General features: G+C 34.0%; 5 protein-coding genes and 3 pseudogenes across 5 annotated transcripts; 4 read left to right on the forward strand and 4 right to left on the reverse strand.

The window, feature by feature from the left end:
- The first annotated feature begins 17,893 nt into the window (after positions 1–17,893).
- Positions 17,894–20,985, forward strand: LOC107430403 (altered inheritance rate of mitochondria protein 25-like; annotated as a pseudogene).
- A 1,627-nt stretch (positions 20,986–22,612) lies between these two features.
- Positions 22,613–24,646, forward strand: LOC107430402 (gluconokinase-like; annotated as a pseudogene).
- A 691-nt stretch (positions 24,647–25,337) lies between these two features.
- LOC107430399 (receptor-like protein EIX1) lies at positions 25,338–29,285 on the reverse strand. The gene has a single exon (XM_060818436.1). It carries the CDS (start codon positions 29,110–29,112, stop codon positions 25,630–25,632), a length of 3,483 nt encoding a protein of 1,160 aa, XP_060674419.1. The 5' UTR covers positions 29,113–29,285; the 3' UTR covers positions 25,338–25,629.
- A 5,312-nt stretch (positions 29,286–34,597) lies between these two features.
- On the reverse strand, positions 34,598–35,596 carry LOC132804020 (receptor-like protein EIX2). The gene has a single exon (XM_060817900.1). The coding sequence runs from the start codon at positions 35,594–35,596 to the stop codon at positions 34,598–34,600; it is 999 nt and encodes a 332-aa protein (XP_060673883.1).
- Positions 35,597–35,845: 249 nt separating this feature from the next.
- Positions 35,846–37,534, reverse strand: LOC132804021 (receptor-like protein EIX1; annotated as a pseudogene).
- A 3,228-nt stretch (positions 37,535–40,762) lies between these two features.
- Positions 40,763–44,236, forward strand: LOC107414836 (phospholipid scramblase family protein C343.06c). Its single transcript, XM_060818333.1, is given in 11 exon segments — positions 40,763–41,363; positions 41,366–41,415; positions 41,627–41,713; positions 42,170–42,211; positions 42,312–42,356; positions 42,557–42,622; positions 42,725–42,781; positions 42,879–42,933; positions 43,126–43,253; positions 43,547–43,624; positions 43,707–44,236. Coding segments are annotated over 11 exon segments (885 nt in total). The 5' UTR covers positions 40,763–41,197; the 3' UTR covers positions 43,818–44,236.
- Positions 44,237–44,372: 136 nt separating this feature from the next.
- Positions 44,373–46,742, forward strand: LOC107435752 (gluconokinase-like). The gene is made up of 4 exons (XM_060818332.1): positions 44,373–44,863; positions 45,032–45,074; positions 46,058–46,137; positions 46,227–46,742. Exons 1-4 carry the CDS (start codon positions 44,791–44,793, stop codon positions 46,637–46,639), a joined length of 609 nt encoding a protein of 202 aa, XP_060674315.1. The 5' UTR covers positions 44,373–44,790; the 3' UTR covers positions 46,640–46,742.
- Positions 46,743–47,536: 794 nt separating this feature from the next.
- Positions 47,537–50,863, reverse strand: LOC107435746 (probable LRR receptor-like serine/threonine-protein kinase At4g36180). The gene is made up of 5 exons (XM_060817901.1): positions 50,645–50,863; positions 49,378–50,566; positions 49,081–49,271; positions 48,232–48,325; positions 47,537–48,015 (listed from the first exon to the last, which is right to left on the reverse strand). Exons 1-5 carry the CDS (start codon positions 50,861–50,863, stop codon positions 47,537–47,539), a joined length of 2,172 nt encoding a protein of 723 aa, XP_060673884.1.
- Positions 50,864–72,089: the final 21,226 nt, after the last annotated feature.

The following is a 72,089-nucleotide window of genomic DNA, read 5'->3' on the forward strand; positions in this document are numbered from 1 at the left end:
TTATGTGATGACCAATGTTAGTGGGTATAGGTAGCACTGACAGGCTATTTAGTATCCAATCATCTATCATTCGAGTGTAAACCAAGGGATGATTCAAATGTAATAATAATTATTCTCATAACATCAAGGTCTTTTCTAAAAGATTGGCTTTAGAATTCGAAAGAACTTTGAAGTTAAGCATGCTGAAGCGAGAGTAATCCTAGGATGGATGATCTCTTGGAAAATTTTGAATAAAAAAACTTTATACCTAATGTAGTGACTAAATTGGAGACAATATTGGCAGAAAATGACAGGTTTGCTAGTGGAGGCGGGGTGTTACAGCTTATCTCTTTTAATGCCATACAACTTGTCATTAAGTTGCCCGATTCTAATTCTCTTTCATGGAAAGCTCAAATTGAGACCTTGCTTTTTGGCTATCACCTTCACAAATTCATTGATGGATCTCGTCCTTGTCCTCCATCTCAAATTCAAGATGATGGTCAATATGTCTGGAATCCAAATTACTTTTATTGGATGTGACAAGATAAGTTTCTTCTCCATGGTATTATTTCATCTTCTGAACACAATGTGAGCACTTTAATTTTTGCCAAAACATCATGTGAAACCTAGACATTTGGAGAGAAAAATTATTCTCGAAGTATATACTTCACTTTAATTTTCATTATTTTTATTTTTTATTATTTTCTTATTTATTTATTTATTTAAATATTAATTTACGATTTTAAACTGTAATTATGAAAAGTCGAAACTATTGTAATTGTATATTTATACGTAACTATTTGGTTTTAGATGCACTATATAATATCGATGTTTTTGGTACATATGTGTTAATGATTTCAACGTACATGTTACACATATTCATAAGTTGTGATGTGAGGGATAACAGATATTTTATAGTGATAGCAATAGCTACCCTCCCCATAGCTAAAGGATGATAGGTTATATTTAATCATTCTACACGAGCTAAGGTGAGCAAGTGTAGACAAGTATTTTATAGTGATGGCAAGTCATCCTCCCCTTAACCTTAAGATAGCATGTTGTCTAGTATCGATGCCTTTAGAATGCTAAAAGGGAGTAGATTTCTTTTCTCATTTCCTCTTCTATCAAATGGTATCTGGGAGACCAAACATCACTTGACAGCATTTATATTTCATATAGTACATTAAATGTACTTTCAATTTATATATATATATATATATATCTTATATGTTAGTGTACCATACAGTATCATGGCAATGACCCCAATTAAGCCTATAAGCTATTTAGTATTATATTTATACTGCCTTCAAGACCAACAAGTTGGATGGTCATTATAGGCAACCATCCTAAATGTATTAGTAGCAATAAGACTATGAGGGTTACTTATGTCGATTATGCCTCTAGGCGGTCGATACTGTGAGACTATGCACTGATATATAATATGATACATAGGGTTTTTTTTTTCTATTATGAGTATGCAATCTAAATAATAAACTTATTATTTTAATACTATTACTTTTAATATGACCCATATTATTCAATTTTAATTAGGTATCTATTTTTAGTTCTATTTTTATTTGATGATGATTATTATTATTATTATTATTGTTGTTATCATCATCATTATCATCAATTGCATGATTATTGTATTAGTCTAAATTGATAACTTTATAATTTGGAAGTGCATGTGTAACATTATAAAGTAGTTGGAAAGTTCATACAATATCGGTAATAGAAATCCATATTATCCTTCGATCAAGTATTTCAGTATTCGAGGCAAGTATTTTACACTTTATGTAGGTGTATTAGCCTAAGGGCATGCTATTCAAAACCTTCAAGGGACTATATATATTCATATTTATGTATATATATATATATATATGTGTGTGTGTGTGTGTGTGTGTACATATATGCATTTACGTTGATTCTAGATAGTGATGACATTATCAAAATTATTGCTATAATCTTAACTATTTAATTTAAAGTATTATTTCTATATATTTATTTTAATTATTTTATTTAAGGATATCTTAAAAGTTGTTGTTTTTGAACGACATAAACTCATATATTTATATTTCCTAGATTTTAAGATGTGGATTATATGGTATAGGATGTGAAATCCAGGTTGTCTTTAATTATTGTCATCATTATTATTATTCTTAGGAATATTATTATGGTTGTATTCTTATTGCCAGATATTTATCATGGAACTGGAATTGTCTGTATTATTATTATTATTGTTATTTATATTTATGCGCTGATATATTTATGGAGTGTTGTAAATTTATGGAATTGTAATAAATGGAAGGTGTGGACTGTTATGAATGTATAGAAATGTGCTTTTTTGTCTAAGGTTTGCTTTATAAAAGAGATACTATCTAATATTTTTTAGAATTTTCGATGAGATTTACCCTTATCATGGCTATCCTAAGGTTCCATTAAGGAACTCTGGGATAGATCTTAACACAAACAATCTATCTTTCACATTATTTGTCATTCCATATTTTTCCACAACAATAGTAACATTTATTTTTCTTTTATTTCAATTTTTTTTAGAAGGTTCGATTAGATTTACCCCAATCAAGGCTATCTTAGGGAACTCTGGGACAGATCCTAACACAACCAATATATCTTCCACATTATTTGTCGTTTTATATTTTTCTACAGCAGCAACAATATTTAATTTTCTTTTATTTAAATTATTTTTAGAAGTTTCGATGAAATTTAACCCGATCAAGGCCATCTTAGGGTTCCATGAATTTCGAGACGGATATTGACATAAACTGTATGCCTTATATGTCGTTTGTCGTTCTATATCTTTATACAACAGCAGCAATAATTATTTTTGTTTTTTTTACCTTTGTTTCTATCTAGGCTCATTTGTGCTATTTATATAACCTATATTTATATTTACTTATAAATGTCCTAATATAAATATAGATGCATTAGTGATCCTAGTAAGTGCCTTTAGTATGGCCTATAGTATGAATAGTTATAGTTGTTGATTGTTTGATAAATTGCGCATTGTTATGGCTTTGTCTATATATATATTGAAGTATTATTTTGCATGTGTTGGTTATTCCTACTTTACACCACCAAAAAATACACCCGCATACAACGAGCAAAGTGCATCGTATAATACACCTAGTACGACAGAACAAACCTTATTGTAATATCGTACGCCATAAACAAAAATGACCTAGATACGATGGGCATAAAGTGAGGTCCCTGTATATAAAGAAGGACGGTGCACATATTGCTGTCGTATTTGAGGTGTCAAATATGACGGTTTTATTCCAAATCATTGTCTTGGTATTGAGTATAGACGATGATCATAACTAAAGCCCATCAATAAAAAAGTGAAAAATTTTAAAAAGAAAAAAAAATTAAAAATTTATTTCTTAAAAAATAAAATCTCAGAAACCAGGAAACAAATTCAAAAGCAACATGACGCAAATCGAGCAGATCTAGTATAGATAAAAAAGAAAGTAACTCACTGATACACAACAGCATAACATCAATAAAGCAATTTTGACTAAATTCAAACAAACAAAAAAGAAGTAAAAATTTGATAGGACCAGATCCTTCTCAACTTCTACCCTTCATATATTATCTCAGCGCCCCCATGTAATAAATCAAGAATCAATTATATGCATCGCTATGTAAAGAAATTTTTTTTTTCAAAAAAAAAAAAGAAGGTATAAATGCACAATGTAATCACACTTTCTTCAATTAGCCACTCATTTTTTTATAAAGCCACCGCAATAAAACCTAAATAGAAGCCTCTGCTTGCCACGAAGAACCACGAGAAAAGGAAAATAAACAAGCTTTGAAATTGTAAAGTTGCTTGAGATTAGCACCTAAAAAGAATTGAATGTGAAATCTAATCATAAAAAGCTTCTAACCGCATAAAAATCCAATTTTTATATACAGGATATTCTCTTTTCCTTTCAAGTGCATGTGTTTTCCTGGAAACCGAAGAGAGCATATTAGAAACCTATTCAAATTAAGACCAAAATGTAAGAACCTAACCCCCTCCCCTAAACTCCTCCAATTCTCTCAAAGAACAAAAATTTTGTGCCTATAAGAAGCAAAATAAACAAACTGAACATCGAATAAAAAATGCAGTTTAACCAGACCTTATGCTTACAATGTTATATGAAAAATTTTTGGCCAACAATTCTATGAGATTTTGTTGTAGATCTGAAAGTAAAAACCCATATCTGAAAGGCATAAGCAACCACTACATGTGGTAGTGGGTGGATCTCACGATGGGGCTGAAGCATGGATGTCGCCATGGAGCTGGTCGCAGTGCTCATCAATCACACGATGGAGCTGATCGTGGTGGCCGGTTCGCGTTGAAGCTGAGATCGCCCTTCCTCTTCTGCGTTGCCTTCACTGTTTACGTCCCTCGGCGTCCTTCTGCTTCCTAGTTCACTGCCGGTGCCGGCCCGCTCTACGCCAATATTGGAGTGAAAACCTGGCTGCTCTGCCATTGCTGGATGTGGCCGTCGAGAAGAGGATCGAAAGGTTGGCTTAATATTTGTTTATGGGAAATTGAAAGCTTTTCATTTATTTTTTTTATGGGCTTAATATTTTTTACTCAATCAAAGAAAGAACTCTGCTTTTCACCAAATGATGAAAGTGAACATGTTGGCCTATGGGAGGGAAATTTTGAAAAGAAGAAATGAGAGTGAAGAGAGCAAAATATGTTTTTGATGAAAAGTGAAGAGGGAAAGATTGAAATGAGGTAGAAGACTAGTATATGCTGGTCAGATACCACGGTTCAAGTCAAGCCCATCGTATACAAACTCTCAAAAACAATGGGCCATGTCAGACATGACGGTGCCACATGGCTACTCATCAATTGATACGATGGGCTTAAACAGGCTATCGTATGAAGCTTAAATGAGATACAAGAACCTCTCTTCTGTTTTGTTCTATTTGTTCACTTAACATGCAATCATATTCACTTTTACTATTAAATGATGGATATCCTAAATCGATTATTTCAAATTTTATTTATAAAATGGACTTCTAAAGACTTATCCAATTACTTGTTTCCAAAATATTTTTCCGTCTTATAAAATATAGATATGATGGAGTTTTCAATGCATGTCATATCAATCAAAAACATAGTGTCATATCGATCTTTTTTTGTTGTGGTATCAGGTGAAGTTTTATTCGATTTTCTTTTAAGGATTGTACCAGTGAAACTTTTTAAATGGGACAATCTGGAATTATTAGAAGGGTTCTTGGGATGATTACTGTAAAAAATGTTGGAAAATTTCCTTTTTCCTTAATACCATGGATTAGTGACTATTGCCAATGATCCAACTAAGTTGTCTAATTATTTGGTAAATATCTGTTGGCAAGGATCCTTTATGAAACTTTAATTTAGTAAGAGAAAATATTCAATAGCTCCTTGTGCTTTTAACCATTTTAACATTTATACTTGGTAAAACCAAGTGTCCTTCACAGTTATCATTTCCAATTTCCAAAATAAATATGTAATAAATCAAATATTAATAATACAGTGCTCCAAAATATATTTAAAATTTGCACAAACACGTAAACTAAATATCAAAGAAAATTAAAAATAAAGAAAGAAACTCTCTCTCAATTGAAAACCAATAGACTCTCAAAGGCATCCACCAAACTTCTATTACTTGTTTCTCTTCAGCTTCATGAGTTGTTATGTAGACTCTCTAATATTTCCTTGAACCAGAAGGTAGACAATTTTGGAATACTTTTCAGATTTCTCTCCCATTCAATATAGACAATGCCAACCTTGTAGTAAATCCTAATCTCCATTCAAAATTGTCCAAAAGTGACCAGGCAGCCAATAACATCTATTCCATCATTCATTGTCCTCCTCTATTGAAAAACTTACCTGTGGACCTATAGAAACATGACATTTCATGTCAGGACCCGTCCAGAATTCCTTCCCCGGAACCCTAGACAGCCTTGATCCCAGGGAAACCCTACCGGATCAAAAAGTCAACTTTTGACCCCTTCGGTCAACGGTCAACGGTCAACCTCGGTCAACGTGCAAAAATTCCGACATGGTTCGGGACGGGGTGTTACAACCTTCCCCCCTTACAAAAATTTCGTCCTCGAAATTTCTTACGTCGCTGGAGTCGGTCTTGGAAAAACCATAACATAAAACAAATATGCACGCTTGTAATGGAGGTACGTACGACACCTTCTACATGCTACGTAATCCATGATTCCAACTGTCGCCGACACTCTGCTACCAATACAAACCAGGGTGGTTGCCTATATTGGCCGTTCGATCCCCTGGACTCGTAGGCAACATGATCATGGGGCTAGCTCTACATGGACCACATTGGTTCGCCGCCTCCGTATGGTGCAGTATAATATCAAACAATATAACATACAAATACATATATGAACACAAACCAAAAATACTTGAACAAAACACCTTTAATTTCAAATACCACTTTGAAAAGCATTTACTTTTTGATAAACGATCGGAAAAAAATATTTTGACACCCCCGAAGATTAGAGTTATTCAAACTCGGGCAACGAATTTGCTTCGAGATAAACGGAAGAACGCTTCAAGACGGGTAACACGAGAGAATAGACACGGATGGGATGCACAATAATGCATAGTCCCTTAGGAATACTAGAACCTAGAGCTCTGATACCAACTGTCAGGACCCGTCCAGAATTCCTTCCCCGGAACCCTAGATAGCCTTGATCCCAGGGAAACCCTACCGGATCAAAAAGTTAACTTTTGACCCCTTCGGTCAAAGGTCAACGGTCAACGGTCAATCTCGGTCAACGTGCAAAAATTCCGACATGGTTCGGGACGGGGTGTTACATTTCAAGTCTGCAAATTTTTATAAGAATATGTAACACAACAAAATTGTCTTTTCGGCATTCACAAAAGATAAAAATTTAGACCTAAAATAAAATAAAAAAAATTTTGGTGATCATTTATAGATCTAATTGATATGTCATCAATTTTTCCATATTCATTCCAGAATTTCAAAGAGAATTATGTCTTAATTTGGAATGAAATATTTTTTCTATTCTAACAAAATGTTCATTTACAAGTGATACATCAATAATCCTATTTCATTTATTAAATGATACAAAGAATCCATTGTCATAAGTTTCATAAACAAGAGCAGCTGTTACTCTCGGTTCATTGAAGCCATCCAGTTCTTCACTCTATATGTTATTTTATATTCTAAATTATAATTTTTAATTTATTAATGAAAATTTTGGTTCTGTAACTTCTATTAATTTGTAGATATTTTTATAAATTTAAATATTTTGTTTTCAATAAAAAATAATATTTTTCAAGTTTTACATAAAATGTAGGAGGAAATGTTTTTTTTTCAAAAAAATTGATTTAAAAAAAAAATCCAACAACAACGATGACGATGGTGTATCATGAAAAACACTCCAAAAATTTTAGGATTTTTTCGAAAACTAGCCACCCCATAAATCATTTTTTGAAGAATAGCAATTTTTTTTTTTTAAAAAAAAAAATCTAGCCACCTTGGGACAAAAATACCCTTGACCAAATTGAAAATTACGCAATATGTTTTTTCTTACCCTTTCCTTCTTTCTCTACACACCCGTTCATGTTTTGTACAAGACATTCTCTAATAGGCAACAAACACTCTTTGCATCTCATCTACTCTCACTCTCTTTTTTTTGTATTTTCTCATTTCTGAAACTAAATTCAGGTAAAATTTTTCTCTTTTTTCTTATTAGATGAAACTGAGGAAATATAGGTATGTATTTTTTTCTCTTTTTTCTCTTTTTTCTTGTATTTTTTGTTAGTTTTGTACCTTTTAAGATTTTTATTTAATATGGGTATGTAAGAAATTAATTTATGAGCTGTTATATGTAAGTTTAAAGATACTTAAGTGACATATGGTTTGAAAATGAAAAAAAATTTGTGTAAAACTAAAAAATCACAAAAAACAGTAAAAACGGAGGAAATTTGGCGAAAAAGATGAACTTCCGCCATTTTCCTCCAGTTTGTCAGTTTTTGCAAGTTTTCTGCTAATTTTCTGCCAGTTTTCCGCCAGTAGGAAAACGCTATATTTGGCCCAAAAAAAAAACAGAATCGACTTTTTTAATACAGTGTATATGTTTGTTTAGTATTATTCAAATTTTTATATATTCATTGATTTAGTTTAATGTTATTCATTTAATTTTGTAGTAAAATAGAAGATGATGATATTGTAATTGCGGTTTTATACAATGAAACATTGGTACAAAATGATGGTGGTAAGTGGAAATATCGAAATGGTAAAAATATAATGGTTTCCATCGGCAAGAGATGCACAAAATCAGAGTTAGAGGATAAGATTTTCAATTATATTGAGATAGATCGAAATGAATATTTACTAAAGCTAAAATGGATATATAGACGATGTGCAGAAAAGTTGGATCCTACAGAAATACGCTGTGATGGGATGTGAAATGCTTTCTTCAAGATGTAGGAATGAAGGGATGACAATGATGCAGCCTCCATTGTATGTTGAGGTGATTTTGAATGTAACACCTCATCCCGAAGTACACCGGAAATTTCTCAAGTTGACTATCGTTGACCGAGAAGATCAAATTTTGACTTTTTGAGTCGGTAAGAATTCTAGGTTGACCGAGGCACTATTGCGAAGTACGCATCGATCCGCGTCCATAGACTGGTAACACATCAAAAACGGAGCTACGGTTTGAAAGTTATGAGTAAAACAAGTTAAGGTCTGAACTGTTCAAGAGTGCCAGAGTTGACTTTTTATTCTTGTAAAATTGAGGTTTGACTTATGTATGGTTGTAAAGTACTCGTCGGTACGAGCTCGTAGGCTAGTAGTACGTCCGATTTAAACATATGATTGGAAAGTTATGGATCTGTGAAGTTTTTCCGAGATAGCTATTACTATTCATCGATCTGTGAGTGTGCGTGAATAGTGACACCACGTGTAGCATTATAAGGGTGCCACGTGTCACGACAAGGAAATACCACATTTCAGACAATTAAATATTACATTATTTTATTATTATTATTATTATTATTTTATTATATTATTTTATTATTTTAATATTATTTTATTTATTTATTTATTTATTTTCCTTTTCTTTCCTTCTCCCCCACGTGGGAAAACACCATGGGGCCCCCTTTTCTTTTTCTTCTTTTCTTCTTCTTCTTTCTTCTTCCTTCTTCTTCCTCCCGTCGATCTCTCCTTGCCGCATCTCTTCCAGCCACCTGACGGCCACATGTGTCAGGACCCGTCCGGAATTCCTTCCCCGGAACCCTAGACAGCCCTGATCCCAGGGAAACCCTACCGAACCTTCCAACGGAAAATCCGGCAGAGCCTCCCCTAAGGGATTTACTTACCACAAAATTCCCTGCACTGAAAACACACTTCTAAAATTATCCCCTTATTCCTCCCACAATACTACAAATCGATTCCACAAATTGCAGCACTTAAAAAAAAATAAATACAGTAATCCAGTGCAAAATAAATACAACAAGAGTGAAAGAAATATTACAACTGCAATAAAAGAATAACAGGGTACTGCCGAACTAAAACAGCGAGGAAGATCAAGTCCGCTCGGAGTGAACACCGACAACCTGGTACCTAGAGGAACGGAATTTAAGAGTGTGAGATGCTAATCATCTCAGTGAGCGACCCTACTACTATACCATATATTATCACAGTAATAAGTATAAATAATAATTATTTGGAAATAATATTTTCTCTCAAAACCCTTACAATTCTCTCAGTTGGAAAGGTTCCCCTTTTAAAACAATTCACAAAACCCTTTATCCATATTCCCCGAAACCAAGACATCAATTAAATACCAGAAGCGGTAACAATTATATTTTTCATTAACATTTTATTTTTAAAACACAGTTTTGAAAATCATTTGATGCACCCACTATATACCAGTGGCGCCAACAGTACCCAGCGTCCCAAGGTACCGCCAGACAGGAGGTTATAGAAAGAAACCGGCATACGGTCGCGTGGCGTCCCACTGCGCCGCTGCTAACCTGGTGTCCCGGCCAAAGGGGGGTGGCCGCCCTCTCCGATGGCATCCACAGGACACCCTCATAATATCAACCGCGCGCTACTCACACCCACCTGCGCGCTAATCACATCACCTGCGCGCTAATCACACCCACCTGCGCGCTAATCACAACCGTGTGCACACTAACCATATCACATAATCAGAACACCAGTACGTGCACGGTGCATCTAAAAATTATAAAATCCATAAATTTAAATCATAAAACAAATTTCACATTTTTCATAAGCATAGCGGGCATAATCCATCCGCTTGAACCGGGAAATTCTCCACAATTTCCTTATAATCCATACCATAAATTCCATGATTTTCAAATCCACCAACTCCCAAATCCATCAATTCAAATATCCACATTTTTTCCAAGCATAAATAATTTCTCGAAATATCATAATCAAATCCCATAATATTTTATGGGCATATTTCATAAAAATTGAAATCACCAACATAACCAAATATTTTCCTTGAAATATTTGAAAATCGAATCGTGCCCAATTTACCATTAAAACCACACCAATTTCAAAATCCTCAAAACCATAAAATAATTCCACATGGCATAAATTGTAGAATTCATATTTTCTTAAATCCAATAAATTCATAAATATTTGGCACATAGAAATTAAATTCCAAATATTTAATTCACACATAATATATTCATCAATTAAATTCCCCAAAATTAATTTGAAGGTGGGTCACTCACCTGGAGCACGCAATTAACCCATGATCCACTACGGGATCAATTCTACGACTCACCGGTGCTCCGAATCGAAGCTCGAGTGATGCTAATCACAGATCCGGTCTTAATTTCCGATGATCGTACGCGACGGGGTTTGAATTTTATCGGGAAGCTTTTCGGGTTTCGGCTCCGCAATTCTCCCAAACCGTCGCGAATTGGTGGAAACGGAAGTCGGATTTGGGTTCAGGAGGTCGAACACTGCGGACTGGAGCTGGCCGGAATTTTCGGGTACTCGCCGGAACAGTATTTTCCGGCGGGCCGCCACGTCATCGGCAACCGTCGCCGGAACAGTAATTTCCGACGGTGGCCGTTTGCTGTGAAATTTTGCAGATTTGTAGATCGTGAGGAGAGCAATCCAACGGGACCGACGGTGAGCAAAACGGAGGTCGGACGGCGGAGAAATCACCGTTTGAAGATTTTCGACCCCTCGCCGGAAAACGCTCCGATCCCGGCGCGTCGGTGGTCCGATGGCCGTGATTTTTGGTGGGTAGGCCGGACTTGAGGAGAGGATCAAGGCTGTCAGGCGCGTGTGGCCGGAAAGTGGCCGGAACAGTGCCAATTCGCGGTGGCCGGCGGTGGAGGGGAAAAATCGCCGCCAAACTTCGGACGTCCGATCCGGGCGCGTCCGGCGGCCGTTCGCCGTGAAATTTGGAGGGTTTGCCGGAAATGAGATGGGCAATCTGGCTGGCCGGTGCGTGTACAGTAACTAGGCCGGAAAAACGTGAAAATGACCGGCGGCCGGCGGGTCCTCTCTCTCTCTTTCTCTCTCCTCTCTCTCTTTCTCTCTCTTCTCTCTCTTTCTCTCTCTTCCCCGAGAGTTTTTCAAAATTAAAACCCTGCGTGACACTGTTCATTCCACGTGGACCAATCAGAAACTGACACGTGGCATTTCACTGTTCACGACCCAAAAACATTAAAATAATACGGTATCCGGTAAACTTCAAACGTCCATAACTTTTTAACCACATGTCCGATTTAAGCGTGCCGCTAGTCTATGAACTCGTATCGACGAGTACTTTACAACCATACAAGAGTCAACTCACAATTACATCACAAGAAAAAGTCAACTCCCGGCACCTTTTAGACAGTTTACACTTCAACTTGTTTTGCCCATAACTTTCAAACCGTAGCTCCGTTTTCGACGTGCTACTAGTCTACGAACTCAGGGCGTCATGCACTTCGCCACCGTACCCTAGTCAACTCAAAATTCTCACCGAGTCAAAAAGTCAACTTTTGACCCCCTTCGGTCAACGGTCAACGGTCAACCTCGGTCAACGTGCACGGATTCCGATGCGATTTGGGACGGGGTGTTACACATGTGCCAGACAGGTAGAAAGCCGGTGGAAAACCCAGCCGGTAACCGGAAGGACAAGGTCGAATGTCGCCGGACGCACCGGGATCGGGCCTCCATCGTCGGTGATGGCAAGTTGATTTTCCGGTGATCCGGCCATCACCGGCGAAATTGATACTCCTTTCTACTATTTTCAGACCCTCTGAGCTCAATTTTGAGATCCATTAGGCTCAATTCCTTGCTGTTTAAGAGATATGAGAAGTTGAACATTGACCAAAACTTTCCGTCCATTTATAGGTCACCGCCGGTCAAATTGAGTCCAACGGAAGTCGGTAACGTATTCCTCATCTCTTTAGCTTTCTATAGGTACCTGGTTTGTGAATTATGATGTAGTGTTTTGAAAGATGCCATTTTTGGATAAAATAATATTATTTTAATGTGGTAATCTGAAAAATGCATGTTTGATGTTTAAGGAATTGCTATTTATATTGATGATGTCCAATTGTGTTGAATTGCATAAATATGGGTTGAATTAATGTTTCTTAAATTTAGAAAGCTGTAGATTTTAAACTGTTGTTAAATTATTGTTAACTTTACTGTGAGGTTACTGTGAAGTTATGACAGCTAATAGAATGTATCTTTATATGCTTAATTATTTGTGGAATTGTATGTGGTTCTAGGGACATTTAGTATGAATTAATTTGAAGGCCTACGGAATTGATTATATTGAATTATTGTGATCAAAACTATACTTATGTGTTTAATTATTTATTTATGCATGAAATTTTGTGAATTTGATAAAAGTGCATAAATTTAAGTGTATCATATAAAAATTCAAATTTTATAATATTATACTATATTTAAAAAATATATAATATTATAAAATATTTTTATCGGTTTTCGATGCACCATACACGTACTGGTGTTCTGTAGTTGTGGATGTGATTAGCGCATAGGTGGATGTGGATGTGATTAGTGTGCAGGTTGTAATGTCTCCGTGAGTTGCCATCGAACCGAAGGCAGGCAAGTTTGATATTGGCCATAGCCGCCCCCCTCTATGGCCGAGATGACGGTTTAAGCAGTGGCACGGTGGGACGCCATGCGACCGTATACCGATTTCTCTCTTTAACCTCCCCTTCAGACAGTGTTTTGGGACACTGGGCACCGTAGGACACCACTGGTATATAGTATGTGCATCAAGTATCTTTTGTATATATATATGTTATATTTATATGTATCACATCGTACGGAAACAGCGATCCGATGTGGTCCATGAAGAGCTATCCTCGTCACTATGTTGCATACGAGTCTAGGGGATTGGACGGCCAATCTAGGCAACCACCCCGGACTGTATTGGTAGTAAGGTGTTGGCGACAGCTGGAATCATGGATTGCGCAACATGTTGGAGGGTATCATTTGTACCCCTGATACGAGTGTATATTTGATAATATTTTTTTTTGAATTTTAAATTATTATTTGATCTCGTATTATTCTATCTATTCATAATCTGATTTTCTAGCAGTATACTTAATTGCTTTTATTGTCATTACTATTATTAATATTATTCTCGTTATTAAAATTACAATTATTATTTATCAGAATTATGTTTACAATTATTTTCATTATTACTAATATTATCATCATCATTATGATTATTATTATTATTTTTATTATTATTGCCATTATTTATTTTTATTTTTATTATTTTTATTATTTCTATTATTATTATTAGCATATGATATATCCGAACAAGTATCACAGCCTGCGGGCAAGAAAGATAGCCATTGGGCAAGTATAATAGTCCTTGGACAAGTGGTAGCCTTTGGACAGATGAGATAGTCCTTGGGACAGCTATGATTATGTGATAGTTCTTGGACAAGTGATTACCTTTGAGTAAATATGACATATGATATTAGTACTATTTTCATCATGAAAACGATTGCTATTATTATTATTGTTGTTGATGTGATGATTGTTTTACTTTTCTTCTTATATTACGCATTGGTATATTTTGTAACATAATATTTGAAATATATTTGAAATGTACGGCAATCAGTGGGTGGTGTGGGCAGACGTGAATGATTAAAAATATATTTGGTTGTTTATTTAGTTGATTATTCCTATTGCATATATATACGTATGTGTTTTATATAAATTGTTATCGGAATGCGGCCACTGTGAAAATTATTATAGTAAGGTAGGAGGAATAAAGTGGTACCATATAGGAGTGTAATTTCGTGCAGTAGTAAGGTGGGAGAAATAAAGTGGTACCATATAGGAGTGCATTTTCGTGTAGGTAAATTTTGCGCATATTTTACCCTTAGGGGAGATGCTGCCGGATTTTCTATAGGACGATCCAGTAGGGTCTTCTTGGGATCAGGATTTGTCCAGAGTTCCGGGAAGGAATTTTGGACGGGTCCTGACATCGAAAGTTGAACATGTATTTAGAAATGTTCATCAAACAGCCTTTGGCATGTGTTCTCATTATTACATGTATCCTCGTAATCATTGTATTGCTGCTTGCAGAGAGCGAAAATTACTCCTTATGGCATATGTTCTCATTACTACACCACGGATGCATATCGTGCAGCTTATGCTGAGTCCATTTACCCTGTGTTAGATGAAAAACAATGGCATGCTTCAGGTAACATGTCAAGTTGTATTGTTCTTCCACCGAGATGGACACGTAGGCGAGCCGGTAAGTCGAGGATGCAATGCATACCATCTTAAGGTGCATATGTTATTGGATGTAAATGTAGCCGATGTGGTGGTGTTGAACATTATAGGTAGAAATGTATGAATCCATTGTCTTATGCTTCTAATTAGGAAGTTTTTATTTAATGTTATAGTTTAATATCTTTCGATAATTATTTCATATCTTGGATATTATATTTTCTACTCGACGGTAATGATTTATTTATGTTGTGATAATGGTGTAGTACGTATTTAGCAATTTTTTTTTTTAAGGATTTAATCCCAAATTAAAAGAGGCATTCTTGAGTTGATTTTGAATCTTTAGTTTACATCTCATTTTATGAAATGTTCGAATGATTTTGAAAAGAAAAACAAATATATATCATTTTTTTTCTTTTAATTGGTTATTAATTTTAAAAGTCAATACATTTTTTGTTAAATCCATCTTCATTTTATATAATATTTGTCTCCACTCTCAATTTTTTTTACCCCAATATTAATTTAAATAATCTATTAGAAATTGCTTTTCCAAGTGTAGGAAATTAGTTTTCGACAGAAGTAAATATTTTCTGACAGGAGGAAAATGATTTCCGCTTGGAGGAAAAATTTTCCAATAGACGTAAAATTATCCAGAAACTTGAATTGACTTGCATATAAGGGGTTTGTGGAAAATCGAATTCTAATAAACATGCCACATTTTGTAGACCGTTAGTTAGATATCTTTACATCAAAACCCATAATTATCTTCGTTAAATGAACATCAAAACCCATCATTATCTCTACATTTAAAATGCTAATATAAGAAAAAAGATGCATTTATAAACATAATGAAAGTAACAAAAACAAAGAAGTAAAAATAATATTATGCTGTTCATGAATCAACCACCTAACTCATATGCTTAGTTCTTTGTTGTAAAACCTCATGAGCATACTTCTTCCTGAAATAGCAGTGAAATAGTGTATGATATTAATTGATAGCAAAGTTGTTACTAATTCAAACAAAAACTCAGAAGAGAACCAATTATGTAATACTTTGACAATACCAAATCCGGTATCACGGATTATGAGCCTAGATAAACTCACCGCACAAAATTAAAAATAAAAAGCCAGAGAACCAAGGAAAATTTTGTATAGAACAATACTGATTCAACCAAATATATTACTAATTCTCAGAATTTTGGATGAAAATAAGACACTTTAAATTCCATCATTGAAAATGCACAATGTCCTATAAAAAGAAGAAAAAAAGGCCCCAATACAGTGGTATAACAAATTAAAAGTAAATTCTAAACAACAGCACGAAAAGGGAAATAAAATAGAAAAGAATGTTATAAACACGAACAAGAACCAAAGCAACATAACAGTGAAAGAGAAGAAGCAGAGAAATAAAGCTTTAGGATACCTTAAAACAGAAAATCTTCTCAAATAAGAGAACATATTACACACACACACACACATATATATATATAAAAGACAACCACAAGGAATTTTTTTGTACAGCTGCAACGAATAAATACAATTTCCTAAAGCTAATAAAACAAATAAATCTGACCATTCCACACTCTAGTTTTCACATTTGAAGAATAAAAGTTACAAATTCTATTCAAGATAATATGAACAATTGTTCACTAGAAGAAAAACCAGAATATGGAAACACCCAGTTTGGTTTTTTAATTTTTTTTTGCCACTCTTCCAGAAAAGGCATCAAAATGGTGGAGAGGAAAGAAAAGGACTGTACATAAAACTTTGAATGAAGAAAGTTTCCCAAATGATGCTACCATGCTTTGTTTACTTCTTTAAAACTTCATTGACCAAAACAGCCAAAAAAATTCCTCAACCGAAGCTGAATTTTCGATTATGTTAGCAAACAAAATAGCCAAAAAAATATAAAAATAAAAAAAACCCAAATTCTCATTTCTTCAGCTTTCTCGGGAACCAAACAGACATAGAAGCGTGAGATGGGAAAAGAAAAAAAAAATTATAAGTACATGAAATAGAGAAACCAAAAAAAGAAAAAAAAAACCCCAAACCTCTATAAGAATCCAATAAGTAAAAACACCCAATTTTTTTTTTTTCTGTATTATCTTTTTTTTTTTTTTTTTTTTTTGGCAGAGTTAAATCCAAGCTCTTCGAGCACATAGTCCCAATCGAAAATCCATCTTCTTCAAAACCAAAACCCCAATGAATCCCATCATTCTTGCAGAAGAATCGAATGGAAACACACCAGCTTAAAAATGACTTGCAATGAGTCCTAACCTAGCTGTGTTTTGAAAAGGAAAGGGAAAGGGAAAGTAGAGAAAAAAACCAAAAACAAGAAAAGAAAACCAGCTGCGTATTGGTACAGAAAGAAGATAAAAAAAAAAAAAAAAAAAAAAGTAATGAAGTGTATTTTGGTCCGGATGTATTAAAAATTGGCTAGTTTTAAAAAAAAAAATAAATAAATTGCTATTTTTCAATATTAAGCCGAAGTTTTGGCTACCCAAGAAGGTAAAAACTCAAAGAGAGTTAATGTTTGCGAGACTGAGATGGACAGTTCGAGGAGGAGGACACTATCTGAAGAGCTTTTATTTTTTCTCTGACGCTGAAAAAAAAAAATAAAAAATAAAAAAATAAACGAAAACAAAGAAAGTGTTTTTGGAAAACACTTCTTGATTCTGTTTGCCGATTATTTCAGTTTAGGTAATAATGCTTGTAATTGCGATGGTTCGTGGTCTTTCTGGTTTCTAAGCTCTTGTTCATTTCTCGGAAAAACATGCGGGAAAATTGACTGGACTACGGGAAACAGACCCTTTTTTTTATTTTTTATTTTCTTGCTTAGAAAGTAAAATATATATATATATATATATATATATGAAAAAGAAAATGGTTTATACAAGTAATCATATATGACTTCTATTTAGTACTTTTTTTTCTGAAATTAGTTCTTATGTATTTTCTTTAGCCGCTAGTTTTAGTTAGTTCGTTTGTTCTTTTTATCTTAGAGCTTTATCATTGCAATTTTATCTTGCTTTTCGTATTTAATATTGTTTTCGGGTTTAATAACAATCTGTCATATCATATACATATATAAATGTTTAGTGCAGGAAATTTAGGATACTGTTTGTAGCAAGATGAATCGGAAAATGGGGTGTGTAGCCCTTCCAATGTTTGTAAATCCACAAGAGACAATTCCAAGTTTGGTTCATCGTTTTGCTTATACTGCAAAAGATCATCAAGGTGTAATCTTTAATGCTGGAAGGGTTCGATTCCTTATTGGGTTGCGATGTCAAAGGAGATTCTTTGCGGTAAGGTCGATGAATTTGGCGCCTAATGGCTCCGGTGGTGGTGTAGTAGCTTTTCGAGAAAGATTGAGCTTGGGAAGAAGTTTAGGTTGGGAATTTAAGCTGGCTGGATATGTTGAAGGAAACTGCTTCGAGTCAAAACAGGAGATGATGGTTCAGTGCCGTCGATTTGGACAGGATGTTGAGAATGATCCTGGCATAGACAGAAATTACCTTGCAAGGCTCTGGGTTGCAGACAGGAAGATGAAGAATTCTACAAGGAGAAGAGGAAGGAAAGTGGCTAAACGTGGGCATTATTATGATAATCAATCATCATACCTCAATTCGCTGGACAGATTGTTTTCAGGTGTTATCTAGAGCCTGAATATCCGGAAGACGTAAGGTCTTCCTGCTATTTTGCGATGTTAAATTGTAATTTCATAACATGGGGATAGTAGCTTTCGTATACATTGCCCTTCAGCAGTTCAATAGTAGTAGCTTTTGAAAGGTTTTGGATCCTTGGTTTTGACTTACGGGTAATTATATATATTTTTGGCTATCGGATGGAAAAGTGAAATGTTTTACATGACATTGGTTGAATCTGCAGGCCCATGTAGCACCTCTTCTTGCTAGATCAAATTTGCTGATTACTAGAGATATTGAGTGGGCAAATCTTGTTCTCGGTTTTGAGCAGGTGATTTTTTTCTGTGTTATTTTTCTCTCATATATGTTCATACCGAAGGAAGAATCTTTTGCTCAAAAGCTTGTGGTGGACAACTTTGAGGTTTATGCTTTTGTATTATTACCATTTTACTGCTGAATTTTTCTTCAACAAGTGTTACTGTAAAAATAAAATTTTACCTTTTACATTATATTTACAATTTCAAATAATTTTAAGAATCGAGTCAGGTTCTAAAAGTTTTAGGGCGACTTGAAAGTCGAAATGCAATCGCCTGGAGTCTTAAGTTGACCATGGTTTTAAGTTGACAGGTTTCAGAACCATGTTTAGAAGCAGAGGCAGGCTTTCTGTTGTGTGTGCTCATATGCACCTACTGTGCCACTTGATACATAGTATGTTCATTGTTCATATCTCTTCATTTTAAATTTTGTATTCTTACTTTGGTTGATGAATTTCAGGAAAACAGGTATGCAATTTTACATTCCTATGCTAATGCTGCTTTTGCATTTTGAAGTTGCTTCGACTAAGGTGCCCTTTTGTTGCTTTCATAACTGATGGCATGGGTAATGAGCTTTCCAGGGTGAGGACTTTGATTTTTGTCTTTGGAACAGTGAAAGTTGCTTGGTGTTCGCATCTTGGATGCTTTGATGTTTTTGCTAAAGTCTTCATTTACCATCTTAGGTCCACAGACCTTTCTGGTGGATAACCAGTTCAATTTATGCAGAGATCAATGGTAAGGTATGTTGGTTTTTGAATGTTTATTTTTTGCTATTCGTTTTGGACGCAAGTAAAAATCTTTGAGCATGTAAATTAAAATATGGTTGCTGATCTTTAGGAAGTTAGTGTGGTTCAGAGATGATGGCATCTTTGGATGAGGATTTATGATTTGTACCTGGGGTAAGTTCAATTGTTTCATTTCTTTAATTGTTTTTATCAAGTTGATGTCGTAAAGTTAGTATGTTTTATTTCTCCATTGTCACTTTATAACTAAAGTAATCGAACCTTATCTGCTTTTGTTAAGAGATTAAATTCTTGAGTTTTCTTCACCTTTATACCATCGAATTTATTCAAGTGTAATATCAAAATAACTGCAGGAATAAGCAGTTTGCAGTAGTCGAAAATCCTGGGACTTTTACTTTGAAGGACATTGATGGGAATGTGCTGGCTGAGACAGATCGTGACCAGAGAGGTTTTAGCTTTGAGGTTGTTTCTTTTGTGTCTGTTAGTTTGTAATTGTATAGATTATTCTATTCGTTCTCCATAATTGCATTTGTTATTTTAAAACATTTTCTGATTTTTGATTCTCTATTAATGATTTGTGTTAGAGTGGTAATAAATCGCTATGGATATGGTTTCATATGGTTTAGTGGTGATAAAGTGGATTGGTACATTATTTTGTTTTATAATTTTTGTTATGAATGGAATATATATATATATATATATATATATATTTTTTTTAAGGTTTAATTAGGCATAGCATTCTAATATTTTTTCATGTTTTGGTTTGATGTAGATATTTACTGATGCTGGTCAATGTGTGATTCAATTTGGGAGTTCAGATTCGAGCTCCAAAACAGGCCCTTCTAGAGAGGTAGAGTATCATACCATACAATAATCTTCTTAACTTTTATTTGCTTATCTCATCTTCTATCTGCATTTTTATATGGCAGATTGAATAGTTGGAGGTTGCTCGTCCATTGACTCTATCAGATAGAGCTGTTTGTGTTGCTCTTGCTATATCACTGGTCAATGACTATTTCTCAAGTCATGGTGGCTGGTAAGCTTTAAGAATTTCTTATGAGACTGGGGCTAGTAGACATGTTTCTTTGGGAGGATCATTGTTACTTGAGACATCTTTGTATATGACCATTAAAAATGGAAGCGAAATAACTGCTTGTGCTGGAAATGAAGATTGCTGTTACCAATACATAAAGATGCTGGTTGTGTCTGACCTCCAGTTTCTAATTCCGAGAGAGATTGTTGAAATGAGCATTAACATTTTTCTCTTCTTTTTTTTTTTTAATTTATTTATTTATTTATTATTATTATTTTTTTATTTCGTTTTGGCGGCCCCACCCCCACCACCCCCCCCCCCCCCCCCCCCCCCCCCGGGGGGGACTCCCTATTATTGCCGTGGGAGAGTAGATCCGGTCTGATGTAGTGTTGAGGATGAAAATCACATCTGAAAATATACGACATTCTAAGCCTGACCTTCTTGAAGGTGTTTCAGCAGATATCCTGTCATTTCTTTTACTTCACACATTACTCCCTGTTCAAATTCGAACCCAGTGACGTACAATATTGAGAAAGTCGTGAAGAGAAGAGCTTTTCCTTGGTCCATTTCTATGGGGTTGTCACTCTGACACCATTGGTTTTGAATGTCCAGGAAGTGTAAACAAGATATTGGTTCATGTGCTTGGAGCAGAATGTGTATTATATTGGAGGAATACTACTATATGAGTTTTATTTTGTTAATTTGCATTATAATTTATTGTTTTCGTTTGTCGTTGTGAATCTATATAAGTAGTTGGGCAATTTTTTATCGTGTTCTTTGTATTGTTCAAAGATATTACATCCTCACAATGATAAACACCTTAACAAAAAAAAGAAAAAAAGAAAAAGGAATTTGGAAGTCGATGGAAAGCTACATTACATATGGAAAAATTGTATCCTGGAAGTCCTTAACGTTTGAAATTTTACTGGTTATGACACACTGGTTGTCATGTAGATACGATCTTTTTGCGATTAGTTTTCCTCCTTAACAATGAAAACTTTATTATATCTTCCACAAATTGAAATATAGCAGGGCTAGTTCCCAAGTAATCGAACTTTTTAACTTTTTGTCCTTTTGGCTTGGGGAAAAAAAAAAAAAGAAAAGGGTTTTAAACATGGATACAGAATAAAAAGTTTATATAAAAAAAATTGGCCTATATATGAAAAAAAGATCCTGAATAATGTTTGGTTGACTAAACGACACGCTGTGAACATAAGAATTGGGACGACGTGGGAATCAGATGCCGTATTCAATATGAAGATTTTATTCCCTTGGCTACCCCTGTTTCAACTTTACCATTACCTACGTCAAACTCCCACTTCATGCCATTTTAGTAGCCCAACCAACCGAAAAAAAAAAAAAACCTTTTGTGCATGGGCAATATCTTTTGCATAATGAAGCTGTATAAAATTGTTCCGTTAGCTTTTCTTCCTAGTTTTTTTCCTTTTTATTTTCTCCTTAAAAAAAAAAGGGGAAAAAAAAAGTAGGCTCTGTCTTCTGCTTGATTTGCCCAGCAGTGGGTATTTATGTTAGAAAATTGGTACGCTTCATAGATTTATTTTCGTTTGATTGGTTCCTTCGCCATGGCTTCAGCGTCCGAGGGTAATATCTTGAAATTTCCTTCTGTTTTCTTTTTGGGTTCTGTGTTTGGAATTTGCTGATAAAATATGAACTTGATATCTGTTTCTGGATGAAATTTCTTTGTTTTTTTTTTTTTTTTTGGTTGCCCTTTTAAAATAAATTTGCTAAATTTCTTTGTATTCCAATAATTAGGGATGGCTGTAGTGATCATGGGTGTCAGTGGTGCTGGAAAAACGTATACTTTATTTCCTCAATTTTCTTTTCAGGTTCTATTTTGTCCCTTTCATTCTATTGCTGAGTGACATGAATGACTTTATGCAGTTACTTCCAATATATGTATAGAAATATGGTATGTTACATAATCTAGCACCCAAATTGTTGTCTAAAAGAATGTCAAATTCTAGAGGTCTTATTGATTAATCGTTAGAGGTTCTACAAGTTTCCGTGGCTGCTACATTCTTGGAAAGATGAATCCTCCCCGAGATGGCCGTATCTCTTTGATGAATGTGGTACCAAAAAAAGAAGAAGAAAAAAAAGAAACTTAATAATGGAAAGATTAATGAATTTATATTCTCCTGCTGTTGTTAGTAATTGGGAATTGGGTATGGATTTGTACCTCAAACCATTACGGTAAGTAGGGACTTTCACATGGAGAGCAAATTATCTGAATATGAGTTTTATTTCATCGCTTTACTTTAATTTTAATAGAAGCTTTAAACTATTTGGTAGAATTAGATGATAACAGAAGTCAGAAGATTGAATTATCCCAAAAATTGAGCTGCATTGCAAGATGGGACTTTGTTTAGGAGTGACCATCGACTTATAAAATCATACTGAACCTTTTCCTATCCTGTCCTTCCGAGTCCACTTAATTATAGACAAGATGAATGGATTTTAAATATGAGGCTTTTTGACAGCGCTTTTTTTAAAAAAATAAATAAATAAATCTAGAAGTCCATTATTATATTCTTGATAAATCTCTATGTGAATTGCTGCTGAAGGACATAACTGAAATTGAAAAGAGTTCAAAATGTCATGAGGAAATACTGAAAGCCCAAATTATTTTGAATGTCTTCTGCAGCTCTGTCAAAAAACTGACATTTGTCAGGAATGAGGAGAACTAATATACATTCTTGATTTGTCTGATGGCTGTTTACTAATTACCTTGGATATTACTCTATTCATTAATTATCTCTGCAGTTTGTTCGTTGTTGTAACTTGTTTGAAACTTTACAAGGAACTGTGCAATATTGAGCGACCTGATTTTGATAGTGAACAAGAATCTGTCAACTATAGAATAAGTAGATACCATTGTTTATATCTTTACTAGTAAACAAAAATTTCTTCTTCTTTGGATCTTTAACTATCTAGTAAGGAGTTTGTCTACAAACAGGAACATATTTCTGACTTGAATGGCATTTGATTTAGTTCTGGGGTTATTTATGATTTGTTGCCCACTTCCAGCTCCCCCTGCCACCCCTTAAAGTTAGTATTAGCTTTAGTTGCTCCATCCATAGCATGACTCTGTTCTACAGGACGGAGATCATGTTCAAAAGATGCATGTTTCTAATTTCATAAATTTTCATGTATTACACAAGTGTCATTTTCCAAACCGTAACTTCTCATAAAAGATTATGAATTTCGGACAATAATCTCAGCTGGTCCATTACCTTCTTGAATATTTCCTTCTAGTAAATTTAACTTTATGTTTGTGCAGAAGAATATTTTCTTGGTAATTAGTTTTACCAGACAACCTTGGTACAAAATCAGTAGACATGTAAAATATTTCTTTTACATTTGATTTTGGTCATCAAGTATCTAGGTTTTTGCTTGTTCTTGTGTATCCTTTTGATGTGATTCAACAGCACAATAGCTGAGTTGCTAGCAAAAGAGACAAATTGTAAGTTTATTGACGCAGATGATTTCCATCCAGTATCAAACAAAGGTAGATATGTAACTTTATGTTGTGTAAATCATCCCACTCTGTTTCTCTTGTGGAACTCTATTCAGAACATTTATTCTGTCAAATTACAGAAAAGATGTGCAATGGGATCCCTCTTTCAGATGAAGACCGGATTCCTAGGCTTGAAATGCTTCAGGATGCCTTAAAAGAGAGCATCGAAAACAAAAAACTGTAATTCTTGGATGTTCAGCTCCGCAGAAACGGTACAAAGAAATTCTAACATCTGGCGACCATAATTATGAACTTGAAAGCTGTGCCAGTTTTGTGAAGTTTGTTCTTTTGGATGCTGATGCCGAGGTGCTTGCAGCTCGGCTAGAGAAGAGAGTTGCAGAAGGGAAGCATTTCATGCCGGCCACACTTTTGCAATCTCAGTTAGATTTGCTTCAGATGGATGATTGTGAAGCAATACTGAAGGTTGATGCTACTCTTAAGTCCTCAAGTCATCGTTGAGACTATACAAGATTTAATTTTTAAAGTCAAATAGATAACCATATGTCTTTTACAAAGCTCTTAATGAATTTGTTTAGAACTGTGTTTGCTATCATGAGACCTGTATGCCAGTTGATGATTGAGTGACTGTTTAGAAGTTTTTAATTGCAAAGTGATTTTTTTTTTTTTTTTTCAGTCTACATCTGCAAGAAATGGAGAGAAAATAATAACTTTCTACCAACTCTACATGTAGATAAAATTTCTAGGTGTACTAAGTTATGAGACATTCAGCGAATATGAATTCTTACCAGTTAATTAACCATTCATATATTCAAATGTAATTTTTGCCAAGAAGGGAGACAACAATCTGCATGGTAACCCGGCACAGTAAAACACAAGAAAATAATATCTAAATTCAAGCAGCGCCAGTAACCTACAACAGAGGCTAAATATAGCTAAAAGAAACAGGGGAAACCCTGCTTCCAAGAGAGAGAATCCAAGAATTATGGTAACATGCATTATTGGTTGGCTCAAGGTCACATTTCAAGGCCACTCACATGAAATTTCAAAAGCAACAGTACTTTTCTACCGTGGTAACCGAAAACGCCAAAATAAGCATGCCTCCAGTTTTGGATAACTATAAGTCTTAAAGAAAGCTCGTAAAGAATTTGTTTAGAACTATGTGTACTGGTTGCTATCATGGAAAATTAATTTATGCCTGTTGAGAATTGGAATGACTGTTTAGGAATTTCTAATAATAAGGATTTTTTTTTATTTTTTTTTCAAGTTGTTATCTGCAAGAACGGGGTAGAAAATAGCTCTCCAGCACCAGTATATGTATATAAAACTTCTAAGCATACTAAGTTATGAGACATTCAGGGAATATCAATACTTACTAATTAATTAACCATCCATATTAAATGTAATCTTTACTAAGACCAAGGGAGACAATCATCTGCATGGTAACATATTGTACAGAATCTTGAATTATACATAAACATAATCAACAAACCCAAACTAAGTATCCTCAGGTTATGCAGAATTGTAAAAAGACAATAAAAACCAAATTGAAACATCATCAGCAGCCTTCAATAGATGCAAAAGAAAGCTAAAAGAAAGAGATGAAACTCGGCTCCTTGTAGATGCATTATTGGCTGGCTCATGGTCATATTTCAAGGCCAAAGGCAATTGTACTTGTAGAGAATTTTGTACCAAAAGTAACCAAAAAAGCCAAAATAAGCATGCCTCCAGTCTGTGGAGATGAGCAATGGAGCAACGACACCGAAGAATCCTACTGCAAAACCTGTTCCAATGCCCAAATGAAACCAGCGGTCAGCTTCACCTCCATCATCTGCCTTCTGTTCTTCATTGTTGATAGTAGGTTTTGACTGGTCTTCATCACAGATGTTATAAAGTGGCGGCCCACAGAGTGCATTGCCGATGAAACTAGAAGCGTCAAAACTCTGGATTTGGGTGCTTAATGGAATTTTTCCTGACAAATTGTTGTAAGACAAGTTCAAGTAACTTAAGAAAGTTAAACTTGACAAGCTTGGAGGAATTACACCGGAAAGTTGATTTCTTGACAAATCAAGAGATTCCAATGACTTCATGTTGCCAATACTATCTGGAATTCTTCCTTCCAAAAAGTTTTCTGACAGGTTTAGGGATATCAATCCTTGGAGAGCTGTGAGTTGTTGTGGGATCTCTCCGGTGAGTTTATTGCTCGAAAGGTCCAAACCATTTACAAGTGGCAAGATGATGTCGTATTGATCCTCTCTTCCTTTTATCACCACCATTACCTCCTCGAAGAAATAACCATCAAAGTTGGAATAAGAGATGGCTTCTTTCATTACTTGTTCGGTGGTCATGGCTTTCAATTTGTCAAAACACCTTGGTATAGTTCCAGACAAATTGTTATCAGCAACATCCATGATTTGAAGTGCGGTGAGGCTACAGAGCTCAAATGGAATTTGACCATTCAACTTGTTTGATCGAAGAATGAGAACTGTCAGATTAAGACGTGTTCCCATCCATGTTGGAATGCTTCCACTGAACTCATTTAGACCAAGGTCGAGAACACTTAACTGCTTACAATTCTGTAGAGATGGTGTAATTTCTCCAGAGAGACTATTGTTGCGCAAATGCAATGATAACAGGCTTTGTAAAGATTCCACGGAGCTTGGAATTTTCCCAGTTAGATTATTGTCATCCAAATTTATGACTTCTAATTCAGGCCAATGCATCCAGCAATCAGGAATGTTTCCTGAGAAATGATTCCGCCCAAGATGAAGTATTGATAGATTGTTTGGTGTAGCCAATGGATGACACAGAAAGTGAGAAATATCCCCAGACAAGGAATTATTAGAAAGATCTAGCTCTACGAGCCCAGAAGTGATTCGAGGGAGGGGACCACTGAGCATGTTGGAACTCATGTAAACCATTGAGTAAGGAGAATAGATATGAAGAATATCAGGAATTCTGCCAGAAAGCTGGTTATGAGAGACGTTTAAGTATTCAATGGTTAAGTTGGAAAGCCAACTGGGGATGATGCCTGAAATTTGAGTGTTTGATATATCCATGTCTACATATTTTTGTGTTTTGAGCCACATTGGAAACGTGGGTCCCAGGTTCCATGATTCTAATTCAAATCTACAATAATCAAAGGGAGGAATCCAGTCTGGACTTACTCTTAGACTCACTGAATTTCCAGAAGCAAGTAACATTCTCAAGCGTGTGAGATTTGCAAAGTGAAGTTCAGTAACAACACCTTCTAAATGATCTGAAGAAATGTTGAGACCTCCTAAATTTGAGAGACCACCAAGGCTTTCTGGAAGAGATCCATTCAATTGGTTGCCACCAATTGATAGGTCTTCTAACTCTGTTAATTTCCCCAATGACTCCGGCAAAGGACCAGATATCATATTATCTCCAAGTGAAAGCCGGACTACATTTTTGAATTCGGCAATTTGATCTGTCAGCTGACCAAAAAATAAATTTTCACTCAAGTCCAGTGACGTCAAACTATTTGAAAGGCAGCCAGCTGACAACAAGCTATCAAAAGCATTTGAGACCTTCCCACCAAATTTATTACCTCCAAGGGAAAGATCTGACAAATTGCAAAGATTTCCCAATGATGTAGGTATTTCCCCTTGGATTGAATTACTGGACAAGTCAAGTGTAACAATTGACTTAAGGTTTCCCAAAGCTGTAGGTATTTCCCCTTCGATTGAATTACTGGACAAGCCAAGTGTAACAATTGACTTAAGGTTTCCCAAAGCTGTAGGTATTTTCGCTTTAAGAGAATTAAAGGACAAGTCAAGATGAACAATTGACGTAAGATTTCCCAAAAATGAAGGTATTTCCCCTTCAAGTGAATTAGAAGACAAGTCAAGATAAACGAGTGACGCAAGATTTCCCATACATGTAGGCATTTCCCCTATGAGTGAATTATAGGACAACTCAAGATGAACAAGCGACGTAAGATTTTGAATCGCACTTGAGATTACACCCTCTAAATTACTGTCACTAAGGTAGACGTATTCAAGTCCGACCAAATCATACAAAAAGCCAATGGAAATGGCGGCCATTGAATTTGATTCAGATCTGCTCAAATCAAGATATCTAAGAGCAGTCATGTTTTGGTTGCTGCATGGAAGTGGACCTTGTAGAGCATTACCCCCGAGATCGAGAGACTCAAGACTACTACTCAGACCAGATATCCAAATGGCTAAAGAAGAATCCATAGAATTATCAGCAGCATTAAGGCCTTTCAGAGAAGTCAAATTCCAACAATAAGCACTATTGGGAAATGGGCCTATAAATGTGTTTGAGCTTAGATCAAGATACACTAAACTATTCATGCCGAAAATCCATTCCGGTATGAAAGAATTAAAATTGTTATATGAAATATCAAGGACGGAAAGGGATGTAAAATTAACATAAAACACAGAATTATTAGGAATAATATGAGAGAGCTCACAGCCGGACAAATGTAATTCTGATAAAGAAGAGAGCCTGTTTATTACCTGCAACCAATGGTCTGAGGCTTTACCAAGATTCACATAGCCCATTTCCAAGTGTTTTAAGGAAGAAAGACCAGAAAGCCAATGAAGATTCTCAACATATAATTCAGCCATACCTTGAAGACCAAGATGAGTCAAACTCGAGAGGTTTCCAAGTTGGTGAGGAATTAGTCCCTGGAAGCCAGCATCTGTGATGTTGAGATGTGTTAAACTCACAAGCGAACCAATGAAGTTGGGAATTTGAATCCCTCCAAATTCATTGTGGCTAAGGTCTAGGTATCTCAGATGCTTCAAACCAAGCAACGAAGGATTTATCTTTCCCTCTAAAGAACCTCGCCCAAAAAAATCATAGTCGGGATCAAAACTAGAAAGCTGGAGCTGTTCAACATGACCGGTTAAATTGTTGCTGACAATTCCAGCCCATTTGCAGCAGTTCTCATTAGAAACGTTCCAAGACAAAAGCCTGTTGGAAGGATCAACAAGGTCTTGCTTGAAACTCAACAACGCTTTTTTCTCGCTCTCGATGCATACTACATCATCACTAGTACTACTTCCATAACTCAAATTAATGGGTGCTTGTGTGAGTAATATTGTAAAGAAAAGATTCATAATAGCTGTAGCTGATACAGCCATGACGATACAACTTAGTGATGCTACAAAATAATGTGTCTTGGCTTGCCATATATATTTGGGTGGCCAGTTTTGCCGTGAATCTCACTACTCTGATTAAACGTTCTCGTGCATTAGATTTTCGAATCAACTGTGAAAATGATTTGCATATACATGTGCACTTCCACTCACTTTCCTAAGGGCCCCCGAAACAGCAACTGTATATGGAAATTGTCAGTGACTTTGGTACTTGAAAGAAGCAACAACACTCTTCCAGACCAACTATATATGTAATCAGTTTAAAATATTAATGACTTAGAATTTTAGCAATTTAGCATTGACATATTTATATTGCCAAAAAAAAAAAAAATGACAAAACTATGTATAATAAATGCACATAGCAAATGAAATATTTGAGAATTTAAGAAAATTCTATATGCAGTAATTTTTTAATAGGCTTCATGCACCTTGCTTGGTAGGTAGATTGTAAAATCGTGTAAACATACCTTTTGCTATAAAATATCATGGATTTTGTTATATTATCAACTGTAATTAATTAATATTGGTTATGTATAATACTATCAATAGGAAATATATCGATGCCGAAATGTTTATTCCATAGATATGTAGAGTAGAGGTAAATATAGACTTTAGAGTCTGCATCCCAAAAAAAAAAAAAAAAATATGTACATACATTATACATAGACTTTAGAGTCATGAAATTGGTATCTTAAAGAAGGGTAACGAAGGGCGATGGAGAAGTTACCGGTTACCAACTAAAATGTATGGAAAGATCGATGAGCTTGGAAGTAGACTTAAAAGAAGAAAAATGGAGTTAAAAGTTTTGTCTTCTGGCCTAAAGTTGATATGGAGTTGAAGTTGGTCGAGGACTTTGGTTGTTTATAATTGGAGAGTAAAATTTTATTGAAAATGTGAAGTGCTATGCACAAAAAAGTCTCAAAAAGACAAAATAGTGAGTGTTAATGCATTTGTATTTCGTAGGTATATGGAAAATTTCCATATGTTAGGTTGGAAATGTACTTGTAATTAATTAATTGGAGATTTTCCACAAGTTAGGTTGGAAATATGTATCAATGTTTTAAATATCTAAAAGTTCTACCGAAATTTCTTTGAAATTTTCATTTTTTTTTTAGAACAAAAAGAAATTTAGATTTCAAATAAAAACGGATAAAATTTCTATAATATCCATCGAAATTTTTGAAATTTTCATCAAAATATTCACATTAAAAAAAAAAAAACTATACAATTTCAAATTCTTATTCAAAATATTCGTGATTTAACATAATTATTAAGATAACAGAAGAAATATATGAAAGTTTAAAAAATTATATATAGATATTTATATGAATATGTTTTAATTTTATGTGAAATAATTATTAATTTATTATTAATTTGAATTATATTGATGTAGGAATGGTTGTTTGATATACACGTAAAGGCATATATATATATATATATATATATATATATATATATATATCTATGCACCCTTGACTGACTTAGCTAGAAAAGTCGTTTGCAAAGAACTTTAAACCACATCTACATATACTGTTTGTTTGATATACATGTAGAGCAATATATATATATATATATATGGATGCATCCGTTGACTGACTTATCTAGAAAAGTCGTTTGCAAAGAACTTTAAACCACATCTACGTCAACTATATATTCGCTGGCCAAGTCTTAATTTGTAAATTTAGTTTTAAGTGTTTTGCACGTTGCTTGACAAGGACACATGGGGTTTCTTTTTTCTTGTCCAGAATAAGTACTCCACTGATTTTAGTTGGTGGTAATTACCATGTCAAGTACTTTGTTTCATTATCCACCATGCGCGCACAAAAAATAAAAATAAAAAATAAAAAATAAATAAATAAAATAATAATAATAATAATAATAAGATAAAAACAATGAATCTCGCATAAATGAATAATTTTGTGTGGGTGGAATTTTTTTTAATTACTGTTTATTTTGAACAATGGTCTTGTGCATTGTTTTGTGCTTGTCTACGTTGATGATTTGACTATAACTCGTTCTTGTTTAGCTTATATTTCTTATGAGTTTTCTCTTAAAGATTTAGGAAATCTGCACTATTTTTTGGGTATTGAAGTGGAAAGGTAAGATAAAGGAATAAAGCTGTCTCAAAGGAAGTATATTAATGATGTACTTGAAAGAACCGAAATGGCTGATGGCCTGTTGGAAGGATCAACAAGATCTTGCTTGAAACGCGGCAATGCTGTTCTCTCACTCTCAATGCATACTACAACGTCGCTATTGCTACTTCCATAACTCACATTAGTGGTTGCTAATTATGTGAGTAATATTGTAAAGAAAAGATTCACAATAGCTGTAGACAATACAGTCATGATAATACAACGTAGTGATGCTACAAAATAATGTGTCTTGGCTTGCCATAAATATATATATATATATATATATATATTTAGGGTGGCCAGTTTTGCCGAGAATCTCACAACTTGGACTAAAAGTTGTCGTGCGTTAGATTGCTCTGTATGTTCGAAGACCATCAAAATCAATTGTGAAAATGATTTGTATATACATGCACTTCCACCCACTTTCCCAACGGGCCCCCAAAAATGGCTACCAAGGTAATTTCCAGTGATTTTGGTAAGTGAAAGAAGCAACAGGACTCTTCCAGACCAACTATACATGTAATTTGTTTGAAATATTAATGACTTAGAATTTTAGCAACTTAGCATTGACATATTTATATTGCCAAAAAACAAAAAATTGGCACATTTATAAACAATACATGCATATAGCAAATGATATATATGACAATTTTAAGAAAATTATATACACACTAATAAAATTACATACACAGTAATTTTTCAACAGCCTCCAAGTTGTTTGGTAGATCGTAAAATTATGTATATATATATATACACCATTTTCTGTCTAACATCATGGATTTTGTTATATTATTATTAGCTGTAAATAGTATTGGTTATTTATGATATTATCAACAGGGAATATATATTCATGCCCAAATGTTTTATTTCATAGATACGTAGAGTGAAAAACAAATATAGACTTTAGACTCATGAGGTTGATATCTCTCATAAATAGAAGTGCCAATTTTTATGTGATGTTAATGTATTTGAACTTAGATTTCTAGAATTTTTATTTTTATTTTTGATATCCTGTTAAAGTATCATTAATTTTAAAAATTTAAATTATTAGGCTGTTAAGATATAAACTTATTATGTGTATCAAGCTATGTTTAACCATTACCAAATAAAATGTATGGAAAGACGAGTGTGGAAGAAGACTTTTAAAAAAGAGAAAAAGGAGTTTAAAGGTTTCTTCTCTAGCTTGACTTTTCACCCAGGATAGGTATTGGTTCTTCATAGACATATAGTCTCCTTCACTGGGGGCCAGTTTTGCCGTGAATCTCACAATTTGGCTAAGTAGTTCTGCATTTCAATTTTGGAGACTAGTTGCTACAAAGTAGTGATGCGATAAAGTAGTGTGACTTTCCTTGCCATATATACACGCATAACTTTTTGTGTCTCTTCATTTCGGCAACCAGTTTTGTCGTGAATCTTACAACTCTGTCTAAAAGCAGTATTGCGTTTCAACTTTGGAGACTAAAAATGATGGAGCACTGCAATTCACTGTACAATTTAAGACCATCAAAATTAATTGTGAAAATGATGTCTGTTAATAAACTTATACTCATTTTCCTAATGCGCCACCAAAACCAGCTACCATGAATAATGCCTAAAGATATTCATGATTTAATTTTTTTTTGAGAATCAGCAAACTATATATATGAATATGTTTAATTTGATGTACGGATTTTAGTATATTACTTGGAAAATGTGAAAATGTTTGTTTCATGCATATTGTAAAGGTATATATATATATATATATATATATTAGATGTACAGTCGACATCGAGTTGATTTAGTTGGTTGAAGACTTTGGACGTTGTTTGTAATTGGAGGGGAAAGTGTTATAGAAAATGTGAAATGCTATGCCAAAAGAAAAATGTCTCAAAATTCAAACAGGGAAAATAGTGAGTGTTTTGTAATTATATGGAAATCTTCCGCATGAGGTTGGAAATATACCTGTGATTAATTAAGTGGAGATTTTCCACAAGTTAGGTTGGAAATATGTAACATAGAATTCTAAATGTTCTAAAGGAATGTGGTTTTTCAAGTCATCTATATATTTAAAGACCTTCTCTTATGTTTAGTTGGTTGAGGATACCTGGTTAATTTGTTTATTAAAGTGGGAAGTTCTATTGAAAATGTGAAATGCGGTCAACAAAAAGAGCTTTTCAACTTAGTGGATGATGTCCCATTGGTAAGGAAATATATTGTGTGGAATATCTCTGTAATTAACTGGAAAGACAACCCACAAATTGGTGCGGAGTATATTTGTTTGAAAACGGAATGGTATAAATTAAATATATGAGAATTAAAGAAGATTTTTTTCAATGGACCAAATTTTTTTATCAATATGTTTTCTTTACATTTTTTTTTTCACTTTATTTATTATTTTTATACATGCTATAAATACATTCTCTAGCATAAGGAACAAATGAAAATAAATATCGAAAAACCAAAAAAATAAAAAAATGAGTACCACACCAGCACTTTATTTATTATTTTTCCAAGTCTACTGATATATAAAATGCAAAGAAGTGCTTTTGTAAGTGCACTGTCCTTTCTTGTTTTTGGTAAATCTCCCTGTGAATTGTTGCTGCTGAAGTACATTACTGTTATTTAATATGCTGTAAATATCTTTTAACTAACCATGGATAACATAACAAGAACTAATCTAATTTTTGTTGTATGCATAAACTTCAGCTTTTATTGTATTGCCTTCGTGAAACCGATGGTATCAGTTGAAGAAGAAAGAAAAGCTTCTTTTCCCCTGTTTTTATATACTCTGCCGATTACCACCTTTGCTGTCTTATATTTACTTGTGAATTTCTTGAGTTGCTATCCACCTTTACCTAAAACAATAACCAACAGTTACTAAAATGGGAAAGAGTTGAATATGTGCAGAGCAACTCCTGAAATACCAGAAATTATTGAATGTTTTCTGAGGCTTAATTGACATTGCAAGGGGGAAAAAAATTAATAATAATAATGACCATGGAGCTCCTTTGAGATAATGATTATTTTTTACTGCACAGTATGCAAATTCTTTAAAATTAACCATTCATATTAAATGTAACTCTGTATTATACAGAAGGGAAATAGTAAAATCAAGGGAGACAATGTCTGCATGTAAACTTAGCATTTATGGAAAACATAACAGTGAAAATGACAATAATATTCAAATTCTAACATCACCAGTTGCCTTATACAGAATCAAAATAAAGCTAAAAGTAAGAAAGAACTTGGGTTCCAAGGGGAGAGAAAGCAAGCAGTATGCTAGATGCCAAGGGGAAGAGAATCAATTTTCTAATGCCTTATTGGTCCCTCATGGTTATAAACAATCACATAAAATTTCAAAGCAATCTGTATCTGTAGAGAATCTTGTACCACACATTACCAAAAAACCCAAAACAAGCATCCCTCCAGGTTGTGGAGAAGAGTAATGGAGCAATGACACCAAAGAATCCTACTGCAAAACCTGTCACAATGCCCAAATGAAACCAGCGGCTAACTTCATCTCCACCATCTGCTTTCTGTCCTCCATGTGAAGGAGCAGGTATTTTCTGGTCCTTTTCACAGTTCTTGGAAATTGGAGGTCCACAGAGTTCATTGCCGATGAAGCTAGAAGCATCAAAGCTTTGAAGTTGGGTGCTGGATGGAATTTTTCCTGATAAGTGGTTATAAGACAAGTTCAAGTAACTTAAGTAAGTTAAACTTGACATGCTCGAAGCAATTACACCAGAAAGTTGATTTCTTGATAAATCAAGAGATTCCAACCACAGCATATAACCAATGCTATTTGGAATTCTTCCTGTCAAATGATTTCCTGACAGGTTTAATGATCGTAATCCTTTTAGAGTTGTAATTTGTGGCGGTATCACTCCTGTTAAGTTGTTGGCTGAAAGATCCAAGTTAGTTGCAAGTGCCAGAATAGTATTATATTGCATCTCTCTTCCTTTTGTCACCACAAATGCATTCTCCAGGAATGCACCATAATAGATAGAATAAAAGATGTGTTTACCTGATTCATGTTTGGTAGCCATGGCTTTGAAATTGCTAAAACACTTTGGTATGGTTCCAGATAAACTGTTATCAGCAAGATCCAAGATTTGAAGCTTAGTAAGGCCACATAACTCAAATGGAATATGACCATTTAATTTGTTTGAACGAAGACCAAGAAACAATAAATCTGAAAGATTTATTCCCATCCACCTTGGTATGCCTCCACTGAACTCATTTAGACCAAGTTCGAGAACTGTTAATGCTGAACAATTTTGTAGAGATGGTGGTATTCCTCCAAAGAGACTATTGTTACGCAGGTGCAGTGAATCTAATCTCTCTAAAGAACCCATGGAGTTTGGAATTATTACCCAACTTTATGACTTGTAATTCAGGCCAATACATCCAGCAATAAGGAAGCTTTCCTGATAAAAGATTTTCTCCGAGATGAAGTATGTTTAATCTGTTTGATTTACCCAATGGATGACATAGAAAGTGAGAAATATCTCCGGAAAAAGAATTACTAGAAAGATCTAACTCTATGACGTTAGAAGAGATTCGTGGTAATGGACCGTTGAGCATGTTGGAACCCAGGTAAATCATTAAAAAACCCTTAACATTAGGCAGCATATCAGGAATGTCCCAGAGATTTGGTTGTGAGAGAGGTTCAAGTAGTAAACTCCAAAAAATATGTTCCAAAACCAATTGGGAATAGTGTCTGCAATCTGAGTGCTGGATAGATCAATCTCCTTGAGACTATGTTGTGTTTTAAGCCACACTGGAAATTTAGGTCCCAAGTTCCACGATCTTAGTTGAATTGTTTGCAGATGAAAAGGAGGAATCCAGTCTGGATGTACTCTTAGACTCAATGAATTTCCAGCAGCATATAATACCTTCAAATTTGTGAGATTTTCAAAGTGAACTTTGGAGACAACACCTTCAAACAAGTTCGAAGAGATGTAAAGTCTTTCCAGATTTGAGAGACCACCAAGGCTCTCTGGAAGAGATCCATTCAATTGATTGTCTTCAACTGATAATACTTGCAGAGCGCATAGCTTTCCAAATGACTCAGGAATTGGACCACGAGGCATATTATCCCCAAGATAAAGAGAGGCTAAATTTTTGAATTCCACCATTTGATCCGTCAAGTGACCAGAAAAGAAATTTTCACTCAAATCCAACGATGTCAAACTACTCGAAAGGCAGCCTGACATCAAGTTATCAAAAGCGTTTGAGACAATATCCCCACCAATTTGTTCCGTCTCAAATTTATCTGCTTCAAATTGCAGAGATTTCCTACAGATATAGGTACTTTCCCTTCAAGTGAATTATATGACAAGTCAAGATAAGCTATTGACGTCATATTTTCAACTGCACTTGAGATTTCGCCCTCTAAATTATTAAAATTTTTATGTAAGAATTTAAATTACAGCAAGACAGATCAAGATGCCTAAGAACAGTCAAGTTTTGGATGCCACATGGTATTGGACCTTCAAGAACATTTCCTGCTAGGCCAAGATGGATCAGACTCTTTAGATTAAACAACAATTGTATAAAGTAGAATCAAAATGATTCCATGAAAGTTCGAGGATGGAAAGGGATGTAAGATTAGTATTAAACACAGAATCAGGAATAATATGAGAAAGCTCACAGCCGGACAAGTGTAATTCTGACAATGAATAGAGCTTGTTTATTACCTGCAACCAGTGGTCTGAAGCTTTACTCAGATTCACATTCCTCATATCCAAGTGTTGGAGTAAAGAAAGAGTGTAAAGCCAGTGAAGTTTCTCTACAGATAATTCTTGACTCTGACATCCAAGACCAAGACCACGCAAACTTGAAAGATTCCCAAGTTGGTGAGGAATTATTCCCTTGAATCCTGCAAGTGTCAGGTCAAGATACTTCAAACTCCCAAGTGAACCCATGAATTTCGGAATCTGAATCCCTCCAAAATCATTGTAGCTGAGATCAAGGTAACTCAGGTGTTTCAGGCTCAGCAAAGAAGGATTTATCTTTCCCTTTAAAGCACCATCAACGTCAACATCATCATCATATTTGAGAGGATTAGCAACGTGAAGCTCTTCAATATGGCCCGTTAAGTTGTTGCAGACAATTCCAGCCCAATGGCAGCACTTGTTGTGGGAGACGTCCCAAGACAAAAGCCTGTTGGAAGGATCAACAAGATCTCGCTTGAAACTCAACAGTGCTTTCTTCTCACTTTCTATGCATACTACATCATCACTGCTGCTCCCATAACTCACATTAATGGTTGCTTTTGTGACAAGTATCATTATAAGCAAGACATTCATAACACCTCGAACTGATACACCGATGATGATAATTAAGAAGCCTTAGTGATGCTGCAAAGTAATTAATGTGGCTTGCTGTGACATATATACACATGCGCACGCACGTGGTTGTCAAAACGCATGTATCGGAATGCTTTGCTAATAATGTACATCTGACGTGTATCACACAATTAAGTCTTGCTATCCCATATAAAACATTGTGATAATGAAAACGAAGTGTACGTAATGTCTGCACTTTTCCACTCATTTTGTTGAAAGAGACCAAGTGCATCCGACGCACGTTCCGGAAACCAATCGGACTGGTCAAAGAAAAGTCAAAAGTAATGATAGTTAACTAATTTAAAATCAAGATAACGAGCTGTAAAACCGAATCATTCAAGAATTACAGCTGTCGACATGGAATGGTTAATTAGGTTCAAAGACTTCCAAAAAGAGAGATAAATGAAGTTTATTTCATAGCTTTTTCACGAGAAATATGTATGTTTCATAAGAAAAATATTGGAGTAAATGCTCTTCTCTAATACTGTAATGGGATCGTATCCTAAAATCTCACTTTTTATATTAAAGGGAGATTACGTGCTCCTCAAGTAATGGAAATATTTCGGTTCCATAGACATGCAGAGCTGCCATATTTATATTTAGGGTGATGAGGTTAATATGTGTACGGATGCATCTGTTGATCGATTGACATCCCATTTAGAAACTAGTGTACGTACTTGCAATATTATCGGTCTATCGATCCCAATTCCCAAGACCAACAAGTAGAATGTGAGTATTGCTTATCAACAAGTCTCAGGCCATTAAATAGTCTAACAGAGAGACTTTAGTACTTACTAACTATTAACTGCAACTAGAAACACGTGTGGAGAAGAGGGAAAATTTCTTGGAGTGCTCGCCACTCTTGCCTCTCAGTCTAGGTTGTAAATGTAACATAGAAATACTGTATATATAGAAATTGAACGAATAAATAAGTACGACTCTGAAAAGATTAAGATAAATTTCTAATTGTCCTTTTATAATCTTTTCCCAAAGGTGAAAATGGAAAAGTAATGTAAAAAGGTAATCTGTATTCTTTTTTTCTACTCTTTTATCAAAAAAGGCGAAAATAGAAAAATCATGACTCATGTGAAATTGTAATCTCCATTGTCTTTTTTACTCTTTTCTTGTAAAAGCTGAAAAGAACAGTATGTGACAGGAATAATGTGTTGTATGTATTGTATTGCAAACGATGGGATAAATACAACTAATATATGCTATTGATAAGCCTGTTACAACCTTGTGATATAGGCTATTGATCATAAGCCAAGTGCATGTGATGCATATTCCGGAAACCAATCGTAGTGGTCAAATAAAAGTCAAAATTAATGATAGCTAATTTAATGAAAAGTCAAAATTAATGATAGCTAATTCCATGCAAGGTAACAAGCTGGTTAATTAAGTCCATTCAAAGCCTTCCAAAGCAAGATGAAGACTTATCTCATCGGCAAGATCAATGTTTATTTCATTGCTTTTTGGCTGAGAGATATCTACATTTCACAGACCAAAATGTCAGGTGAGAAAGGACGGAGGGGACTTTACTACTAGACCAATTTGTTTAGTTCATAATCGGGCTAGTCAATGAAAAGTCAAAATTAATGATGGCTAATTTAATGTAAGATAACTAGCCAGTTGGTAATTGTCATTCTCAAATTTGATGAGGAAGTATTTGTAGTTGGGCAAGATGACTTAGCTAAATTTAAAAAGTTTAGCTGACATGAAAATTCATGTTCCATCACTTTAAGCTATTAAAAGATCTATAGTATATTTTTTATAATTATTTTCTAACACTCCCCTTAACCAAAGCCGGCTTAAGGCATAGGCCACTGAGCCAACAACTAGGCCCCCATTTTATTGGAGCCCAAAAAGAAAATTATATATAATATATATATATATATATATATATATATATATTAAATAGAATATAATTGTTAGTTTATTTTGAAAATATAAGAATTTTGGTTTAAAAAAATTTAAATTACCTCTAATTGATTTTTTATTTTTTTGGATGAATTTTAATTAACCATTTGTTGTAATAATTATCTTTAATTATTTTTATTTTTGAAAAATAATACAAATTAAGTCCAATTAAACATTTTATATTCCATAATTGATTAGATTTTAATGATAAAAAAAAAGAACAAAATGTTTAATATTTTTCTTGTTTATATACTCTTTTTATTTGTTTATGCATTTTTTTTTCATTTACTTATCTTTTATATTTATCTAATTTGGATATCCAACTTATATAATTTGCAATTTTGATCTAAATGGTTCTAAAATAAAATATAAGCTTGTAAGTTGTTATTTATTTAAATAAATTTATATTATTCATTTTTATAATATTTATAATATTTCTTTTTTATTTTTTTATGAATTTTTAATTTTTAATTATTTACTAATTGTTCTTGCTGTTTATAAAAAATAGATTTTATATTTTTATAATTTCTGCTTTCATTTTTTTCTTTTTATCTTATCTTAATTTGAATAAATTATTTTGAGAACTAAAAATCTAAAAGAAAAAATAAATTCATAAATAAAAATAACATTTAAGATAATAAACTTTATAAATTTTTTTTTTCGAAATACATGAATTTATTATTTTGTGTTAATATAACTTTAGTAGAAAGAAGTTTTTTAAAATTAAAATTAATAAAATCTTACTTATGTTTAACTAGATTTCAACAAAATTTAATAATTAAGCAATTTTGTTAATTAAAAAAATTTATTCCAAATTTTAAATATAAAAATTTAATTAATAAATTTATATTTAAAAAAACAAAAAAAATATAAATTTTAAATAAAAAATCTATTTTATTAAAAAAATATTTAATTAAGGTCTCAAATATTGTTTTTTGGCTAGAACCTCAAAAATTTTTGAGACGGTCCTGCCCTAAATGCATTTTTAGAATTTTTTTTCTCTCATATCAAAGTTGGAAATTAATGTAAGATATCACATTAATAAACAAATAAATACAAAATAAAATATTAATTTATTTTTTTTTAACGAGTGCTACCTTAAATGGATAAGAAACAGAAAAAACTTCAATACTTTACATATAATACATAATTATAATGAATTAATAATACTATCAAAATTTTCATTATACAACTAAATTTTCAAGCTCAACATAACTAATATATTTTTTAAAGATATTAAATGCTTCTTAGAAAAATATTAGAAACATATATGTAAAGGAACAAAAAATTAAAAAATGCCCCCAGCTTGGTAGGGCATCCACAAGACACGATTCCAAATTTGGTTCATCATTTTGCTATTACACTACGAAAGATCATCACGGTGTAATCTTTAATGCTGGAGGGGTTGGATTCCTTAGTGGGTTCCAATCTCAAAGGGGATTTTTCCCAGTAAGATCGATGAATTTGGCGCCTAATGGCTCCGGTGGTGGTGTAGTAGCTCTTAGAGAAAGATTGAGTTTGGCAAGAAGTTTAGGTTTGGGATTTAAGCTAGCTGGTTGTGTTGAAGGAAACTGCTTCGGGTCAAAAAAGGAGATGATGATTCAACGCCGTCGATTTGGACAGGATGTTGAGTATGATCCTGGCAGGGACAGAAATTACCTTGCAAGGCTCTAGGTTGCAGACAGGAAGATGAAGAATTCTATAAGGAGAAGAGGAAGGAAAATGGCTAAACGTGGGCATCATTATGATAGTCAATCATCATACCTCAATTCGATGGACAGATTGTTTTCAGGTGCATCTGTTGCTGAAGAAAATTCGAATTCTTTTCCAAAGAGTAAAAGGGTTCTGAAGCAGCCTCTCTAAGTCAATCTATTACAGGTTATCTAGAGCCTGAATCTCCAGAAGAGGTAAGGTCTCCCTGCTATTTTTCGATGTTAAATTGTAATTTCTGAACGTTGGAATGGTGGCTTTAGTCTACATTGCCCTTCAGCAGTTCAATAGTTGTAGTTTTTGAAAGGTTTTGGATTATTGGTTTTGACTTTCAGGTAATTATGTATATATATTTGGCTATCTGATATAAAATTGAAATGTCTTACATGACATTGGTTGAATCTGCAGGCCCATGTAGCACCTCTTCTTGCTAGATCAAATTTGCTGATTACTAAAGATATTGAGTGGGCAAATCTTGTTCTCGTTTCTGAGCAGGTAATTCTTTTTCTGTATTATCTTTTCTCATATATGTTCTTATTGGAGTCCCATGTTGTCATAGTATGAAGGAAAAATCTTTTGCTTACAAGCATGTGGTGGACAACTTTGAGGTTTATGAACCTCAGTGTTACTGTAAAAATAAAATTTCACCTTTTGCATGATATTTACAATTTCAAATATTTTTAAGAATCGAGTCAGATTTTAAAAGTTTTAGGGCGACTTAAAAGTTGAAATGCTTGTTCTCATGTTTATTTAGGTGCAATCACTTGGAGTCTTAAGTTGACCATGGTTTTAAGTTGACAGTTGGCAAAACTATGTTTAGAAGCAGAGGCAGGCTTTCTGTTTTGTGTGCTTATCTGCACTGCTATTGTGCCACTTGATTATAGTATGTTCATTGTTCATTACTCTTCGTTTTATATTTTATATTTCTTACTTTGCTTGATGAAATTTCAGGAAAACCTGTATGCAATTGTAGCTGTGTGCTACCCTGAGTCAGTAAGTAATCATTCTAATCATATCACTCTCCCATTTCTTATACGGTAGATTTAAAGTGTCAAGAATGCATTGTTTTCTGTTACTCATGGTTGCTTCGCAGCCTGTAGGTTTTATTCATGGGCAGAGCAATGTCATAGCTAGACAGGTATATAAGTTTAATTTCTTTACCTCTTCCCCAACCCCCCTTTCCTCTGCCTCCTTGGAGAATTTGTTTACCTATATTTTATACTATTTCTCCCCCCTTTTCTTTTTTTTTTTTTTTTTTTTTTTTTTTTTTTTTTTCCCTCTGTTGTCCGGAAAAAAAGAGTTTCCTATGCTAGCTAATGCTGCTTTTGCATTTTGAAGTTGCTTCGTCTAAGGAGCCCTTTTGTTGCTTTCATAACTGATGGCATGGGCAATGAGGTTTTCAGGGTGAGGACTTTGATTTTTGTCTTTGGAACAGTGACAAGTTGCTTGGTGTCCACATCTTGGATGCTTTGATATTTTTGCTAAAGTCTTCAATTACCATCTTAGGTTTGCAGACCTTTCTGGTGGATAACCAGTTCAATATATGCAGAGATCAATGGTAAGGTATGTTGGTTTTTGAATGTTTATTGTTTGCTATTAGTTTTGGATGCTAGTAAAAATCTTTGAGGATGAAAATTACAATATGGTTGCTGATCTTTAGGAAGTTGGTGTGGTTCACAAACGATGGCATCTTTGGAGGAGGATTTATGATTTGTACCAAGGGTAGGTTCAACTGTTTCATTTTTTAATTGTTTTTATCAAGTCTATCTGGTAAAGTTAGTATGTTATATTTCTCTGTTGTCACCTTATAAACTAAAGTAATTGAAGCTAATCTTCTTTTGTTAAGAGTTTCTTGAGTTTTCTTCATCTTTATATCATCTAATTCATTCAAGTGTAATATCAAAATAATTGCGGGAATAAGCAGTTTGCAGTGGTCGAAAATCCTGGTTTTTGGAATTGGACTTTTACTTTGAAGGACATTGATGGGAATGTGCTGGCTGAGATAGATCGTGACTGGAGAGGTTTTTGCTTTGAGGTTGTTTCTTTTGTGTCTGTTAGTTTGTAACTGTGTAGATTATTCCATTCTTTCTCCATAATTGCATTTGTTATTTTAAAACATTTTCTGATTTTTGATTCTCTATTAATGATTTGTGTTAAGAGTATCAGAGTGGTAATAAATTGCTATGGATATGATTTCATATGGTTTAGTGGTGATAAAGTGGATTGGTAAATTATATTGTTTTATTATTTTTGTTATGAATGGAATTTTTTTTCAGATTTAATTTGGCATAGCATTCTAATATTTTTTCATGTTTTGGTTTGACATAGATATTTACTGATGCTGGTCAATCCATGATTCGATTTGGGAGTTCAGATTCAAGCTCCAAAACTGGCCCTGCTAGAGAGGTAGAGTGTCATACCATAAAATAATCTTCTCCTTAAGTTTTATTTGTTTATCTCATCTTCTATCTGCTTTTTTATACGGCAGATTGAAGAGTTGGAGGTTGCTCGTCCATTGATTCTATCAGAGAGAGCTGTTTGTGTTGCTCTTGCTCTATCACTGGACAATGACTATTTCTCAAGGCATGGTGGCTGGTAAGCTTTAAGAATTTCTTGTGAGATGGGGGCTAGCAGACATGTTTCTTTGGGAGGATCATTGTTATTTGAAACATCTTTGTATATGACCATTAAAAATCGAAGCGAAATAACTGCTTGTGCTGGAAATGAAGATTGCTGTTACCAGTACATAAAGATGCTGGTTGTGTCTGACCTCCAGTTTCTAATTCCGAGAGAGATTGTTGAGCATTAACATTGTTCTCTTCTTTTTTTATTTTTTTATTTTTATTTTATTTTTAATTTTTTTATTCGGAGAGAGACTGTTGAAATGAGCATTAAAATTTGTATCCTGGAAGTCCTTAACATGTGAAATTTTACTGGTTATGACACACTGGTTGTCATGTAGATACGATCTTTTTGTGATTAGTCTTCATCCTTAACAATGAAAACGTTATTATATCTTCCACAAATTGAAATATAGCAGGGCTAGTTCCCAAGTAATCAAATATTTAACCTTGTTGCCCTTTTGGCTTGTGGAGAAAAGGAAAAAAAAAAAAGGGCGTTTTAAACATGGATCCAGAATAAAAACTTTATATGAAAAAAATTGGCCTAAGATCCTGAATAATGTTTGGTTGACTAAACGACACGCTGTGGACGAAAGAATTGGATAACGTGGGAATCAGACGCCATATTCAGCATGAAGATTTTATTCCCTTGGCTACCCCTGTTATCAACTTTACCATTATCTTCGTCAAACTTCTACTTCATGTCATTTTGGCAGAGCCCAACAACCCCCGCCCACAAAAAAAGAAAAAAAAAAAAAAAAAAAAAGCAACCTTTATGCGTGGGCATCATCTTTTGCATGATGAGGCTATATAAAATTGTTCCTTTACCTTTTATTTTTAGTTTTTGTCCTTTTTATTTTCTCAGAAAAAAAGAAAAAAGGGGGGAAAAAAAAAAAAAAAAAGGGTAGGCTCTGTCTTCTGCTGGTTTGATGATCCCAGCATTGGGTATTTATGTTGAAAATTGGTATGCTCAATAGATTTATTTCATGTGATTGGTCCTTCACCATGGCTTCCGCTTCCGAAGGTAATATCTTGAAGTCTCCTTTTGTTTTCTTTTTGGGTTCTGTGTTTGGAATTTGCTGATTAAAAATATGAACTTGGTGTCTGTTTCTGGATGAAATTACATTTTTTTTTTTTTTTGGTTGCCCTTTTACATTAAATTTGCTAAATTTCTTTGTATTCCAATAATCAGGGATGGCTGTAGTGATCATGGGTGTCAGTGGTGCTGGAAAAACGTAAGCTTTATTTCCTTAATTTTCTTTTCAGGTTCTATTTTGTCCCTTTCATTCTATTGCTGAGTGACATGAATGAGTTTATGCATTTCCTTCCAATATATTTATAGAAATACGGTATGTTACAGAATCTATCTAGCACCGAAATTGCTGTCTAAAAGAATATCAAATTCTAGAGGTCTGATTGATTAATCATTAGAGATTTTTTAAGTTTCCGTGGCTACTACATTCTTGGAAAGATGAACCACCAAAAAAAAAAAAATAATAATAATAATAATAATAAAAAAAAAGAACCTTGATTATGGAAAGATTAATGAATTTATATTCTCTGCTGTTATCGGTAGTAATTGGGAATTGGATATAGATTTGTACGTAAACCATTAAAGTGAGTGAGTAGAGACTTTCACACAGAGAGCAAATTATATAATAAGTAGATACCATTATTCATATCTTTACTAGTAAACAAGAGTTTATTCTTCTTGGGTCTTTAACTATAGTAAGGAGTTTGTCTACAAATAGGAAAATATTCTGACTTGAATGGCATTTGATTTAGTTCTGGGGTTATTTATGATTTGTTGCCCGCTTGCAGCTCCCCCTGCCCTCCCCCTCTCTTAAAGTTAGTATTAGCTTTACATGCTCCATCCATAGCATGACTCTGTTCTACAGGACAGAGATCATGTTCAAAAGATGCATGTTTCCAATTTCATGTACCACACAAGAGTCATTTTCCAAACTGTGACTTCTCATAAAAGATTATGAATTTCCGACAATAATCCAAGCTGGTCCATTACCTTTTTTGAATATTTCCTTTTATAAAATTTAACTTCAAGTTTGTGCAGAACAATATTTTCTTGGTAATAAGTTTACCAAACAACCTTGGTACAAAATCAGTAGACATGTAAAATATTTCTTTTACATTTGATTTTGATCATCAAGTATCTTGGTTTTTGCTTGTTCTTGTGTATCACTTTGATGTGATTCAACAGCACAATAGGTGAGTTGCTAGCAAAAGAGACAAATTGTAAGTTTATTGACGCAGATGATTTCCATCCCGTATTAAACAAAGGCAGATATGTAACTTTATGCTGTGTAAATCATCCCACTCTGTTTGTCTTGTTGAAATCTATTCAGAATATTTATTCTGTCAAATTACAGAAAAGATGTGCAATGGGATCCCTCTTTCAGATGAAGACCGGATTCCTTGGCTTGAAATGCTTCAGGATGCCTTAAAAGAGAGCATCGAAAACAAAAAAACTGTAATTCTTGGATGTTCAGCTCTGCAGAAACGGTACAGAGAAATTCTAAGATCTGGCGACCCTAATTATGAACTTGCAAGCTATGCCAGTGTTGTGAAGTTTGTTCTCTTGGATGCTTATGCTGAGGTGCTTGCCGCTCGGCTAGAGAAGAGAGTTGCAGAAGGGAAACATTTCATGCCGGCCACACTTTTGCAATCTCAGTTAGATTTGCTTCAGATCGATGATTGTGAAGGAATACTGAAGGTTGATGCTACTCTAAGTCCTCAGGTCATAGTTAAGACTATACAAGATTTAATTTTTAAAGTCAAATAGATAACCATATGTCTTTTACAAAGCTCTTAAAGAATTTGTTTAGAACTGTGTTTGCTACCATGAGAATTGAATACCAGTTGATGCTTGAAACGACTGTTTAGAAGTTTTTAATTGCAAGAAGGGAGACAACAATCTGCATGGTAACTTAGCACAGTAAAAAACAAGAAAATAATATCTAAATTCAAACAATGCCAGTGATCTACAACAGAGGCCAAATAAAGCTAGAAGAAAGAGAGGAAACCCTGCTTCCAAAAGAGAATGCAAAAATTATGGTATGATGCATTATTGTTTGGCTCATGGTCACATTTCAAGGCCACTGACATGGAATTTCAAAAGCAAATGTACGTAGAGAATCTTCTACTACGGGTAACAAAAAATGCCAAAATAAGCATTCCTACAGGTTGTGGATGGCCATACGCTATCATGGAAACTTAATTTATGCCAGTTGAAAATTGGAATGATTGTTTAGGTGTTTCTAATAAGGAGTGTTTGGTTTGTTTATTTTTATTTATTTATTTTTCTCTCCGGTTAATATTTGCAAGAAAATAGCTCTCGGCACCAGTATATGTAAATAAAACTTCTAAGCATGCCAAGTAATGAGACATTCAGGCAAATATAAATTCTTGCAAATTAACTAACCATCCATGTTAAATGTAAACTTTACTAAGAACAAGGGAGACAATAAGCTGCATGGTAACGTATTGTACAGAATCTTGTATTACACATAAACAACAAACCCAGACTAAGTATCCTCTGGTTATGCAGAAGAGTAAAAAGACAAGAACATCCAAATTGAAAAAACACTAGTAGCCTACAACAGATGCAAAAGAAAGCTAAAAGAAAGAGAGAAAACTCGGCTTCTCGTAGATGCTTTATTGGTTGGCTCATGGTCACATTTCAAAGCCAAAGGCAATTGTACTCGTAGAGAATTTTGCACCACAAGTAACCAAAAAAGCCAAAATAAGCATGCCTCCAGGTTGTGGAGAAGACTAATGGAGCAATTACACCAAAGAATCCTATTCCAAAACCTGTTCCAATGCCCAAATGAAACCAGCGGCCAACTTCATCTCGATCATCAGCCTTCTGTTCTCCACTGTTGATAGTAGGTTTTGACTGGTCTTCATCACAGATGTTATAAAGTGACTGTTCACAGAGTTCATTGCCGATGAAACTAGAAGCGTCAAAACTCTGGAGTTGGGTGCTTAATGGAATTTTTCCTGACAAATTGTTGTAAGATAAGTTCAAGTAACTTAAGAAAGTTAAACTTGACAAGCTTGGAGGAATTACACCGGAAAGTTGATTTCTTGCGAAATCAAGAGATTCCAACCACACCATGTTGCCAATGCTATCTGGAATTCTTCCTTTCAAGAAGTTTCCTGACAGATTTAGAGATATCAATCCCTAGAGAGCTGTAAGTTGTTGTGGGATCTCTCCCGTGAGTTTATTGCTTGAAAGGTCCAGATAATTTACAATTGGCAAGATTCTGTCATATTGATTATCTTTTCCTTTTATCACCAAACATGCATCCTCCAGGTAGCCATTAAAGAAGGGGTAATAGAAGGAGTAATAGGATGAATAATAGAATGAATAACCTGAAACTTGTTTGGTGGCCATGGCTTTAAAATTGATGAAACACTTTGGTACAATCCCAGAAAGATTGTTGTCAGCAAAATCCATGATTTGAAGCTGAGTAAGGTGGCAGAGCAGAAATGGAATATGACCATTCAACTTGTTTTAACGAAGACTGAGAATCTGTAGTTTGAGAAGACTAGTTCCCATCCATTTTGGAATGGCTCCAGTAAAGTCATTTAGACCAAGGTCTAGAACTGGTAATTCCGCACAATTTTGCAAAGATGGGGGTATTTCTTCAGAAAGACTATTGTTGCGCAAGTGCAATGATATCAAGCTTTGTAAAGATTTCAGAGAGCTGGAATTTTCCCAGTTAGATTATTATTACCCAACTTTATGTAACGTAAATTTGGCCAATGCATCCAACAGTCAGGAAGCGTTCCTGATAAATTGTTTTCTCCAAGATGAAGTTCTGCTAGTCTGTTTGGTGTACCCAAGGGGTGACATAGAAAGTGAGAAATATCTCCAGAGAAAGAATTATTAGAAATATATAGTTTTGTGACATTAGAAGAGATTCGAGGTAGCGGACCATTGAACATGTTGGAACTCATGTCAATCGTTAAGCAAGAAGAATCGATATGAAGAATATCAGGAATTCTCCCAGTGAGCTGGTTATGAGAGATGTTCAAGTTTTTAAAGGGTAAGTTCCAAATCTAACTGGGGATGGTGCCTGAGATTTGAGTGTTCGATAAGTCCACATACAAATCATTCTGTTTTAGTGTTTTAAGCCACACTGGAAATGTGGGGCCTATATTCCATGATCCTAATTCAATACTCTGAAGATAAAAAGGAGCAATCCATTCTGGGCTTACTCTTAGATTCAATGAATTTCCAGAAGCAATTAACACCGACAAACTAGTGAGATTTGCAAAGTGAAGTTGGGTAACAACACCTTCTAAATGATTCCAAGTAATGTCAAGACCATGTAAATTTGAGAGACCACTAAGGCTTTCTGGAAGAGATCCATTCAATTGGTTTCTTCCGACATCTAAAACTTGTAAAGCTGATAATTTTCCAAATGACACCGGAATAGGACCAGATATCTTATTATCCCTCAAAGAAAGATAGACTAGAATTTTGAATTCAAACAATTTGATCCGTCAACTGACCAGAATAGGAATTCCCACTCAAGTCGATTGACCTCAAACTATTCGAAAGGCAGCCTGAGGACAAGCTGTCAAAAGCATTTAACACCTTTCCACCAAATTTGTTATCACTCAAATCAATTTCCTCCAGATTACAAAGATTTGCCAACGTTGAAGGTATTTCCCCTTCAAGTGAATTATTGACGAAGTAAAGACGAACAATTGACGTCAGATTTCCCAAAGATGAAGGTATTTCTCCTTCAAGTGAATTATAGGACAATTCAAGATAAACGAGTGACGCAAGATTTCCCATAAATGTAGGGATTTCCCCTTCCAGTGAATTACCAGACATCTTAAGATGAACAAGTGACGTAAGATTTTGAAACGCACTTGAGATTACACCCTCTATATTATTCCGATTAAGGCCGAGGTATTCAAGTCTGCCCAAATCGTACAAAAAGCCACTGAAAATGGTTGAATTTAGTTCACATGCACCCAGCTCATGGTATCTAAGAGCAGTCGAGTTTCGGTTGCTGCTTGGAAGTGGACCTTGTAGAGAGTTACCACTTAGATCAAGAGCCACTAGACTACTCAGACCAGATAACCAAATGGCCAAAGAAGAATTCATCTGGTTATAAGCAACTTTAAGGCCTCTCAGGGAAGTTAAATTCCAACAACAACTATTGGGAAATGGGTCTACAAATCTGTTGTAGCTTAGATCAAGATACACTAAACTGTTCATGTTGAAAATCCATCCCGGTATGAAAGAATTAAAATTGTTCGATGAAATGTCAAGGACGGAAAGGGATAACACAGAATTATTAGGAATAATATGAGAAATCTCACAGCCGTACAACTGCAGTTCTGACAAAGAAGAGAGCCTGTTTATTACCTGCAACCAATGGTCTAACGCTTTACTAAGATTCACGTGGCTCATATCCAAGTGTTGTAGCGAAGAAAGACCAGAAAGCCAATGAAGATTCTCAGCATATAAAGCTGCAGGCTGATCATACCGATAAAATTGACCTTGAAGACCAAGATGAGTCAAACTCGAGAGGTTTCCAAGTTGGGGAGGTATTAGTCCCTTAAAGCCAGCATTTGTGAGGTCAAGATATGTTAAACTCACAAGTGAACCCATGAAGATGGGAATTTGAGTCCCTCCAAAATAATTGTAGCTGAGGTCTAGGTAACTCAGATGCTTCAAACCAAGCAACTAGGTAATTATCTTGCCCTGTAACGAGCCATTATAAAGGTGGAGCTCTTCGACATGACCAGTTAAATTGTTGCATACAATTCCAGCCCATTTGCAGCAGTTCTTATGAGAAGCGTTCCAAGACAAAAGCCTGTTGAAAGGATCAACAAGATCTTGCTTGAAACTCAACAATGCTCTTCTCTCACTCTCAATGCATACTACATCATCACTGCTGCTTTCAGAACTCAAATTAATGGTAGCTTGTGCGAGTAAAATTGTAAAGAAGAGGTTCATAAAAGCTGTAAATGACAAAGCCATGATGATACAACTTAGTGATGCCACAAAATAATATGTCTTGGCTTGCCATATATATATGTATGTGTATACAGTTCGCTTCATTGGGATAGCCAGTTTTGCCGTGAATCTCACAACTTGGACCAATTTCTAGTGCGTTAGATTTCTCCGAATTATCAAAATCAATTTTGAAAATGATTTGTATATGCATGCACTTCCATTCGCTTTCCTAATGGCCCCACAAATCAGCTACTTTGGAAATTGTCAGTGATTTTGGTACTTGAAAGAAGCAACAATACTCTTCCTGACCGGCTGTATATGTAATTAGTTTAGTCTTTAGAATATTAACGACTTAACATTTTAACAATTTAGCATTGGCACATTTTATATTTGCCAATATATATATATATATATATATATATTTACAACACTAAATCGTTTATATATAATACATGCACATTTCTAGTGAAATATATGAGAATTTAAGAAAATTACATATAATTTTTTAATACGCGCCTGTCGTTTGGCAACTGGTAAAATTATGTGTATAAATCTTTAGCTGTATATAACATCGTGGATTTTGTTATCTGGTTATATATGATATTATCAACAGGAAATATATATATATATATATACATATGAGAATTTTTACAATTAAACCCTTTGTTTTGGAAGCATGATAAGATCTTCTCATAAAATGAATAATATATTTCATAAATTTTATAACATTATTTTTAAAATGAGTATTATTGAAATAATATTACACTATTTATAAATCATATTACTCGGTCTTACCTTACTTTCAGAAATATTGCAAAGACAGGCAAACTTCATGGACAATAGTGTCAAAAAGAGAAAAAAAAAAAAAAAAAATCCCATAAGAACATCCGTATTGGAAGAAGCAAGCCTTTACCTGCACAATTCCAACTTCATTCTCATGTATATATATGATCATTTCCAAATATTCGTTAATTAACAATTTGATTAATGCAAGTTTCTCTCTTTAACCTCCCGCCAAACGGTGCTCAGGACACTAGGTATCGTAGGACATCACTGGTATATAGTGTGGTGCGTCAAGTATTATTTTTCATATATAAATTTCAAATCCTAAAGTTTTAAAGTCGTGTTTGAATTAAATGCATTTAACTTGTTTTATCACCTATTTACAATTAGTATTTTCTAAAATGTATTTATTCATATTTTTATCAATTATTTTAAATTGGTGTTTTAGAATTTTATTTTACCATGTTGATATTATTTATTTAAATTTTGAGATTTTAACATGAATTTTATTGTATTGTTTTATCTATTTTAAATTGAGGTTTAAAATCTATTAAAATGTTCCCTTGATTATTTCATTGATTTAAATAATAAATTTTATAATTTATATACTGAGTTTATTTTTGTTTTATGCCAAATTTCTTTAATACAAGTTTATTTACAATTTTATTTATTTTATCTAGTGATGTTTATTCTAAATTTAATTATTGGATTTTTAAAATGTTTTCAATATATATATTGAGTTCTAAATTAATATTTGTATTTATGTGCATTTTAAATTATTGCATTCCGTTTAATTTGATATTTCCTTGATTATTTTTTTGTAAATTTTATTGTGATTTTGCTTATTTTATGTATGGCATTTTGTTGTAGAATTTAATAATTGTTATTAAAATTATTCTTGTTCTTACTATACATTCTAGATCTTTAATTTAATATATTTTATTTATAATTTATTTAATTAATTATTCCTTGATTTTTGGGTATAATTATTGGGTTTTGTGAAAATGTTTTAAAAGGGGAACTTTTCTAACGGAGTGAATGGTGAGGGTTTTGAGAGAAAATATTATTTTCAATTAATTATTATTTATTTATTCTTAATTAATCAAATGTACTATAATTATCGTTACTATTATAATTGTACAGTAGATAGGGTCACTCACTGAGATGATTAACATCTCATATTTTTAAATTCCGTTCTCCTAAGCCCAGGTTGGGAGACGTTAATCGTCCGGGGTGAGCTCGACGTCTCAGTTCATTGCCGAAAGTCCAAGAAGCATTTCCTCCCTTTTTTTTCTCTCCATCTTATATTGCTTCATCTGTCATTGTATTAATTTCATAATTATTTGTATAATGCTCTGTATACTATCTTGGACATTTATTTATTAATTATGCACTGATTTCCTATTATTCATTTGAAGTGCTGCAAATTTGTAGAATTAAATTGTAGTACGGTGAGAGGAATAAGGTGGTGTTTATTGGAGTGTGTTTTATGTGCAAGGAAATTTGTGGTAAGTCCTACCCTTAGGAGAGATGCTGGCGGATTTTCCGTTGGAAGGTTCAGTGGTGTTTCCCTGAGATCAGGGCTTGTCTAGGATTCCGGTGAGGGATCTTAGACGGGTCTTGACATTATATCAACAATCTTGAATAAGAAACAAACATCTTTTTATTTTTTTTATTTATTTATTTTTTTGGGGACAGTTTCACACTCTCTAAAGAATACCGGACACTGAAAGCTTTCCTAAAATATGGACACAAATGGTTTGGAATTGCTGGAAGTGTAAAACACGAGTAGACAGACATACGAGTTGTTTCAGAAAACTAATTCAACTATTTGGTAGCATGTGTATTACAATATACATGGCTAAACCAATAGCGGCATCTTATTTCTAAAATTTATGCACTTGTCAATGTATTTACAAACAAACCATAAGTCAATTTTCCCATTCTAAAAATTCATCTTGTAATCAACGTTTTCTCATTTATTGCATACCAATTTTAGATTACATTATAGATCTGTTCATGTAGGATAAATATTTGGCTGTATGCACTTGCTTGTTAACTTAAGGCTTAATTTACTGGTCAGCAGCCACTTTTTACACCCTAATACAAATTTGTTGTAGCAATTAGTGAGGAACAGCAAGTTGCAGAGATTAGTAGTTATGTGGATCAGATCTAGGGAGCATGTAAGGTAAGTTATTTCTATACATCTAGTATAATGTATAGCTAAATGAACTCCTCATTTGGATCGAAGGTTTGAAACTAATGGTTGCACTTTTTATAAAACACAATCGAGAAACTGATTTATTTACTCTAATAAAACACTGGTTAAGTTGGCATGATCTTGTGGTTTCTAATGAAGTTGCCTACCTTGGTGTTTCACTTTCCAAAAACTAAGCATACTTATCCAAAATGTTGAGTTTCTAGCAACTGAGTGGAGCTTTAAGAATTTTTTTTTTTTTTTTTTTTTTGCTTTGATGTGTGTACTCACAATAACAACAATTAGTGTTAAGAAAAATCCTATGATATCAAAATTGCTACAACCAAAAAATTTTGTAAACATGGGAAGTTTAGTCGAGTGCTCAAAATCGTTCATGTGGGAAGGGTTCAAGACCCCATAAGTGGGGTTGAGTAAAGAAGCTCAATACACCAAGCAAAAACCCATCTCAATAAATTCAAAGTAAAAAATAGAACCCTTTCAACAAAAAAAGTTTCGACAAACTATTTATTTTTTATATCAAAATTTTCCATCCATACTTTCAGTGACCGATCAAATGCAACTAATACTCTTATTTATCATAGAAAAATAGCATTTCTTTAAACCCTTACCTCTTTCAGCTATTCCTTCACTTTCTTCTTCAACGATTGACTAACAAAACTTGGGTTCTTCTATAGAAATTTACAGGCCAATATTGATTTTCTAGGAGCTTGTTTCTCTGATCATAGACGAATCTGAAACGAAGTCACATGGACACAGATTGTGGGTTCTCAACGAAGGGTCGAGGACGATGCCGGTGAATAGGATGGTGCTTTTTTTGAAAGGGAAAGTGAAAGGGAAAGGGAAAATAACGAAAACAAACCAAAAACAAGTGAAGAAAAAGACGTTCTATCAAAAACACCGATGAACAAGATGGTTTTTTCGACGAACAGGATGGTGTTTTTCAGAAGGGAAGTGAAAGGGGAAGCCCTAGCTGTGTTTTGAAAGGGAAAGGGAAAGAAGAGAAGAAAACAAAAGCAATAGAAGAAAAAAAAAAAAAAACATAATGAAGGGTATTTTGGTCGGATGGGTTAAAACATGGCTAGTTTTTTTAAAAAAAATGCTATTTTTCAAAAATGAATTAGTGGGGTGGTTATTTTTCCAAAAAAACCAAAATTTTATTACGCGTTTAGGCAACTAAGAGGAGAGGCATTGACTATTGAGCTGGCCATGTACAAAGAAACCAGAAAACATAAGGAAGCCCACAACCCACATTAGGTTGCAAGTCCAATTGAGTGGTAACTTGTTTGAACTTTTGAACCCTTTACATCTGTTTGGTTTGTGTCAAAATTAATTTTGTAATCTGAAATTTCTCAAGAAAAATGCTGGCCTAATTCATCCAAAAAATTCCGAATGCCTAACTTCTTATCAATGGCCTGAAATTATTTAAAGCCTACACATTTTTGAATGCTATGTAGAATATATAGACATCATGCTTTTTTAATATATAAAATGAAGAGAGGATTTTACTACAAAATATAATCAAATCTAGAATCAGAAATTATCACCTTAAGTCCTTGTTATGTGGACTTAAGTGGGCTGCCCCAAAAGGACATAGACACCCTTATTGGTCGCAAACGGGTTTTATTTCCAATATGATTGGAATTCAAAGCACCAGTACATCAAACTAAAAATATATGTCAATGATTGTATACCCAAATACATTAATATAAGTGATTCACAAAAAATTAAAAAAAAAAATTCCATTAAAATACATGTTATCAAAAAATATTCTTATTGATCACTATACCCAATTGGTAATATGCTCTTTATACCCATACATCTATAAGGTTATGGATTTAAGACATGTGTCAGGACCCATCCAGAATCCCTTGTCGGAACCCTAGACAAGTTCTAATCTCAGGGAGATCCTACCGGACCGTCCTATGGAAATTCTGGCAGCATCTTCCTTAAGGGTAGTACATGCCCCAAAATTTATCTGCCCAGAAATGCATTCTTATATGGTACCATCTTATCCCTCCCACCTTACTACAATAATCTCCACAATTTGTAACATTTTAATATCAGACTATATAAAAATATATACACCATAGAAATGAACTAATAAGTAAAATAAACAAAATTATACCTTTGGATGTTTACATCTGCCCATACCACCCACTTAGTGCCATATATTTCAAATACATTTCAAATATCATTTTACAAATATACCGATGCGTAATGTAGAAAGAAAAGTAAAACAATCACCACATCAACAATAATTCTAACCGCGATCATTTTAATAATAAAAAATAGTATTAATATAATTTGCCTGAAGGCTACCATACCATCATACATGCCCGAGGTCTATCATATTTATCCGAAGGTAATCACCTGTCCAAGGGTTATCACACTTGTCCAATGGCTATCTTTCTTGCCCGTAGGCTGTGACACTTGTCAGAGATTCCGTATGATAATAATAATAATAAAAATAATTGTAAACGAAATCATGATAAATAATAATAACAATATTAACAATTATATTAACAAAAAAGCAATTAAGTATAATGTTAAAAAAATTAGATTATGAATAGTTAAGATAATTTAATATAAGAAAAATAATATATTAAAATTAAAAACGTATTATAAAATATACACTCGCATCTGAAGTACGAACGGTACCTTCTAATATGTTGTGCAATCCATGATTCCAGCTGTGGCCGGTACCTTGCTACTAATACAGTCGGGGATGGTTGTCTAGATTGGCCGTCCGATCCCCTGGACTTGTAGGCAATATAGTTACGAGGCTAGCTCTTCATGGACCACATCGGATCGTCGTCCCATGCGGTGTAATACATACAAACATAATATACATATATATATATATATAAAGATATTTGATACACATACTATATACCACTAGTGCTCAACGGTGCCCAGCGTCCCAAAGCACCACCTGACGAGGAGGTTAAAGAGAGAAACCGACATACGGTCGCATGGCATCCCACCGCGCTGCTGCTAACAAGCGTCCTAGCCATGGAGGGGGGAGGCTGATGCTCACTGTGCATTATACCCTGCCTACACTCGGTCCGATGGTAACCATAGAACAACCCTATAAATCAACCTGCGCGCTAATCACATCCACAACTACAGAACACCGGTACGTGTATGATGCATTTAAAAACTATAAATTTTTATAGTATTATTAAAATAAGGAGTCTCGATAAAATAAGATAAAATCAAGTTTATTAATAAATAAATAAATTCATTAATTAATGTAGAAAAATATTTTTTGAAAATACTAAATTTTAAATAAATATTTTTCTTCAAACCCATTAAAATAAATTTTCACCAAAACAATATAAAAAAAATTCTTACATAATTAAAATCACACAAATACATTATTTATGCATCAAAATTTCAACATTTAAATCAGCAATAGTTTTAATAAAAATTAAACCATAATTTCATAAAATTAATCTCTTCCACAATAATTCAATTCCATAAATAAATAAATAATTAACACATAAACATATTTCTTTATCATTGTAATTTAACATAATTAATTCCTCAAACCTCCCAATCATTTCATACCAAATATCATTAGAACCATATACCATTTCAAAATTAGTCAAATATATAAAGATACAATTTATTCAATTCAACACAATTTGGCATCTTCAATATAAATAACAATTATTTAAATATTAAATAGACACATTTTTCAGACTACCACATTAAAATAATAATATTTTATTAAAAAATAACATATTTCAAAATACTCTACCATAATTTGCAAATAAGATACCCAAGGAACACATTTCTAACCTCTATTGGCCATAACCTCGCTGGTGGTGGCTAGAATTTGACTGGGAAGTTTCGATCAAACTCGCCCTCCTCATATCTCACAAATGGCTTAGAATTTGAGCAAATGAAGGTCATTTTTGGAACCAGGGGGTCGAAAACTAGGGGGAGGGACCAACTATGGGACCGGTGGTCGCCGGAAAACCAACCAACCAGCATCACACCGGCCATTGACTTTGGGAGCTAATCTCGGCACGTCTACCAACCAACTGGCCAGCGATTCCATGCCCGGGCTCACCCAGCCATGGGCCACCACGCCATCAGGCGTGTGTGGCCATGCGGCGGCCGGAAGGGATGCAGATAGAGAAAGGGACCGACAGGGGGAGTGAGAAAGGAAGAAGAAGAAAGAAGGAGAAGAGGAGCCATGGGTGTTTTTCCCATGTGGGGAAAAGAAAGAAAGAAAAAGAAAAAGAAAAGGAAAAAGGAAAATAAATAAATAAATAAATAAATTATAATATAATAATGTAATATAATATAATAATATTTTAATAAAATGACATGTGGCACTTTCTGAACATGACATGTGACACATATCAATTGGTGACGCCTGGTATAATTTAAAGGCTCCTTTGAGTACTCTACTGCTCAGTAAAATCAGTCCTAGGAAAAATGAATGTAACTTCACAGATCCGTAACTTCTCAGCTGTAGGTTTAAATTAAACGTACCACCAGTCCATGAACTTATATCGACGAGTACTTCACAACATACATGATTCAAGGCTCAATTTTACAAGAATAAAAAGTCAACTCAGGCACCCTTGGACAGTTCGGACCTCAACTTGTTTTGCTCATAACTTTCAATTCGTAGCTCTGTTTTCGACATGCTACTAGTCTACGGACTCAGGTCGATGCGTACTTTGCAATGGTGCCTCGTTCAACCTAAAATTCTATCTGAATCAAAAAGTCAAAATTTGACCTTTCTCAGTCAACGACAATCAACTTGAGAAATTTCTTGTGTACTTTGGGACAGAGTGTTAATCATGTGTTTTCCCCTTTAGATTTTTTTTTAATTATTTCTTCCTTTAGATTAGAAATTGTAGTAATTAATGACTATATGTATCATAATTACTGGTAATGTGGCAGCAACTTATACAATAATTAGTAATTAGATACTTATAAGCAAAACGCTATTTGTCACCACTGATGAATAATCACCAATGAAATCTACACATGATTAAAGTATTCACTTCTCAAGTTTTAAAATAAAAAATAATAAAATTAAATAATTTAATTAAAATTTACACATAGAATGATGATTGTCATCAATAGTGATAAATAATAGGACTCTCCTTATAATTAGTTTTAAAAGGTTAAAATTAAAAAACTAAATAGTGATGTGGCATCTGATAGAGTGAGTCTGCATATATATAATCTTGATTATTATCATTAGTGATGATGAATATTAGTTATTTTATTTTAACATTAAATATATCTATATATATATATATATATATATATATATTTTTTTTTTTTTTTTTGATAAATATTCTAACTATCAACAAGAGAAGACTTGGACCACAAGAAAACTTTGCAACAAAACTGTTCCAACGAAGTACCTGTACTCTCTTGAATCATGGACAAGTGCATATGTGACATTAATGTTTGACAATGTATTACAGTGTATCTTCAAGTAGTTCAGATAAAATAAGAAACGTACAATTCACCAAGTGATATAATACTTGACAAATTCACGTACATCCAGCCCTTCAAAAGAACTTATAAATTTTTCGTCCAAAAAAAAAAAAGAAAAACTTGTAAAATGAAACCGATATTTGATAACCCCATAACTAAGTCGTGCATAATTCATATAACCAACAAAATAATATAAGAAAAGGAAAATAATGAAGAATAGACTTGATGAAAATTTAAAATATGTAAAAGGTAACAGATTCATATTCAAGTAGCACTACTAGAACTCCTTTCAATTACTTGGATCTGAAAAGATTCTCCAGCTTGAAATTCTGCATCTCTTATGGCCGGTTCATCAGGCTGCATACGCCACTCTCTTCCTTCTTGATCATTACTTCTGGTGTGTGGTTCCGAAACATGTCGGGAGCCAACAAACCTTGCCTTCATCATTATGTTGAATACCGGTATGGTGGCTACAACACTTCGCAACTTCTTAAACAAATACTTGAGCTTATTAAGTATCCATGAATACCAAATACAGATAATAAGAATAAGAGGGTAAACATACCAAAACAGAATTTGTGGGAAAAAAAGAGAACCCATCAATGCAATAGCAAACCGGGGATTACATTCCCCGTATTTTAGAAGTATGTGAGCCGTGTTGATTGAAGGAGAAAGTGAAAGTTGTATCGTGGAGAAGGGAAAGACCATGATGAGAATGGCAAGAAAGAAGCCCTTATTCAATGTAAAATGGATCATTATTTCATATGAATCCCATTCCCATGGAAGACCTCCAACTAGGGGTTTCAAGAAGTTTATTGCTAGGAGAACTATGTGTCTTGTATCAAAATACATAATCAAATTTTCAGCAAATACCTAACACCGACCCTTAGGAACTCACTTAGAACTTGAAGTATTAAAACACTAACAAATAAGGCCAAGAATAAGGGTTTAGATTAATTGTACCTACGAACAATATCAACTGTGTGTGTACATATAGTTTTAAAGTTTCCATAACAATATTTATGTTGTAGAGTTATTAACATATTGAAGAATGATTTTGTTGATAAAATTCGTAACGGGGACAGCACTGTTCAACTATACTAGGCCCAAAAAAAAAAAAAAAAAAAACTATACATTTATCTCAGCAATTTCATAATAATATTTGCCGGCTGATTCATAAGTATCCGTGTTTACAGCTGCGAAGCCATGGATATAATATTATATATTTATTTTTACGTAAAGGTGTAATTATATTATTATACTCATGATTAAGAAACAGATAATGGAAGTGGCCACATCATTCGTAGAAAGTCAAAAAACATGTCATTTCGTTGAGATAATCTTTGTCGTTTAACAAGAATACGTTTCCAAAGTTTCGGACCCACAGATCAAGATCATTTGCTACAGATTAAACCACATGTAAACTACACCCACATCCATTTTTCTTCTTTATTATTTTTGTTTGACTAAAATTTTCTCTCTTTTTTTAGTGTGTCTGAACTTTTCCAGAAATTACCAGTAATGTATATGTATAATTAATTCCTAATAGATAAATAACGAAAACCTTGGATGAGAAGAAACCAAAATATATACAAACAAAAAAAGACAAGAAAAGCGGCCACTAAAAATAGTGTGTATATATATATAGTACTCCGTAATAATATTATTATCCTCAATAAGAGTAAATTCCTACACGGGTACTACTAAAAGACTAGAGTCTATTATGTCTGCCCAAGGATGCTTTAGTTTCTTTTCCTTTTTTTGTTTTCTATGTAATAAATTAATTAACATAAATTCGCCGTCACTAACAAAACGAAGTTTGTCAGTTCAGATAAATAAATAAATATACTACCTAATTAATTGCTGGATCCGAGAAGGGATTCATTAGATGTTTTTATTGGGATTTAAAAATATATAAGTAATTCTATATTTATATTTTAAAATCTATATTTATGATATAAGTAAATTTTATATTTTAAAATCTACATTTACGTTATATGTAAATTAATAAATTGCAAGACATATGTATTGCGAAAAAATAAATTGCGAGAGTACATATGAAATTTTTTTGGATTAAACTTGAATATTTTCTATTCATTAATTATTCTTATAAATAACAATTAATGAGGAAAAATAATAAATCTTAAAAAAATTTAAATATTTTGAATTACTATTTCCGGACTTTTCATGAGTTTTTTTTTTTTTTTTTCAATATCATGAACCTTTTTCATGAGGTTATTCAACCCAAAAAAAAAACAAAATTCGGGGTTATTGTACGATAATTGCACCCATTGCACCCATTATAAATCTATACCACAGTTTTGAAATTAAGTTTTAACAATGTTTGGTCTACAAGTTCATATAAGGGAATAGTTTTTTAGATCTACTTTGTGTTTTAAGACAACCTAAATGATAATGAGCATTTACGTTAACCTCACATTCTCGATTTAATCAGGCTAGGCCTAAAACTAAAATCCCTTCCCCAATTCAATTTTTTTTAAAAACTAAAATAAAATCTAAATTGTACAGTACCAATTTATTAACATACAATATATATTTAATTTTGTTTCTTTCAACTCCAAAAAATCATCTTATATTTAATCCAAAAACATACATCAAACACGTAGATTATAAATATATATTACTATAGTTAGGTTCTAGGTGTAACACCCCGTCCCGAACCATGTCGGAATTTTTGCACGTTGACCGAGGTTGACTGTTGACCGTTGACCGAAGAGATCAAAAGTTGACTTTTTGACCCAGTTGGAATTCTAGGTTGACTGAGGTACCATTACGAAATACACGTTGGCACGAGTTCGTAGACTAGTAGCACGTCCGATTTGGACATGTGGTTTGAAAGTTATGGACCTGTAGAGTTTTTCAAATACTGTATTATTTTAATATTTTTTTTAAACGCGTAACGATGTGCCACATGTGTAATATCAAATTATTTTATTATTATTTTTAAATAATAATATTATTATTCATATTATTTAATTATTTAATTATTTAATTATTTAATTATTTTTATTATTTTATTTTATTTTTATTTTCCTTTTTCTTTTCTTTTTCTTTTTCTTTTTCTTTTCTTTTCCCCACGTGGGAAAACACCTCCTTCTCTTCTCTTTTTCTTTTTTTTTTTTTTTTCCCTTCTTCTTCCCTGAGCCATCAAAAACACGCAGACTTTTTCTCTCCCTCCGACCGTCCCTCTCTCTCACCGTGTTTTCTTTTTCCGGCCACCAGAACCATGCACGCGCCGGCCACCGTCCAAGCCCACACGCCGTCGAGCTCACCAGCCAAATTTGGCTGCCGGCCGGCCGGCGACGCGCCCAGATCGGGCCGACGATTTCGCCGTATTCCGGCCAGCCCAGTCCAAATTAAACCTCCTCTCCCCCTATTTTGGGTCCTCTGAGTCCAAATATGGCCTCCAATCTCAAAAATTCGAAGCGGTTTGCGAGATACGAGGAATTGAAAACCGGTCGAAGCTTTCCGGCCACCTCCGGCGGAATTGGGGTCGATGGAGACCGGATTTGTAATCCTCGTCGCTCAAGCTTCGATTCGGTATATTATTCGCCTATTTTGGATAACGTTTGTGTTTGACCCCCCGGGTACCGGGTATTATTTACCCGATTAAAATATTAATTTATTTGACTGTGTGTGAATTGTGTTCTAGGAGCACCGGTGAGACGTGGAATTGATCCCATGGTGGATCATGGTTTAATTGCGTGCTCCAGGTGAGTGACCCACCTTTAAAAATATTTTTGGGGTAATTAATTGTATTTATGTGGTATTAATTTGATATCTGTACTTGGTGCTCATGTGGCGTATTTTAAATATAATCGGGAAAAATATTATTTTATATATATATTTACCATTGGTGCTAAATGAAATTTTGGGTCATTAGAAATTCCCGATTATTATTATATTATGATTAAATGGTAATTATTACACATGAGCAAGTATTTTCAGTAATTGATTGTGTCTGGATTTTATATCATTTTTGGGCAATTAATTATGTTTAATTGGTATTTAATTTATGCTCATGTGGTACAATTTGGTTATGGTTTTATTGTGGTTTAATTTATTATGCATGAGCAAGGTGTAGTTCGGTAGTATTTGTACGTGGTTTTCAGTATTAATTTTTCGGGCATAATTGGGTTAAATATTTTACGAAAATATTTGTTTAAATTTTATAAATTATGCCCGCGGTATTTTTATGGTTGCATCTCGTATTTCGAGAAAATTGTGGTTTGTTGTTATCGCTATTTCGTACCGGTTTATTAAATAAAAATATGTGGGATGGTAAGTGTGAGAATTTAATGTATTTCCCACGGTAATTTTGAAAAAAACGGTACGGTTGGTTAATAATGTTTATTTTTAGACGCACTCATACAGTATTGGTGTTCTGGTGTATGGACACGTGGTAGCGCGCATGTATTATGTGGTTTAGCGCGCGGTTATTATTTCTCCCGTTGTTGCCATTGGACCGTGGGCAGGCAAGTTTTTTATTGCGCACAGCCGCCCCCCTCCTTGGCCGGGAGATGGTTTCAGCAGCAGTACTGTCGGGACGCCGAAGTGCCGTTTGCAGGTTTCTCTCTTTAACCCCCCCGCCAGTCGATGCTCGGGACGCTGGGTATCGGAGGGCATCACCGATATATGGTGTGGTGCGTCAGGTGTAATTGTCAAGTGTAATTTTCAAATAAAGTTTCAAACCCCAAAGAGTACAAAATTATTTATTATAAATTATTGCAGTTTATTTATATTTGGGGTATTTATTTATTTATTTATTTGTTGTTTGTTAAATTATTTGGTCCCTTGGTTTTCGGAAAGTACGAATATCGGGTTTTGTGAAAATGTTTTAAAAGGGGAACATTTCCAACGGAGTGAATAGTGAGGATTTTGAGAGAAAGTATTACTTCAAATGTTTATTTATTTATTTATTTAATTGTTCGGTATTGATTAATTAAATCCTTTTATTTGGTATATTATTAATATTAAAGGTGTTCAGTAGTTAGGGTCACTCACTGAGATGATTAGTATCTCACACTCTTAAATTCCGTTCCCCTAGGTCCAGGTTGGAGACGTTGATTGTCCGAGGCGAGCCCAACGTCTCAGTTCGTTGCTGAAGGTTCAAGAAGTTTTTCTTCCCTTTTTCCTCTCGACCTTGTATTGCTTCTTTATCTGTCATTTTATAAATTCCACATGTATCTGTATAATGCTCTGTATACTGTATTGGACGTGTAGTTGTTATTTATGCACTGGGTTGCTGCTGTGGATATTTTGAAGTGCTGTAAATTTGTGGAATCAATTTGTAGTATTGTGGGAGGAATAAGGGGATGTTTTTTTTTAAGTGTGTTTTCAGTGCAGGTAATTTTTGGTTAGTCCTACCCTTAGGGGAGGTGCTGCCGGATTTTCCATTGGAAGGTTCGGTGGTATTTCCCTGGGATCAGGGCTTGTCTAGGGTTCCGGGGAAGGAATTCTGGACGGGTCCTGACACTAGGCGCCATGATAAGGGAATAGTATTGGTTTTTCTTGGATTCCAATTTTCAAATGATTATAATGAGCCTATACGCGTCTTCTTGTCGCATGCTTTTACTCAACTCTTATGCAACCTAATTTTCCACCAGTTGATATCAATATTCTCAAATTAAACATACAACTTCATAAAATTTGGTTCAGCTTCACACCAGAAAAATTGTCGTCCTCTGATTATATATACTGAAATACTGTTGCATCGAGAGATATCTGTTCTTTTCTAAGGTAAAGCCCAATACTCTAATTGGTTAACTAATACAACATCCAGGATAAACTGGGAACATAACCTAGTAAAACAAAATTATATGGATGAAAACAAATCAGCTCCACTAGGCCTTATCTATATAAGGTCTAGTTAGACCTGACTATCTTCATTACTTTCTAGCACTACTCTTCCATCTACCAGCGATCCCCGCCGTGGAAACCACCTAGCATTTGCCTCAGTACGGAATCCAGAAGCGGTTGTCCCAATCACCACAATAGAAATAGGTATAGTGGAAAGGAAACTCTTCAAGCAGTTGCTAAAGCACCCGAGGGAATTGAGGAACCATGCAAAGCAAAAGGATACGACGAGTATGAAGAACAAGGCATACCAAAACAGAACTTGCGGGAAAACAATGCCAAGCATTAAAGCCACAGCAAGATGGGGATTAAACTCTCCAAATTTTACAATTATGTGGGCTGTGTTTCTACTATTGGCTGAAGCAGTAGCTGTTGTAAGAGGAAACTTGATGGAAGTGAAAGAAAACACAAAGAAGAGAAAGAAAATAAACCAAGCTTTGATCCAAGTTGGTTGGCTAATTGCTTCAAATGGATCCCAATTCCATGGCATCCCAGTTTTCATCAAGTTTATTGCAACGAGAACAATGTACCTTATGTCCATATACATTGCTTTCTTGGAAAAGAAAAGTGATGTGAGTGAAGCTGTAAATAGTACTAGAAATAGTGGTATTTAATATATATAGAGGGAATAACGCACTGTAAATGCTAAGTTTTTTTTATGTTGTCTTGCTTTTGCATTTACCTAGTATTTGACTGTGGGCGCTTTAGCCAATTAGGGTAATACATTTGGCTTTACCTTAAAACATGCTGTTTATATATATATATATATATATTGAGTCAAGCTCACATCAAGGCAAGCTGATGATTTTTATATCAAATTTTTTTTTATCAGTCAGCTATTGAATCATATAATTTAAAAGTCAAAAATGATAAAATAGAATTTATTATCATATTAAAATTCAATTTAAGGAAATATGAACCATAATGGAACCTGATAATTAATAAATGTAATATTAAATTTCAGCCCTTGATACAATATAAAAGCTGAAAAAGAATTACTAATGTTAGTCATGATATTGAAACTCCTAATTTAAATATCTTGTATATATATTAACCTAAGAAGACATTCCACTTGTAATATATGGGAAGACCTTCCACTTGTAATATATGGACATTCTAATAAATGACATGTGATAATCTAAGACTAGTATTGTAATATTATTGGTTGATTAAGTTATCACATCAGGAAAAATATGCCATAAAAAAGAGGCCAAAGTGTAGGCGTCTTTGCAACTTCAATTTATGTTTCCGTGGGCTCTACGCTTATATACATATATATATATATATATATATATATATATATATATATATATATATATATATATATATATATATATATATATATATATATATATATATATATATATATATATATATATATATATGTATATATGTGTGTGTGTAAAAATTGATCCAAATATAAAATCCGATTCCTTCATAGTTGATTTGGACCTTTGTCATTAAATTTGACATCATCTGAGTGTAAAAAAAGTTAACCTAAGACTCTATCAGCGTCCATATAGTCATTGTTATTGAGAGGTAATTACCAAGCTTCTTCCAAGTAGTTTCCCTGCGCACTAACTAAATTAAAGTGATACTGATAATATTGTTAGGTCGTCAATCATAATATCAAAAGGAAAAACAAAAAAAATTACCTATCTTAAAAGCTTAAGCAACTCCCTTACAGCTTACAAGATGATTAAATTACTAGTTTTATTTTTCTCTTTGACTTTCGAAAAATTAATATGGAAAAACAAAACTGGCATAGTATGTCGCTAACTAATAATTGTCATATCAATATTAATAATAGTCATATTAGTTGTACTTGATATCTCTATTAGTATCAGTTGTTGGTTAAAATTGGTGATACTAGACTTTTATCAGTCATTCTATTTGTTACCATTGATGTTGTGCAACAGTGAAATCCAAGCTAAGATGATAAATACTAATAAGATGCATTTAAATATATTGAAAAAGTAAATCTTTTTAGGGGCAAGTTAATAAAATTAGTACATGGCATATACCAAAATTCTAATATGCATGGAAAAGTAAATTGGGCAGTTCAATAAAATTGTTACATGGCATATGAATATTCACTGGTACTCTATTACCAGTGGTCATAAATAATATTTTTTCTATTTGTATATGTTTTAGCATATCTAGTCAAATTCATGACTTGTCTGCAATCTATATCTATATATATATATATATATAAACAATGGTTTATATATAATATAAAACACAGAATGACCAATTTCACTTAAAGAGAAGAAATAATATCCACTTTGTACTTACATGTAAGCGGCCGCCGTTGACTCCAAGGGAAAGGGTTTAATGGAGGTAAAGGGAAAAACCAAGAAAAAAATTAATGGCAAGAAATTACGTAAGCAGGTCTTAATCCAAGTGGGATTGCAAATATTTTTTGGATCCCAATCCCAAGCCATACCCTGCTTCAGAGGTGTCTTTCTGAACTACTAAAATCTCTTCCATCAAACGAGTCGTATATACTATTCAGTGATCTATCGGAGACTTGGCAGTTGATCAATTCATACTTAGTTTATAAGTTCGTCGTAAATTGTAAGCCAGATTAAAGAAAATAAAAAACAAATTTCTTTTTTCTTTATCTAGCTCTCGACATGTTCTTTTAGGAAATTTCTGCGTTAATTACTTTTCTTTTTTATTTGTTCATTTTTTTTCTTTTCCCCATAATCCACGAGTTGGGAATTAAGCTTTTAAAAATGAAACAGGTTTTATAAATGCATATGAGCTGCAAATATTAATATTATCTAAAGGAGTAACATTCTTTTTAATGACATGGATATGCTGCTTAGATGAAGGAATTGGAGCTCGCTAGTCACCTTATGGAAAATTGGAGAGAATATTTTATATTGCAAAGCTTTATCCATGGCGAAGAGCATATGTATTATTACACATGTATATGAACATATATCTATATATATATATAGTCTTATATTAATCAAGGCCGGCAGACATATTTAGCAACTGAAAAGGCCTGGCGTTGATTATATATATTACTGGGGCTACATCATTGGTACACTTTACGATGTATGACATGATTTAGCGAGGTCATCTTCATTATCACTTAAACACGAAAGTATATTCTCAAAACAAAATTTTTTTTTTAAAAAAAAAACGAAGCTAAAAATTAAAAAATCTTAGAGAAGTTAAAATGCCCTTTTTCATTTTAAATTTCAGGTTTCCAATGTTAATTTTTTATTATTATTTAAAAGAACACCCACAGTCAATGTGACTATCAGTGTGGGTGAGTGCGGAGTACTGTCAGTCTATCTGATATCCATTCGGTGTAAATCAGGAGATGATTCAAATATAATGAAAGTAACTCTTATAACATCTAGGTTTTTTAAAAGCAGTTGGCTTTAGGGTTCGAAAGAACTCCATCAGCAGAAAAATAGCTTCAGGATCTCCAACTAACCATCACTGGACTACAATATCACTGCCATTTTTTTTTTTTTTAAACAAAGAAACAAAGAACTTTCATGTGTCTTTTAGAAAAATAAAAACCAATGCTATCAATGGTAAAGGGCTAACGATAGTTGCACGAGGCTGTGGGGATAATATTGACAGAGAATGACAAGTCTGTCAGTGGAAGCAAGGCATTCCAACTAACACTGGGAAAAGGCCTACTATCGATATGCAGATTGCTTTAGGATCTCCAACTAACCATCACTGGCCTGCAATATCACTGCCACTGTGAGATTTCTTTTTTTTTTTTTTCTTTTTTTGGAACAAAAAAACAAACGAAGAATTTTCATGTTTTTTTTAAAAAAAATAAAGACCAATGTTATCGGTGGTAAAGGGTCAACAATTGCAGAGGGCTATTGGGAGTATGTCAAACTCCCATATCATGGTGGAGGTATAAAAAACAGCTAAGTGTATGGAAAATGGCTCACTTTTATTAATGAGAAAACCTATTTAAATACATATAATCTGGCTAATACCATTAAACACAATACAACAACTCAACTATTAAGCGATATATGCGGAAAAAACAAAACAAAGATACAATACATTAGTTATAGCAATATTGTAAGAATTGGAATAGCCAATTTGATCTCAAAGAATGAGGACTGTAACCAACATAACTTTGAGGTGGCAGTAGCAAGACCGATACTCTACCTTTGTTGATGATCTAGACATAATTCATTGTTTTTCATGACATCCATGATATAGGATTAGGTTCAAGAAACATAATATAGGCAAAAAGTAGACGTGCTATCATCATTATTACCAGCCCAATCCGCATTGTTATGAGCATGAAGAGATAAATATGCATTTTTTTGAAGAAAAGAGACCATAGTTGTTTATAACTTTGAGGTAGCAAAGAAGACGTTTGACAACATCCTAATGTGTCTTAGTTGGTTTACGGATAAACAAAGACAGCTTATTTACAGTAAAGGGGATGTCTGGACAGGTGAGAGAAAAGTGTTGGAGACTTCCAATAGTTTGCCTATACGTTTTTGCATCAGTGGTACTTGTACCATCTATGATAGTGAGTGTAACACCTCGTCCCAAAGTACATCGAAATTTTTGCACGTTGATCGAGGTTGACCGTTGAACGAGTGGGTCAACATTTTTATTTTTTGTTTTGGATGGAATTTTGTGTTGATCGAGGCACCATTGCAAAGTACGTCTCATCCCGAGTTCGTAGACTAGTAGCACGTTGAAATCAGAGCTACTGTTTGAAAGTTATGCGCAAGGCAAATTGCAGTCCAAACTGTCCAAGGGTGCCAAATTTGACTTTTTATTTATGGGGAATTTTGATTTGACTCTTGTATGGTTGTAAAATACTCATTGATACGAGTCTATAAACTAGTGACACATCTAATTTGAACACCGGGTTAAAAAGTTATAGGCTTGCAAAGTTTTTCAGATACAGTATTATTTTATACTATTTTATTTTAATGGTGTTGTTGTGAAAAATATGTGCCACATGTCAAGCTCTCAACCTATCCTGTGAGTGCACAGTGGCACCCACGGGATGGCTTCTTATTGGCTCAAACCTGTGTGTGAGCCGTGTGAAAAAAGAGAGAGAGAGAAGCCACCACCCATGGCCACTCTTCGTTCACTGTCCTCCGCCTCTTTCATCCTTACACGTGCCTGACCACCACCTTGCCCCTTCCATTTCCGACCAACCCACCAAATCTCATAGCCACCCGACTGACGATGCGCCCGGATCGGGGCATTTTTCGGTAATAGTGTCGAAAACTTCCCACCTAGATTTCTCCTCAATCTGGCCTCTGTTTGCTTCACCGCTGGTCCCATCAGTTCACTCTTCCTTTGATCTACCTGTCCAAAAATTGATGGCCACTGGCAGTGATGGGTTTCGGTGACCATGGCGGCTCGTCAGGAAACCGATTTCTGTCGAGTTCCTAGTTGCACCGCCCATCTTTTCCCACTAATTTTAACCCCCTGAACCCAGAACTGAGGTCGGTTTCCTCCAACTCGTAGTGGTTTGTGAGATCTGAGGATCCAAAACCCGACACCTTTCCAACGAGATTCCGGCCACCTTGGGTCCGATCTCCGGAAAATAAGACCAGATCCGTAATTCTCATTTCACAAGCTTCAATTCGGTATATCATTCGTAAATTTTGGTTGTCATTTGTGTTCGCTCCCCGGGTACCCATTTGGGAGTTACCCAATTAAAATATTAATATAATTAGTTTTGTGTATTTTGGATATTTTAGGTGCATGTGTGGGTAGTGAAGTTGATCCCGCAGAGGATCTCAATTGATACACGTGCTTGAGGTGAGTGGTCCACCTTTAAAACTATTTTTGGGTGATTAGTTATATTTATTTTGTGTTAATTTAATATTTAGAAAATATGTTCCTGTGGTGGAATTTATTTATAATTGTAGTAAATTTGTAATCTTAATTTTGGTGATTTCTTTTATATATATATGCCTATTGATGCTAAAATAAGGTTTGGTTTATTAAAGAAATTCTTGACTATTATTATTGTGATTTAATTGAATTTATTACGCTTGAATTTTAATATTATTTTTGGCATGATTTGATTTTAAAGATTTCAAGAAAAATATTGGTTTAAATTATGGTGACTTTAAAATACATATTTATGCACTTGAAATATTATTTTGATTGATTTTATGTTTTGGAAAAAATTACATGTATATTATTGATGGATTTATGCTGGTGATATTAAAGAAAAATGTTGGATTGTGAATTTGAAAAGTGGTATAATTCCCACGGTGAGTTTTGGAAAAGCTTATTATTTTAAAAATAATTTGGTTATTTGTTTTAGACGCACTAATACAGTACTGGTGTTCTGTACTATATATGTGGATGAGCATGTAAATTGTAATGTCTCCCGTGAGTTGCCATCGGACCGAGGGCAAGCAAGTTTAATTGTGACACCCCGTCCCAAAGTACAACGGAAATTTTCCAACTTTGACCGAGGTTGACCGTTGACTTTGATCGTTGACCGTTGATCGAAAGGTCAAAAGTTGACTTTTTGACTCGGATGAAATTCTAGGTTGACTGAGGTACCGTTACGAAGTACACGTTGGCACGAGTTTGTAGACTAGTAGCACGTTGAAAACGGAGCTACGGTTTGAAAGTTGTGAGCAAAGCAAGTTGAGGTCCAGACTGTTCAAGGGGTGCCGGAGTTGACTTTTTGTTCATGCAAAGTTGATGCTTTGACTCATGCATGGTTGTGAAGTACTCGTCGATACGAATCCATAGACTAATGGCACGTCTGATTTAGACATGTGGTTTGAAAGTTATGGACCTGTAGAGTTTTTCAAAACAGTATTATTTTAATATTATTTTTAAATATATGAACAATGTGCCACGTGTGACTTAATAAAAGGTGCCATGTGTCACAACGGTGAGATGCCACAT

The sequence above is a fragment of the Ziziphus jujuba genome, chromosome 6 (genome assembly GCF_031755915.1).
Source record: "Ziziphus jujuba cultivar Dongzao chromosome 6, ASM3175591v1".
Taxonomy (NCBI): Eukaryota; Viridiplantae; Streptophyta; class Magnoliopsida; order Rosales; family Rhamnaceae; genus Ziziphus; species Ziziphus jujuba.

What these genes read in the sequence shown, in the direction of transcription:
- LOC107430399 (XM_060818436.1), bottom strand. Translation starts at nt 29,112, where the DNA reads ATGGCTGTATCAGCTACAGCTATTATGAATCTTTTCTTTACAATATTA.
- LOC132804020 (XM_060817900.1), bottom strand. Translation starts at nt 35,596, where the DNA reads ATGGGTTCTTTAGAGAGATTAGATTCACTGCACCTGCGTAACAATAGT.
- LOC107435752 (XM_060818332.1), top strand. Translation starts at nt 44,791, where the DNA reads ATGTTGAAAATTGGTATGCTCAATAGATTTATTTCATGTGATTGGTCC. An exon ending in CATGGCTTCCGCTTCCGAAG is followed by an intron (nt 44,864 to 45,031) that starts GTAATATCTTGA and finishes TCCAATAATCAG; the next exon opens with GGATGGCTGTAGTGATCATG. An exon ending in GTCAGTGGTGCTGGAAAAAC is followed by an intron (nt 45,075 to 46,057) that starts GTAAGCTTTATT and finishes GTGATTCAACAG; the next exon opens with CACAATAGGTGAGTTGCTAG.
- LOC107435746 (XM_060817901.1), bottom strand. Translation starts at nt 50,863, where the DNA reads ATGGCTTTGTCATTTACAGCTTTTATGAACCTCTTCTTTACAATTTTA. An exon ending in GCTGCAAATGGGCTGGAATT is followed by an intron (nt 50,567 to 50,644) that starts GTATGCAACAAT and finishes ATAATTACCTAG; the next exon opens with TTGCTTGGTTTGAAGCATCT. An exon ending in GGCCACCAAACAAGTTTCAG is followed by an intron (nt 48,016 to 48,231) that starts GTTATTCATTCT and finishes TAAATCTGTCAG; the next exon opens with GAAACTTCTTGAAAGGAAGA.